General features: G+C 41.7%; 2 protein-coding genes across 7 annotated transcripts; one reads left to right on the top strand and one right to left on the bottom strand.

Moving 5' to 3' along the window:
* Positions 1 to 17,663: 17,663 nt before the first annotated feature.
* Positions 17,664 to 32,992, top strand: SNPH (syntaphilin). 3 transcript variants are annotated; one of them, XR_012473673.1, is made up of 5 exons: positions 17,664 to 17,870; positions 19,915 to 20,121; positions 21,181 to 21,330; positions 27,443 to 29,783; positions 29,984 to 32,992. XR_012473673.1 is itself a non-coding variant. In XM_074211781.1 (4 exons), the coding sequence occupies exons 1-4, from the start codon at positions 17,695 to 17,697 to the stop codon at positions 28,662 to 28,664; spliced, it is 1,656 nt and encodes a 551-aa protein (XP_074067882.1). In that variant the 5' UTR covers positions 17,664 to 17,694; the 3' UTR covers positions 28,665 to 32,992. The 3 variants fall into 3 exon arrangements, 2 of the variants coding, with proteins under 2 accessions (XP_074067882.1, XP_074067881.1); XM_074211781.1 differs by having other exon boundaries at positions 20,014 to 20,121; positions 27,443 to 32,992; XM_074211780.1 differs by having other exon boundaries at positions 27,443 to 32,992.
* A 454-nt stretch (positions 32,993 to 33,446) lies between these two features.
* Positions 33,447 to 57,424, bottom strand: SDCBP2 (syndecan binding protein 2). 4 transcript variants are annotated; one of them, XR_012473674.1, is made up of 10 exons: positions 57,320 to 57,424; positions 47,182 to 47,255; positions 45,173 to 45,239; positions 43,708 to 43,808; positions 42,152 to 42,310; positions 40,488 to 40,663; positions 40,210 to 40,381; positions 35,665 to 35,756; positions 34,570 to 34,974; positions 33,456 to 33,695 (listed from the first exon to the last, which is right to left on the bottom strand). XR_012473674.1 is itself a non-coding variant. In XM_074211782.1 (9 exons), the coding sequence occupies exons 2-9, from the start codon at positions 47,233 to 47,235 to the stop codon at positions 34,920 to 34,922; spliced, it is 876 nt and encodes a 291-aa protein (XP_074067883.1). In that variant the 5' UTR covers positions 47,236 to 47,255; positions 57,320 to 57,424; the 3' UTR covers positions 33,450 to 34,919. The 4 variants fall into 4 exon arrangements, 3 of the variants coding, with proteins under 3 accessions (XP_074067884.1, XP_074067885.1, XP_074067883.1); XM_074211782.1 differs by having other exon boundaries at positions 33,450 to 34,974; XM_074211783.1 differs by lacking the exons at positions 45,173 to 45,239; positions 47,182 to 47,255; positions 57,320 to 57,424 and adding an exon at positions 42,561 to 42,600 and having other exon boundaries at positions 33,447 to 34,974; positions 43,708 to 43,758.
* Positions 57,425 to 71,393: the final 13,969 nt, after the last annotated feature.

The raw sequence follows: 71,393 nt of genomic DNA, 5'->3' as shown, positions 1-71,393 counted from the left end.
CCCAGAACAATTTCATTTTTGTCTTCCTATCCCCAGAATCTAGTACAATTCCTTGAACAAATTAGTTGTTTAATAAAGATTTGTTGAATTTAAAGTCTGAAGAATCTACAAACCTTTATGGAGCACCTTCTGTATGTGAGGCCCTGTGCTCTAGGAGATAAACGACATGATAAGACTTATGGTAGAATAATGAATGCCACAGATATGAGAAAAGAGAGATCCCCAAGGTTTGAGATAGCCAATGAAAGCTTCTTGGGAGAAGAGAATATTGTGATCAGGAGGAAATGAAAACGTAGGACTTTTGCAGCTGTGATGTAATGGAGAGAGAGTTGAGTCAGAAGAACTTGAGTTCAGGCCCCCCTCTGACCTAAACTTTGTGACTCTGGGCAAGCCACTTAACCTTTCAATGTTCCCAGGCAATACTTGAAGGTTATATCAGGTCAACTTTGGGGAGATGGGTTTTCTCAGTCAAAAAATTTCCTATATCATTGAAATTATAGATGTAGTCCCTTTCCCTTTCTGGGAACAATCAGTTCAACTAGAGCACCTGTTTTACATAACCAAATAGTGGTAGATAAGGATAGTCAGGACTGTCAAATGGCAGCTAGGGTGAAGTGGATAAAGCTCCAGGCCTAGAGTCAGACTTCTTCATGAATTCAGACACTTACTAGATGTGTGACCCTGGATATTTAAGTCATTTTACTCTGTTTGCCAGGCCTAGAGTCAGACTTCTTCATGAATTCAGACACTTACTAGATGTGTGACCCTGGATATTTAAGTCATTTTACTCTGTTTGCCTCAATTTCCTCATCTGTAAAATGAACTGGAGAAGGAAATGGCAAACCACACAAGTAAACCCTAAATGGGGTCACTGAGTCAGACATGACTGAATAACAATGAAAAGCCTAGCCAAATCCACAGAGGAATACTACAGCCAAAAAAGTTAATATGACCCTAAATGGTATTAAGAGAACCAAAGTGTTCAGAACAGGGCAAGAAATAGTCCCACTGTGTTCTACTCTGGTTGGACCCCATTTGGAATATTGTGTTTAGTTCTGGCCCATAGACTGGCAAACCAACAATCATCAAGAAGAAGGGACCAGGGCAGTGATAAGGCCAGAGAACATACCACATAAGGATCAATTCAAGGATGAAATATTTAGCCTAGGGGAAAAAACAAGCAAACTCTATAATAGCTGTCTTCAGGTAGATTAGGAGTTATTATGAAGGAAGGAAATAGAGCATGGTCAAGTCATCTTCCCTCTCAGAACCTCAGTTTCTTCCATAGTAAAATGAAGACAACAATAATTATGCTACTAACTTTATGGGGTTCTTGTGATAACATTGTTTTGTAATCCATAAAGCCTATGGAGATGTGAGTTGCTTGATCTGTCTAATGTCCTAATCCTGTCTGGCCTGGGAGCAGAGGAAGGGAGGCAGAACTAGGATCAGCAAATAAGTAAAAGCTACATGAAAGCAAATTTCAGTTCAATATTAGATGTTAATAATTAGAATTATTCAAAAAAATGGAATGGAGAGAGTGAGTTCATTTATCATCAGATAGGTTCAAGCAGAAACTCATGCCTACCTTTTGCAAAGATTGAAAAGGGCAATCCTCCTTTAGGAATGGGTTGGATTCTCATCCTCCAGGGTCCTGATGAACTTAAGTTTCTCTTATTCTCTAGAATTCAAATAGATGGAAAACATCTCAGGTTATAAAGATGTATGACTAGAAGTTGTAAACTAGTAATGAATTCATGCAGTTCCTTAGATAATGAAGAGCCTGTTCTGACTAAAACAGGATTTCCAATAGTAGAGAAAGATATAAATTTGACCAGCAAATTTAGGAAGACTTGTGAGAACTGATGCAAAGTGAAGGAAGCAGAATGAGAGATAGAGAGAAGAGGTAGGCTTCACCAATTGCCAAAGGTACAAAAAGATTGAGTGCCAGTTATATAAGAGATGATTCTCTATTAAGGGTAGAAAAGAAAGGCTCATTACAAAAATGTAAAAACAAATAAAAAGCAATAAAAATTTATTTTTTATTTAAAAAAATAGACAAGGTTAGAAATGGGTCAGATGGAGAATAGCATCTTAAGAGGAAAAACAAAGAATTAAGGCTTGATCCTGTAGTTAATGAAGTGCTAGGGAAGATTTTTGAGTATGAAATCAAAGTGACATAAAATCTTATATTTGTAGGCGTGGTTAAGGAACAATTTGTCTAAAATCTAGAGTTAGCGAATTGCAATTTCAACATGAGTCAGCAATTTGTTATATCAGTCAAAAATGCTTATTTGATTTTGAGTTACATTAAGAGAGGCATAACCTTCAAGAATTAGGAGGAGATAGTCCTTTAGTATGCTGCCCTAGTTAGACTACTTCTTGAATATAGTATTGAATTCTGGATGATGAAGGATAGGAGAGACATTGCCATCTTCTGAATGCTCTCCACTTTATTGACTAGGATGATCAAGGGTCTTGGATCTATTTATGAATATCCATTTAATATGAAGATTTAGAGGAACTAGGGATGTTTAACCAGAAGAACAGGAGATGGGATGAGGGACATAATGGCTGCCTTCAAGTATTAAAGAATTGTCATATGAAAGAGGGATTAAGGAGTTCTTTTTGGCTCCAGGACTGGGAAATTGCAAAGAGGCAAATTTAGACCCAATCTCAGGAAGGATTTCCTAACATTTAGAGTTTCCTATAAGTAGAATGGGCAACCTCAGTAGGTAGTGGGTTCCCCTTCCTTAATGGAAGTCTTAGTCAGAGGTCAGATGACTACTGGTTAAATATGCTATAGTGGAACTTGCTTTTTGGGTATGGGTTGGATTTACTGCCTCCTGGAGTTCTCCATCCCCTTTGCCTCTGCCAGAAACTCTCAAATTGTAGTCATTCATGCAGGCTGATGGCAGAGAGTAGGGATTTCAGCAAGGTTATTTGTATTGAGGCATGCTATCCTTATCACAACCCAACTCCCTATGGCCTCTGGGTTTCCTTTCTGTATCCCATGTTGAACAGATACTTACAGCCACCAGGGAAGGGGGGAGGAGGTAGTGGCCCCTGAGCTCTCTAGCGTCATGGTGATAAAATGTTATGGTGGCAGTCTTTTCTCTCTGGGGACTCTCGGGGCAGAGAAAGACCTCAGAGGAACATTGTATGGGGAGGGCTAGAGTTTCCAAATGGGGTATCTGAGAGGAAAAGGGAAAGAGTTCTTGCTTATCCTTAAAGACATCAAACAATTGGTTGCATGGCCTCAGCTGTTCTCTTCCTGATAGGGACTTGGGAGACATGTCTTTGCCACTGGAGCAGCTTGTTAGCTAGCTGTCATAGGTTGCCAAGGAAAATCATTCCAAGAAGGATCTCCCTTAGAAGCTACTGGCACCATCCAGCCAGAAATGCCTCTCCACAGGAGGCCTCCATGAAGAGGGGGACACCGCACTAATGGAGAGAGCCTGGTGGATTTGAAAGTACCTTGGACCAATCAGAAAATGTGTGTACTGGTCCTAGCCTTGGGCTTGCAGTGTAACATTGGGCAAGTCTCTTTGTCTCTGTTTCCTACCCTGTAATATGAATGAAATTGGATTAGAAAATCTCCAAGGACTTTGCACTCCAACCTTTTGTATTCTAAGATCCCTTTCTGCCCATTCTATCTTTGCTCTGTGAACCACTCTGTCTACAAAGTTCTGTGAATCTAAGCCTTCATTTAGAGTATTGTGTTCCCAGGCCTGTGCTAGGCTATAGAGGGAATCAGTGAAGTTATATTAATCAATTAATAGACAATCAAAGTTCCTACTGTATCCCAAGCACTGTGCTAAATTATTAGACACCCAAAAAAGGCAAAAAAAGTATCCAAAGGGATTTGATATGGGTCTGTTAACCTCTGAGAGCTTACAGCCTAGCTGGGGGAGCTAAGACTTTCATACACGAAATAGTTAAATAGCAATCCAAGCCTGTGTGCAATCAAAGGCCAGATGAATGAATGAATGAATGAATGTAAGGCTCTAACTGCTCTCTGTTGAGTTGGGATACAGGAAACATTAAGTGCTAAGCTTGTAGTGGAGACTGAAAGTGTAATAACAGGCTCCAAGTGAAAGAGAGGGGCTTCAGGTTCTATCTACCCTGGAGCAATGTAGACAAAGAAAGCTTCTTGGGGGAGATAGATAGGGCTATGGAGAGGTGCAGAGGACAGGGAATATGATCTAAGTGAGGGAAATAGGAAAGAATTCCTTCCCCCTTCTATGACTCCTTCCTCACACTTATATCTCCCTCCGGGTCCCAGCAAGATTTTTTTTTTTCTCAATGAGATACCTCCCTTCCTTCAGAGCACCTGAAAAGCTTTAGTTGTGAGGCATTTGTTGGCAGAGCAACTTAGACAGTAGCTGGGGGATGGGGGAGACCTGGGCCAGGAAGCCCCAGTAATAAAAGGGCCACTTTGTATGCTGTGGGAAATGAATCAGCCATTTCAGCTGTAACCCAATTGGCAGGTTCAGAAAGGCCCAAAATAGCCCCCCCCCCAGTCAGAAGGAGGGAAGGGGGGAACCCCAGCCTTGAGGGGAGGGAAATCCTAGGACAAATGAAACAAAACCCTGGTTAGGCCTCAGAACCCAGAGGACATAAAGACAAGAAGTTGATGTGGCTTCTAGGGTTTCTTGCAAACATGGGAAGGGCAACCTTGTCCCAGAGCCCCAACTTACAATTAATACCTGTGCAACCAAAGGCTTCCTCAGAAATATGGAGTAATTTCCTCTGAGAGGCTGGTAGCCTTTTTTCTACTACATCTCCCACATTATCCAATTTTAATAACTTAGTTTACATATAGCTAGATGGGCCAGTGGATAATAGCCAGTCCTGGAGTCAGGAAGACTAATCTTCCTAAGTTCAAATCCAACGTGACTTTGGGCAAGTTGTTTAACCCTGGTTGCCTCAGTTTCTCATCTGTAAAATAAGCTAGAGAAGGAAATAGAAACCACTCCAATATCTATACCAAGAACCCCAAATAGGGTCACAAAAAGTCAGATATACCTGAAACAACTCAACAGCAATATATTTATATTTACAGATATCTGACCCACCCCTCTTCAAAGGCAATTAAAATTTCTGCCTTTGGGGAACAGTTTTTTCCTTGCCAATATAAGAGGGATGTTGTTGTTCTTATAGTCAGGTCCAGCTCTTCATGACCCCATTTGGGGTTTTCTTGGCCAAGATACAAGAATGATTTGCCATTTCCTTTTCCAGCTCATTTGAGAAAATGAAGAAACTGAGGCAAATAGACTTAAGTGACTTGCCTGAGGTCACACAGTTAGTAATCATATGAAACAGAATTTGAACTTGGGTCTTCATGACTCCAGTTTGCCTTCTTCCCATCAAACACTAGTTACACAAAAGATCATCATGAATAACTAGTATACCTCTTTATCAAAGTAAGTAGCAAAGAGAAAATGGGGAAGATAGAATAAAATAAACCAAAGAGTATACAAGTAGAAGAAATCTTCAGCTAAGAGAAAGATGAGATCTCAGCTCAATCAAGGAGAAAGAATTATCTCACCAGGCAGAATCTGCTCTTAACAGTTCTTAGGGTTGCAAGCCCTGGGAATCAAGAGACATGTTTGGCCATCTTCCCCTGTCTCTGGTTCAAGGGAAGTCTGCTCTCTACCATTCAAAGATCTTAGTTTGCCTCTCCCAAAGTCATCCAGTCATCTGGGGGATGGCCCTCCTTCCCCATGAAAATACATGGTGGAGATCTGAGTCATTCTCTCAGCCAGACAGAAGTGACGTCTCCCCATGAGGCAGCATGTAGTTTCACAGAACTGACCTTTAGGACAATGTCTGGTCTCTCTTTAAGTCAAGTGGAGGTGTTCTCTTGTAGAAAACTAGGGTGTTCTAGTGTGGACAGCTGGTGGGAACAGCCCCACAGTGTGGTAGAAAGAGCACATTCATATGCTAACCCTCCAATTAACATTTATGATCTTTGGCAAGTCAGCCAGTCTGAGCCTTAACTTCCAAAGCTAGAACAAGAGACCTTCTCACCTCGAAAGCCTGGACCCTAAATCAAGTACTTCCTATGGGCAGAGCTAGTGCTACTAGGACAAATTAATTGATAGCATGTTCCACATTGAATGTGAACACAGAGCTCTGGCAGATCTGCCTGATCAGCTGTTCATTATATGAGTGACCTGTGAGCAGAATGTGAGGTGTGAGACACAAGACAAAAAAAAAAAAGACCTCTTCTTCCCCTTCCAATCCATCCTTTATTATTGCTGCCAGATTCATTTTCCTGCTCTTTTCATCACATTGCTCCCTCCCATCACCACACATGCCCTACCCCCAGTTGAAAGCCATCGCTGACTTCCCAATAGCTTAAAATAATATACAAGTTATTCAACTCTACATTTTGGGACTTGGTTTGAATTTGAGTCTTCTTGGTTCCAACCACTGTGCCACCTAGTTGCTCATATATAAGTAGGATATTAGGCTGGAATTACTTCTATCTACCACACCTCAAATATTGGTAATCTAAGGGAATAACACTTTAAGTCCAGTTTCTGATCTCTTATAATTGAAGGGTAATACTTACTTCTATTAACTTATCTTCATCCCACTAGATACATAAAAAAGCCATCATGAATAGTTAGTATACCTTTTTAGCAAACTGAAAAGCAAACTGAAATTGAGAAAGATAAATTAAAATAGGCCAAAGAGTATGAGTAGAAGAAATCATTGTCTAAGAATGAAATAAGATCTCAGATCGATCAAGAAGTCAGAGACTGGCCTCACCAAGGCAAGTCTGATTCCAGATATAGTATATGGACTTCAAGAATGCATGAAAGTAGGGAAGGGGAAGACCAGTGCAGACACCTGAATCCCTCTACTTTTTCTAGAACAGAGATTATATAAAGAAGAGTAGTGTGATTACACTGTTGGTGGAGCTGTGAACTCATCCATCCCTTCTGGAGAGCTATTTGGAACTATGCCCAAAGGGCAACAAAAATGTGTATACCCTTTGACCCAGCAATACCACTACTAGGTATATACCCTGAAGAGATAAGGAAAAAGGGTAAAAACATCACTTGCACAAAAATATTTATAGCAGCCCTGTTTGTGGTGGCAAAGAATTGGAAATCAAGTAAATGTCCTTCAATTGGGGAATGGCTTAGCAAACTGTGGTATATGTATGGCATGGAACACTATTATTCTATTAGAAATCAGGAGGGATGGGATTTCAGGGAAGCCTGGAGGGATTTGCATGAACTGATGCTGAGTGAGATGAGCAGAACCAGAAAAACACTGTACACCCTAACAGCAACATGGGAGTGATGTTCAACCTTGAAGGACTTGTTCATTCCATCAGTGCAACAATCGGGAACAATTTTGGGCTGTCTGCAAAGGAGAGTGCCATCTGTATCCAGATAAGGAGCTGTGGAGTTTGAACAAAGTGCAAGGACTATTCCCTTTAATTTAGAAAAAAAAACCAGATATCTTATTATCTGATCTTGTTACCTCTTAGACTTCTCTTCTTTAAGGATCTGATTTCTCTCTCATCACACCCAATTTGGATCAAGGCACAACATGGAAACAAAGTAAAGACTGACAGAGTACTTTCTGTGGGGGGGTGGGGGGAGGGAAGCAAGATGGGGGGGAAATTGTAAAACTCAAATAATATCTTTAATAAAATAAATTTAAAAAAAGAAGAGTAGTGTGAAACAAAGTTGAAAAGTGAGCTTGTAGAGGACCCTGAATGTCAAATGAGGAAGTCTGTCCTATATATTGTTAATAATAGGGAACCATTGAAGGATTTTTTTTAGCAGGAAAAATGGTTCAGACCTGGGCCTCAGAAGAATATTTAGGCAGATTTAGGAAAGATGAATTGGAGAAGGGAAAGACTAGAAGCAGGAAAGCTGTGGCAGGTAGAGAATGGATTAAAAAAAAAAAGGCAGAGCATTGGATCATTGACATAGAGGTACAAAAAAGCCCAGAGGTCAGCCAGACCATATCATCTCTCTTTTTGTTACGAGGAAAATGAGGCACAGTGACTTGCCTAAGGTCACACAGTATGATTTGAATCCAGGATCTCTGATACCAAAGTCCAATAGTGCTTTTTTGGTACTGATTTCTTTGGTTTTATCAAAAAAAAAAGAGACACTAAAGCTCTGAATAAAGCTGACCTAGTAAGGAACACTAAGAATAACAAGAAAAGTTTTATTAGCTTTAAGTGAAGTAAAGAAGAAGCTTCAAAGAAAGTTTAAGACTTGTGCTCTGTAGATGGGACCATGATCAGTTCAGTTGTTTTTCAGTCATGTCTTACTCTGTGACCCCATTTGGAATTTTCTTGACAAAGATTTTGGAGTGGTTTGCCATTTCCTTCTCCAGCTCTATTTTACATATGAAGAACTGAGGCAAACATGGTTAAATGACTTGCCCAGGATCACATAGCAAGTGTAAGTGTCTGGGGCTGGATTTTAACTTACGTCTAAGTCCATCATTTTAACCACTGTACCACCAGAGAAGGAAGAATCATTCAGTTCCTGTTTTGGTAGTTTTCTGTTCCAAGAGAAAACTGGAAAGAACAAAAAATATGGGGAAAAAAGACTAATATAAAATTAGAAACTAAGATAATTAGTAGGGAGATAGTGAGAGCAGGTCAGGCAACTGACATGAAAAATATGACCAAGAGAACTAATACATATGAAGGGCGGCTCAGACACTTAATAATTACCTAGCTGTGTGACCTTGGGCAAGTCACTTAACCCCATTACTTTACAAAAACCAAAAGAAAAGAAACAACTGATATGTGTGATAACTGAACCATGGTCATTGATTTTTGGAAGATCACTCAGAACAAAGGATAACTTTAAGTCTGGAGAAAACCAGGGATTGTCTTGATTTTTTTTCAAGGGAAGCTAATATGTGCAAACTTTGGGCCAATGGCCTTGGCTTACATTCCTGGTTGAATTCCAGATGAATTATTAAAGTGATGGTTAGTGCATATCCAGAAAAGGAAGCAGCAATCATGGCTTCATGAAGAACAGTTACTCTTGCTTAAGCTCATTGTCTTTTCTAACAGCATTACTGCAAAGACAAATCAGTGCTATACTCAAATATAGATATGTATGTATGTATGTTTTAGCAAAGCATTTGACTAAATTTCCTATGCTTTCTTTGCGATAAGTTGGAGGTGCATGGGTTAGAATATAGTGCATTTAGCTAGTTTCATAATTGGTTAAATGGCCAAACTCAAAGAACAATCATTAATAGTTCTATATAAGCTTGTAATGAGGTCTATATCAGAGTACCTCAATAATCTATCCTTGTCCCTGGTCAGTATATCATTTTATCAAGTATCTGGATAGAGGGATATCAGACATAGCTAATGTTTCTATTTCATTTACTTAATTTTCTTTATTCTAAAAAAGGGTATTATGATGGGGATAGTATTAGGACATGATAATGATAGTTTTTCTTTTAAAACTTCAGTATAGTTATATATATATATATATGCATACATATACATAAAACTTCAATATGGTTATATATATATATATAAATATATACATATATATGACATATGATTGAATTTGTAAATGGTAGCTGGCTGGTATGTTTAGGGTGACAAGAGTCAAGATCCAGGATCTCAATAGGTCAAATCTAATATGATGAAATTTAATAGAGGCAAATTATCTAATCTTACATCTGGGTTAAAAAATCAACTTTGTACATAAAAGTACCTAAGTACAAGATGGGGAGGCATGGCTAAATAGGAATTTATCTTAATAATTCCTGAAGGATTCTAGGGAACTCTAAGATCAATAAAAGACAACAAAGTTATGGCAGCCAAAAAAAGCTAATGTAATCCCAGGTCAGATTAAAAGTGGGATATGTTCAGATTTGTGTACCACATTTTAGGTAAAACTGATAAGCTGGAACGTGTCCAGAGAAGGGTAATAGGATGTTGAAATGATGCCAAATAACTGACTGAGTATCGAAGGAGATAGAAAGACAGTTTGAAATGAGAAGATATGTGTTGGTGAGGATGGAGAATAGCTATGAGAGCTATCTTGAAGTATTTAATAAGGTTAACCCATGAAAGAAGAATTTGACTTATGCTTGGCTCCAATAGGCTGAACTGGGAACAAAATTCAGGACATTGTGGAGAATTGATCTTAGGTATAATGTGAGAAAAAGTTTCCTAACAAGGAGAATTATCCAAGAGGTGGAATTTGCTTCCTGGAGAGAGAGTTGATTCTCCCTCACTGTAGATCTAAATCTTGTTAACCACTTGTTAGGGATGTTGTAGAATAAGTGCTCTGGCCCATGTATAGCTGTCCTTCATTTCCCAGGAATATCCCCACCCTCTCCTCCCATCTTCTCCATCCTTCAAGCCCACTTTTGCAGGAGAACCTTTCTTAACTCTTTAGACTCTTAGCTCTTAAAGCTCTCTGCATTACACTGGCCAACATAGTGTTTCAAGTTTGGGAACCCTGTATTCTCAATTAGACTTTGATCTCCTTGAAGGCAGTGACTATGCTGAGTTGTACTTGGGTTGTTAATGGAGCTTAATTGAATGCATAGAAGTCTGGTGTCCTGCAGCATTACTGTTGCTGCCCTCTGCCTAGGTTGCACCACATTTCAAGTATTTGTGTTCAGTTTGGGGTCTGTAGATTAGGTAGGACATTCTTAAGCTGGAACAAATTCAAGGATGGCAACCAGAAATAGCAGAGTGGATAACTTGCTACATGAAGCTTGACAGTATGAGAGCTGTCAAGTGAGAAGTTTTAGCCTTCTTTTATTTGATTCTAGGGTTGGCTAGGACAAATAGGTGGAAGTTACAGGGAACCCCATGTTGGTTTAATGTAATTAAGAATTTCCTAATATATCTAAAAGGAAAATTTGGCAAATATGGGATGGGCTGTAAAGTCAAGTTCCTGCATCACTGAAGTCTCCAAGAAGAAAGTGAATGACCAAGCAGAGATATGTCCCTGGGGATCAGGGATGGACAGAAAAGACTTACTGGGAGCTCAGTTGAGGACTTAACATTAAAACATAGTTTGGTAGAAGTGAGGAGGAATTAGAAGGACATTCCAGGCCAAGAGGTGAAGGGTAGAACAGGGTAAGGGATTGGATAAGATGGCATTTCCAAAGCAAATAAGGGATCACTCTGTCCTATTCTGTGGGTGTAATAGAAAGGATACATAAGATTTAAGCCTATAAAAGAAGTTAGTGACCTTCTGACCCACCTGCCTTATTTTACAGATGAGGACAAGGTCCAGAGGGCAAAAGTAACATACCTGAGGTTACATACAGTAAATAACAGGTCAGAATTCAAAGCAAAATCCTTTATCCTGAATGAAGAGAGCCAAGATTAGAGGATGGAACCAGATTGTAGAGAACTCTAAGTGTGTCTTCACAGCCTGGGGACACAGTGGATGAAAGGGAAAGACATGAATTTGAATCCTGCTTCAGACACTTATTGGTTGTGTGACTCCCCAAGTCATTGAACCTCTCTTAGCCTCAATTTGCCTATAGGTAAGATGGAAATAGCAATAACAGCTACCTTATAGGAGGTAGCTATTTTTGTGAGGATGAAATGAAATAACATACATGTTGTAATATGCTTTGTAAACCCTGAAATACTAGACAGGATGTCCCAAAAGTCTTGGTCCAATTTTTTATCAGAACTTTTAGTTGCACTAAGATTTTTGGGACAACCTGTATAAATGCTGTCTATCATTATTATTATCATCTAAATAGCATAGCTATACCTTGCCTACATCAGCTCACCTTTTCTTTTACTTTTAGTTCTCTACTATATATAGCATAGTTTGATTTTGTCCTCTGTTATGCCCAGTCCTACACTGTCCCAAGGTTAACCAGTCAGGGTCTTGGACTTTCTTCCTATTCCCTCCTCTCTCAGAAAAGACAATTTCTTCCCCAAACCCATTTTATATCTCCCAGAAGCTTCTTCCCAGGGTCCTAATTCTCTGCCCAACTCCTTGTGTGCTCCATTTGGTGATGGCAGGTGTCTGTCTCCCCCATCCTCCCTCTGGTTGGGAGAAGGGAATAGTGAAGAAGGGAAGGGTCCTTAATCAAGAGCTGACTCTAACTGGAGTAAGTCAAACTCTGGCTGAGGTTTCCTTGGCTCTCTTGGTCCCAGTACCTGCAGCTCCCTCTTTTTTCCTGTGCTTATGTCCCATTAGACATCAGTCTCCATTTCTTCAGCTGCTTCAACAACTTTTCTGAGAGCCTCAGTTTCAGTCCTGTCTTCTCCAGGTACCCTATGCACTTTCATAACACTTGTAATTTTGTTTAGGTCTTCCACCAACATTGTTTTCTTGACCCTTTGTTCTGCACTTAAGAGAAAACTGGGGTAGCAATTTCTCTTCAGCCACACCAAGTACTAAGTACCTTTAATACTTCTGAGGACTGGGATATACAAGACTGGAGGGGTGGGGCAGGAGGGCTTTTTCCCCAGGGAGGGTTTTGGACTGGGGCTGCAGACTGTTCCCTGCCCAGGCCTCCCAGAGACTGGCAGAACCATCTCATAGAAAAAGTCATCTTAAAGCAGAACAGTAGTTTAGGAGTCAGAATATCAGATTTGAGATATAACTCTCCCATTATGAGCTTGTGACTGTGGACATATTATTTCACTTTTGTGAGCCTATTTCCTCAGAAAAATGGGGATAGGAAAATGAGGACCGGGTAGTTTCTGAGACCCCAGAACTAGAGCCTGAGCTCTAATTCTGTGTCCTGAGCCCTGAAAGTAGTCCAAGCAGTCTGTCTGTCCCAGGCTTCCCACTTCATCCTTGACCGAGTCTGTGTGGTTAGGACATTGCACACAGATTCTCTTTCCCAACATTGAAGGAAACCACAGAATGCTCCTAAGGTTTTGGTGTTAAACAGTAGGTTGATAATCAAACTCTTGGCCTTGGAGGGGAGGAGGAGGAGGAAAACGTGGGCTGCTGAGTGAGTAGAGGAATGAACCTTAGTTCTCCTAGATCTCCCTTGGCAGCCGCATCTGAAGCAATTCTTATTTGAAGGACAGCTAGCTAGTTCGGTGAATAGAGTGCTGGGTCTGGAGTCAGGAAAACCCGAGTTCCAATTTGACCTCAGACACTAAGCTGAGTGATTCTGAAAAAGTCATTTAGCCCTGCTTGTCTCAGTTTCCTCATTTACAAAAATGAGCTCCGATATCTCTGCCAAAAAAAACCCAAATGAAGTGGCAAAGAGACAGACCTGACTATAATAATTCAACAACAAAAACAATAATAAAATATGAAATTCATTCATCTAGACATTGTAGATATAAAAATAAAAGAAAGGTTTCAGAGGCCTTACTGGAAGATGAAAATGTACACAGTGACACAACTACAGACACTAAGTAAATGCAAAGTAATTTCCTGGGGAGAAGGGGGAACTACCAATTAGGATGGTTAGGAAAAGACTCTTTTTTAAAGAGTTCAGGTGTCTTTTTAAGACACCTGAACTGATCCTTGAAGCAAACTCCTGCAAGAAAAAAAAAAAAGGAGTAAGGAGAAGAATTGCAGGTTTATTATTTTTACCCTAGAAGAGACAGTAGAAGTTTTCTAGACTTATTTTCTTATTTTATATATGAAGAAACTGAGGTACAAGGAGATTGATTGATTTGCTCAGGGTTAATGAGGTAGTAGCAGAGCCAGTAATGGGATCAGGACTCAAAGCCTAACAGGGAAGCATTCTCATGTGGGGAGCTTCCCCTAGACTGCTAGAGATGGGCAGGCAGTGGCACTAAGCTCAGGTGACCAGCCAAGTGTCTGGCAGTTCCCCCGAGGGCCAGGTACCTGACACCTGTGAGCTATGGAGAGAAGACAATATGAGCTGTGTCCTGCCCATCCTGCTGAGGGGGAACAGGGTGTTCTCTGTACTCTGGGCCAGGATATGGGCCACTTGAGCAGGTCTCTTTTGTCTGGCTATGAGAAACTAGCTCCTCCAGCCAGAGCTGGCTGACATGTAAGGAGTGTCAGTGTGGGTCGAGGGGTGAAGGGCCCTAAAACTGAGTAGGCTAGCTTCCCCACCAATGGGGACTCCTAGTTCTGATTGCCAGATTTCTGGGTCATCCTTGTCCAGTTCCCCAGTTTCACTTTTGCTGGTAGTGGCCAGATGTGCTGGCCTAAGTCATCTCACTGGGGTGCCCACACCTGTGTGCCCTCTCCTTGGTAGGACCAGACTCAGTCTCTCCCCCTGCTCTTAGTCCTAGGATGGTAATATCCAGAATGAAGACCAGAGTTTATAGGATTTCTGCAGAACAAGAAAGTAGAGCTAATCCATTATGGTGACTTCTAGTTGGATATAAACTCTGAGGGAAAAAACTGTCTCAGATTGTACAGTTGTAGGGCATGTTTTTGATGGTTTCCCTTGGGCCTTAGGTAGAGTTTTGGGAGCTGGACTATAGTAGCCCAACTTCAATACCTCCTGCCTACTTAAGGATTAAATGAGTCCTGGAGACTTTCCAGGCTAGAGTGGTTATTGTATCAGACTACTACTTAAAACTGAGGAATGAATGAATGAATGATTATTAAGAGCTTGCTGTGCTAAGTAATGGAGATACAGATACAGAAAGGAGATCTTTCCTGACTCTAAGAAGCTTGTTGTTATTGTTTGTCCTTCATTCTTGAAGAAGACCATAACATCAGGGAGGTGATGCCATGACATGATTTAAGGATGGGGCTGTGCAAAGTTATCAGCCTTACTTTCTCTTCTAGAGTCAGCTGGGACCTGGGACCAGATATGGATTAGACTGACTGGAGATGGCCCTGGATGCTTTAGGAGACTTTGGCCTTTTGAAACTAAGGCAATACCTATTCAGTGATTAAGGCTGGTTAAGAAAGGAATGAAGTAAAGAATGACCTCTTTTACCTAGTCAAAAAAAAGCCAGTCTGATTGGGAAAGACCCTCAAGATCTTTACCTTCACTCTGAGCCATTGGGTCCAAGCAATGACCAAGAGGGGCTTGGCTTTGTACCTATTATTGGTCAATCCACAAGAGCCAGAGTGAGCATTCTAATAATATGAGACAACATATATCGAGGAATGGTGACCAGAAAGGGACTGTTTGGTTTGCAAAGCCATGGCAAAAGTGAGTGGAGTCCTAAGAAAGCTGAAGGAATCAAATCTACCCTGGTCAAACCTTATTCTGGTGTGCTGTATTTTATTTTGTGTACCACTTTTTAGGAAGAACAGTGATCAGTTGAAAAGTTTCCACAGTAAGATAACAACATTGAAAAGTTCTTATTATGCAAAAAATCACTTAAAGGAATTGGGAAGTTTAGAAAAGAGAACATGGAATGTAAGGGGAGGGTAAGAGCTAAGAAAAATTTACTGGGCAATTAGATGGCATAGTGGGAAGAGCACCAGCCCTAAAATCAGGAAAACCTGAGTTCAAATCCAGCCTCAGATATTTACTAGCTGTATGACCTGGGCAAGTTACTTGACCCTATTTGCCTCAGTTTCCTTATCTGTAAAATGAACTGGAGAAGGAAATGACAAAACATTTCAGTATCTTTGCCAAGGAAAGTCCTAAATGGAGTCATGAATAGCTGAACTAGACTGAACAACAGCAAAAAGATTTTTGTTCAACCTGAGGAAAAACTTCCTAACAAAATGGGATCACGAGATCATTAATTAACTTCCTAACAAAATCCTAAAGTGGAATAATCTGCCTTGTACTCAGTCACCGAAAGTGTTCCTTTTGTTGGGGATGTTATAGTGTGGTCTTCTGCATGGATGAAAGGTTGGTGTAGAGCATTGCTGTTAAACTGTAGTAGAAACAATCTTTCAGGTTCCTGTTGACTTAAAAAACCACAAATTAACATTATCTGTGCTGTGTTGTGCTCTATTTTATTTTGTTAAATATTTCTCAATTACATTTTAGTCTGTTTCTGCTGCACTTAGGAGTTTTGCTGGCACTTGTGGCCTATGGACCTGGAGTTTGACAGATTTGAACTAAATGACCTCCCTTAGAGTTCTTATTTTTCTCCTTCTTACCTTTTTCTTTCCCCTAAGGTCAGATGGACTCCTTTTTTCTTTCTTTTAAAACAACAGAGATTTTCCCACCACCCATTTTAGTTAGCAAATCTCTTCTCCACCCTATCCCCTTACTCCATGCTTTTTCCCCTATCCTCCTTATACGCCTAACAGATGGCATTCTCTGTTTTCAGATGTACATAGCTCCTTTAGGGCTAGAGTGGACCTAACTTTTCATTGAAAGATCATGTTCAGAGAAGAGACTTGGAGGCATGGGTGAAGAGGCCGGAGGATTGTGGGAAATAGGGTAGAAAGAGAATCCTGTCCCCATTACTGCCACCAGGGAAAAGTAGGGCTGAGCAAGAGGAGGCCCTGAAGAATAAGGGTGTGGATCAGAGTTCTGATCCTGCCTTTGCTGCCTGGGAGGCCTGTGAAAGGTTGGGAAGTGTTAGGTCAGTCTGGAAAGCAAGTTTGTAGAGATGTCAGTAATATGTGGTCCTGTTCTATGTTATGTCCCTTCCTTCAGGCTACTGCCCTCCTGGGGTTTTACTCCTAAATGAAACATGCTTTCCTGTCCTCCTGTCTTTTAATCAAAGCCCCAACCTGACTTACCTATGACTCTAGCACTGGTGGCATGGCTTGCAGATGGTTACATTTATTTGCATGCTTGTCTGCATTTGTGTTCTTACATGCATGCCCACAACAATACCTACAGGTTATCACTACCAATAGCCATGTGTTCCTATTGATACCTGCATACATGTTCCTGTCATGTGTTCATCTGTAGAAGCTATCATGTCATGTGCCTATCCAAGCCATGAGTTCACATCCATGATGTTTTGTGTCCATAGATCTATCTTCATTTGTGTGTCAGTATTGTCGGTCTGTCTTGTTTCCCCTTTAGACGGAAAGCACAATCCCTTGTGCCACCGGGTTCTCAGTGGATATGGCTGATGTGACGGTTGGTGAGATTGGCCCCTTGTAAATGGGGGCAGGGAGCCCAATCTTGGTACCAGCTCCTGCTTCAGGGAATCCTTCTTGGAGGAAGCAGAAGCTGGACAGCTAGGGAAGCACTCAGGCTGTGGCCCTCGAGGCTTCTGGAGCTATCTGAGCTCAGAGAAAGGCTACCACCTTGTCTGAACAAGACCATGGGAGGCCACCAGGAGGGAGCACTGGAAAAGGTTCTGGTCTGGCAGTCAGGAGCCCCCCATCCTACCACAGATCTGCCACTGACTCATTATGTGTGTGAGGTTCTCACTGGCCTTCAGTTTTCTTACCTGTAAAGTTATATGTGTGTGTGTATGTGTATGTGTGTGTGTATGTACCTACATACATTTATGTGGGGGGAGGAAGGAACTGGACAAGGGGAACTCCAAAATCCCTTCTGATTTGAAAATTTTATTTTAGGAGTCAAAAGTCCTGGGCTCCTCTATGCCTTGTTTTATATTGACTCACTCAATCATATCATTTAAAGATGGGGAAGGTTGGATTAGATAACTTCTAAGGTTCCTTCCACCTCTGTTATTCTAGAATTATAAGACTGGGGGAGAGGGAACAGTCCCAAAGGAGGATTGTCTTTAAATACATTTCTCAGGCTGAGGCAGCAGGGGCCTCCTCCGCCCAGGGCAGGCTCAGCCCTAGGGTAAGCCAGGGGCCCAGTCCAAGGCCTGAAGGGGTGAGAGGAGGTGAGGCAACCATGCCAGGCGGTGGCCCCAGCGAGAGGATGACCTGGCCAGGGCCGGCCATGCCCCCAGCCGGCCCAACCCGCCCTTTCTCCTCAGCCGCGGCACCCATCCCGCCCCTCACCAGGACCCGCAGCCTCATGGCCATGTCCCTGCCTGGGAGCAGAAGGCCCTCCACTGGATCTCGCAGGTAAGTTACCCCTTTCTCCCTATACACCTGACAGACTTAGGATGGCCTTGTATGAATCTATGCGAAGGCTGACCTCTGGTTCCCACCCCTTCCCCCACACTGACTTGTTATGTGACCTTGAGTGATTTAATTTGCTTCAGTGTCCCCATCAGTCAGTTAAAGGGATTGTCTTAGATGATCTCCATGGCTCCTTCCAGCTGTAAAATATTAGGGTCTTATTTCACCTCTCTCTGGTCCTATCTCTGATTCTCTTTGTCTTTCTCTGTCTCTCTCTGCCTTTTGCCCCTCTTTCTCTGACTCTCCTTTCTGTCCCCCCCCCATCTATGGTTTTCACCATCTGTCTCCTCCCTTTGGTCTCTCCCCCTCTATTTTTCTTCCTTCCTTTCCCTCCTCTGTCTCTGCTGTTTATTTTCCACCTCTTAGTCTCTCCCTGCCTGTGTCCCCCTCCCTGACTCTCTGTATTTAATTCTCTCTTTCTGTCTCTTTCTCTCTGGTTCCAACCATCTCTCCCTCCCTGAGTGTTTCTTCCTCCCTATCTCTCCCTTCCTGTCTCCCTCTCCTTTCTCTCCCTGATTTTCCCTGTTTATTTCTCTCTCCTTCTTCCTCCTCATTTCTCCATCCCTGTTTCTCCTACTTCCCTCTCTCTTCCCTGCCCCCTTCTCTCTGTTTCCTTCCTTCTCTCTGTCTCCTGTCTCCACCTTTTTCTATATCTGCCTCCCTTTCTTCTGTCTCCTTCTCCCCTGCTGCTTCTCCCTTTGTTTTTCTCTCTTAATGTTTCTCCCCCTCTTTTGCTCTCTCTGATCTGCCCTCCTCCCTTCTAGCTAGAGTGAATGTTCTGAACAAATTTGATTCGTAATCAGGGGCAAGAGAATCCCCCTCTCTGAGCTTCAGTTTTCCCATCTATAAATTGCTGATAATCCCTGTCCATCCTACCTCAGTGGGCTAGTGTGAAGATTATAAAATATGAAGCATCTAGAAGGGACCTTGGAGAGCCCCAGGGTTCTGGGCTGAAAGAGAGTAGACCTGAGTCAGAAGATCTAGGTTCAAATCCCAGTTCTGCTCTGGATTTATCGTGTGACCTTGAAAAGCACTTCTTCTCTCTGGCTCTCCATTTTCCCCATCTGTGAAATGAAGGAGTTGGATTTAGATGTTGATGATGATAATATTAGTAAATGCTGTTTTTATGTTACTAAAGGGTTGACAAAGTGCCTCCCATACATTATTTCAATTGATCTTCACAATTCTGTTGGGTTGATAGTATGAATATCATTAATATTCCATGTATAAACCAGAAGCCCCCAAAAGGGGAACAGCCTTAGCCAGGATCATACATAAGTAAAATATTGGATGTGAAAATGCCTCGAAATGTCTAAAGCAACATATGGCTGTGAAGGATGCATTGTTACTGGAGGAAAGTCCTTCTATCTTTGGCTTATAATAACTAGGTCTCCATAGATATATTATCTCCTTGTCTCACTTCCCATCACACACACACACACACACACACACCCCTTGTTTCTGTTTTCTTCATCCTCTTGTTCTTTATCATAGGAATCTCTGAAGGGCTTTTAACCTTGTCAGGGAGCGGTTTTTTTTTCATCTCTGAGGGGACAGCAGATGTTGAGGACCATTCTTATGAATGATTTTGAACAGAATACTACTCAGTTTCTCTGGAGAGATGTTTTCTTGCTCTGCCACATATTGGCTATATGATCTTAGGCATTTCATGGTAAAGAATTGTGGTGAAGATGGCCATGAGATGAGTCTGATACCACACACACACACACACACACACACACGCACGCACGCACGCACGCACACACACAGTTTCCCCATTGGAAAAATGAGGAAATTGGCTCTCCACCGTGGTCTCTTTATGCTCAGGTCATGGAAACAAGGTAGATCTGACTCTGTGGAAGGAGGAATGGCCTCCACTTATGACCTTGGGGGTGGCCTCCACTTTGTCTTCCAACTTGACTTCGATTTCCACTGTCTGTTCTGTCATCCCTGTCTATATATCCCGCCCCCCATGATCGCCCCAAAGCCGGGGACTGTATGGACGAAATGGGCTGGCCGTGTTCTCTCAATGTTCACCATCCTCTGACACCCAGCTTGGGCCTCCACCTCTTCTTCCTGCCTCCAGGCGTACCTCACCCCCTGTCAGCATGCGGGATACCTATGGTACCTCCTCACTCAGCAGCAGCAGCAACTCTGGCTCCTATAAGGGCAGTGACAGCAGCCCCACCCCAAGGTAACTGCCCCTACCTCACTGTCCTCTCCCCATCCTGGGCCTTGTAACCTTAGCCTTCTGTTTACTCATCTACCACTATTCATCTACCACTATTCAACTGTGTGACCCTGGGCAAGTCTTTTCCTCTCCTCTGAGCCTTCATTTCTCTTTCTGTAAAAGGGAAATAATGATGCCCTCCCTAGAGAGTTGTTGAAGCCCAAATTAAATAAATAATTGTAGTTACTCAATGAAGAGAATTGAGCTCCTAAGAAAAGCAGAGCCAAAAAAGTCTGGAACCAGATGACATGAAGTCCTAGGGGTGGGGGATCATTTAGGAGTGAGTATTGAGTGACCTGGAGAGCAATCTCTTTGCATCATACAGACAAGTCCCTGCCCCTTCCACCTGGTAGACTTGGAACCCTGAAGGAGGCATGAGAATGTGCTACCATAGACTGTTGGGCACCTCTCACTGCCATCTTGATTGACATTGAGGTGTTGGGTTCAGGTGCCCAGAGCCAATTGATGCATGTGTACATGTACCTATAACCTATGTGTGTGTGTGTGCATCCCAGAATACACACATACACGTGTGTGAATGGGTAGGTATATGTGAGCTCTATGTACATCTCTGTCTTTATTTGTTCATAAAGGTACGTGTGTATGAACAAGCATATGTTATTAGAGGGGTGTAGGTAAAGAATTGTGGTGAAGGTGGCCATGAGATGAGTCTGATACTACACACACACACACACACACACACACACACACACACAACACACACACACAGAGTTCCTCCTAGGGTGCCACCCCCCCCTAATCTGAGGCGCTTCAAAGGTAGCACAAGGATCATTGTCCCCATTTACACAAGAGGAAGCTGAAGCTCAGAGAAGGGAAGCCACTTTCCCAAAGTCACACAGCTTATTGATGGTGAGTTAATGTCCTCTCTAGTGGTAATGGAGTAGGGGTCATGACAAGGAGAGCCCCTGGCATAATGGCAGGCTCTCCAGGACACCCATCAGCTCTGGAGCTAGGGTTGACAAAGTGGAGAAACAGCCACTGACCAGCCACCCCATCTTGCAGGCGTTCGATGAAGTATACCCTATGTAGCGATAACCATGGCATCAAACCTCCTACCCCGGAGCAGTACCTGACGCCCCTGCAGCAAAAAGAGGTCTGTATCCGACACCTGAGAGCTCGACTCAAAGACACACAGGATCGCCTTCAGGACAGGTGAGTAAGTACTGGGAGGCAAAGGCCCAAGGGCAAGGGAGCCTGTCCCCTTGCCACTCTATTCTGGGTAGGAGAAGCAGGGGGTGGCAGCAGGAGTGACCCTTGGAACCATCAGAAGGATCTGGGCACTCTGTTTGTTGCCTTTCAACCCTTTCTTCTATTCATTATTGCTTCAACAAATAAGCATCTATTCCCTGGAAGGCCAGGGTTGAAGAGAGATCAAAAAATGATTAAAACAAGGTTCCTGCCCATATGGAATATATATACAGAGATAGATCACTGGGTATAGAGTGAGAAAACATAGTCAAAGGTGAGTAAAATACAGATCTAATTTTATATTGCAGATTATAGGCAGGGTGGTGAAGGGAATTTTGTTCAGTCCAGGAACATTATAGCAGTTGACTCCAGCTCTCTGGAAGGATCTCATGGAATAAAGATTGAATCAGCATAGTCTTCAGAGAACAAAATAGGAACAGTGGGTAGATTTATAAAGAGGAAGCTTTTTTTTTTTTTTTGCTTGATATGAGAAAAACCATTCAAATCATTAAAGCCATTCAAAACAATGACCTTGGAGGTAACATTGGGAGCCAGCACTGAAGGTCTTCAAAATTGGGGACAAAGGGGGAATTTGAGGAGGGGTTATATTAGACTTCAACTCCAGGAATATCTTCAGAATAAGAAGGGAAGAAGGGGAATGATTCTGCATAATGATTCTGTAAGCAAAATCAGGAAGCTGAGAAAGTGATTTCCAGGGAAGATGTAAGTCTGGTTTGAGTGAAGCTTCTATTCTTCCTTATTTCTCCAGTCCTAGGAAGCAGGTCAAGTGAGCCAAGATACCCATCCTAGGCAATGACCAAATCCTCGTTCCCTTCCCCATTCCTCTACTCCCTTTTATCAGTTTCTCTGGCACTGAAGTCCCAGACCTGTTTCCCCCTCTTTAAGTGGGATACAGTTAATCTCCTTTCCTTGAATGATGCCCCTGACTGCCTCTTTTATCCCCACCCCCATTTCAACTGTCTCCCCACCCCCATAATTTCTTCAAATCACCAAAATTTCTCTCTCTGTAGGGGCCTGTGAGTGGAACCAGAGAATCAGTTGTAGGATTGGGCAGAAGTAAAGATGACAGACATATGATACTGGGTATCCTTCCTGGAATCATCTTAAGTGGGGAATTTGGGAGGTTTCCACCAACTCTGCTTGGATCTCCTTCTTTGTCTGTGCCATCTCCTCAGTCTTCACAAGGGCTTGCCTCTCTTGGTCCCTTATTTCTTTAAAATTTGGTCATGTGTTCAGGTCCCAGAGCCATCTTTGACTGAAGGGAGCTTTCTAATTATTTCAAGTTTTCTTTTCTGAAGCCTCATGGCTCCATCTGGGGATTTAGTGACTTATTTCTGGGTCTCCCTAATGGGACACTGGAAAGAGTATCATAACCTCTTGAGTCAAAAGAAGTGGGTTCAAATCCCAGTTCTGTTCCATACTACCTAGATAACATAGGGCAAGGCACTTAACCATTGAGCTTTAGTTTCTTCATTTGTAAACTGAGACAATTGGACTAGATAATAATAAAAATAATTCACATTTCTATAGCACCCACTATGAACCAGAAACTTACAAATATTACCTGTTATCCTAACAACAATCCTGGGAGGTAACTGCTGGTATTATTCCCATTTTGTAGTTGAAGAAACTGAGGCAAACAGAAGTTAAATGACTTGCCTAGGATCACACAGCTAATAAGTGCCTGAAGTTGAATTTGAATTCAAACCTTCCTGACTCCTAGCACCATCTAGTCTAGATAACTTGAAACAGTTCTTTATGGTTTATTATAGGAGTTAAAGTAGGGGAGTACCTTACAGAACATCTAGTTCAGTCCCCTCATTTTCCATATAAGGAAATTGAGGCCCAGAGAAGGTAAATGACTCATCCAAGGTCACCCAGCTAGTAAGGGGGCAGGGCCAGGAATTGACCTCAAGCTTTCTGCCTCCCAAATCCAATGGTAACACATCACATCACTCACCAAAACAACACATATAATCCCTAGGCACCTAGTGCCTTGCCCTCCACCACCCATGACAGCATCTTAGATACTGAATAGACCCAAGAGACAGGTAATATGAGGGCAGTTATCCCCATTTGCAGAAGAGATAACGGATTTATGGCAGGGAAGCAGCTTGTGTCAGAGCTAGAATGACCTTCAGCTTGGGTTCATGGCTCCTTCCATTCTTTTCCTGGACGATGTTCAGGGTTCCTGTCTATTCCCTCTCAAACTGTTCTAATCTCTTCCATTCTCAAAGTTAAAAAAAAGAAAAAGAAAAAATAAAAGAACTGCCCTGACTAAAGAGAAAAATATAGGCTTTGCCATCACTCTCCTCTTTATTCTTTTCTCTCATCATGAAAAAAAGTTACCCAGGTTTTTAGTAAATAAAACTAATGCCTGATATTTACTTAAAGGTTTAGAAAGTTTAATATATATATATATATATATATATGTAAAATCTCATTTGAGCCTCACCATAACAGTGTGCATATTGGGGAAGCTAGGTGGCACAGTGGATAGAGCGCTGGCCCTGGAGTCAGGAGTACCTGAGTTCAAATTCAACCTCGGACATTTAATAATTACCTAGCTGTGTGGCCTTGGGCAAGTCACTTAACCCCATTGATTTGCCCCCAAAAAACCCCTAAAAATGATGTGGTGTTATAAACATTATTATCTCCATTTTAAAAGTGACTTGCCCAAGGTCACATAAGTAGGAAGGGTTGGAAGCAAGATTTGAACCCAGGTCTCCCTAACTCCAAGTCCGGCCCTCTATCAACTATACCATGCTAAATAGATTCAAGTTACTTATCACTCTATCTTTAAGAATTCAATTCAGGGGCAACTAGGTGGAATAGTGGATAAAACTCGGACCCTGGAGTCAGGAGGACCTGTGTTCAAATCTGTCTTTAAACACTTAACACTTATTAGCTTAACCCTAATTGCTCCACCAAAAAAAGAGTCAACAGGCATTTTTTTTTAGGTTTTTGCAAGGCAATGGGGTTAAGTGGCTTGCCCAAGGCCACATGGCTAGGTAATTATTAAGTGTATGAGACCAGATTTGAATCCAGGTCCTCCTGACTCCAGGGCTGGTGCTTTATCCAGTGTGCCACCTAGCCGCCCCTCAACAAGCATTTTTAAACACATATTTATACACATTTTTAAATATATATATGTATATATATATGTGTGTGTGTGTGTGTGTATATATATATATATATATATATATATATATATATATATATATATATATATGTATATGGCCCAGACTAATTACAGGGGATAATGAGACAAAAACAAAAGCCCCCCCCCCCCCAAGGAGCTTATACCTACTAGAAGAATCCAACATGGGCATCACTACAAAGTAAGTTAAAAAAGGAATTTCTGATGTGGAAAGCCATCAGTCTTGTGTCAGAGGCAGTACCTGAGCTGAGTCTTAAAAGATGTTGAGTTCTGAGGAGTAAACTAACAATGGTGTTAGAATAGTAGGAATAGCCTAGGAAAAAAACGTGGTGATAGGAGATGGGGAGTGTGCTGTTAGGGGAACACAAGTATGTCAGAGAAGAAACAGACCTTCCTCTTGCCAACAGGTACCATCCTCTGCCAGTCATGAATTTAAACACGATGCTCCCTTAGTTGTTCTTTATACCTCTGCCTATATGAATGAAGGTGACACTAAGAACTTGAAGGCTGTGCCCATGAAACTTGAACTCTGGCAGCTCCTCCAGCTGAAGTCCAGTGGTGGAAATGACAGGATGATGGGCTTATAAATCTTAGCCTTGTTGAGTTCAGAGACTCTCACCCGCATCCATAAATGATCATTAAGGGCTGACTGCTTTGACCACAGCAGCTCATGACACTGGCCCCTGGCATGGAAGGGTCATGATTTGTGTATCAGGTACTGTGGTATGTTCCTATTAAAAGAATTCTTTTAAAGTTGACCTCAGGTAAAAGACCCACATCCCCCTTTCTCCCAAACATAGTTTTTTTTTTAAAAGCCATCTTTAAAAAAAAGATACTTAAAGCAAACATGTAGAAGTACTTTGAACACAGTAGCTTACTGAGTAACAATGTTTTGAGAAACAATTTTATGAAGTCATATCTAAAGGGCCTAGAGGAGGAGCATGTTTCCTCAAATCATAAGGTCATCTATGACAGAAACTGGATCCCTTAGGAGATTATCTTCACCTTCCCATTTAGACACAGCTCATGTACCCTGACTTTTTGTTTCCTGGCTCTAAGACATATTCCTGGGAACCATAACAAAGTACTTGTTCCCAATCCCATGATATTGTTGGGTCGTTGGTTGGTTTGTGTGTTTTAAATAGCCTTTGTTACTGATGAGTTTTGGATGACCTGAGTAAGTTGTTTAGATCATGGGATCTCTAAAAAAGTATAGCTAAGAAGTGGGAAGACAGAAAATATAAATATTAACCCTCCTCCTCGAACCTATTATTTAATTTGTTTCATCTAATATGAGCCTCTGTCCAGGCTCGTCTATCACATCATCTTCATGCTCTGACTGAGGATGTTTCTGATAGACATAGAGCAGTCTTCTAAACCAACATCTCATCTCCCTGACCATTCATGTTGATTGTGTGTGCCATCTGGATAAGGATAATGATGACAGCTAAGGTTGTTGGAATTTAGGAAGAGAATCCACTCAGACATAAAAAGTTAGCAATTTCAACCACAGGACAGCCTTTCCCTTGTTTGACCAATGAGCAAAAGGTAGCTTTCAGAGCACTTCCACCACATTCTTTCCCTCTTTCTTGACACTCAGCTCCCTGTCCCCATGTCCATCACCTTCCAGGACCCTCTTCACCTTCCATTTCTGGCACCCATCATTAATGCCAGTATCCTATGTCTGGCAAAAAGGTACCACCAACTTCCACTAAACAATGCATTCTACTCTTATGCTCCCTAATTTTCCCAGCCTCCCTCTACTCTAGGGGCATTCAGATCCTGAGACAACCCAGGCTCTCAGTATATTAGGCTCCAAAAGATGGTTGGCCAGTAAGTTCAAGAAATACTAGAGTAGAAAATTTCTGAACAAATTCATGAGCAGAGGCATGGGGGTAGTAAAATGCAGGTCATGTAGCAAAGAGTAAATAATATAGTTTAAAAGAAATATAGAGGGGGATAGCTAGGTGGCGCAGTGGAGTCAGGAGTACCTGGGTTCAAATCCGACCTCAGACACTTAATAATAAGACACTTAATAATTACCTAGCTGTGTGGCCTTGGGCAAGCCACTTAACCCCATTACTTTGAAAAATCTTAAAAAAAAAAGGAATGTAGAGTGTGTGGAGGGGAATAATGTGAAATTAAGCTAGACAAGTAGATTAAAGTCAGATTACAGGGCATTATTAAACACAAAGGAATCTGGAGTTTGCTCAGTTGGCAGTAGTGAGCCATTGATAGTTTTTGAGCAGCGGAGTGATATGACTAGATCAGGACATAAGATTATTCTGATAGTGGTATGAAGGATGAATTGAAGAGGGCAGAGAGAGTAAAAGGAGGAAGATCTGCCACCTTAGGAGGTGGGTGTTAATAAGCCATTTGAGTATAGTAACTAAGGGAATCATCATGGAGACTTGACTGAGACTTTGGGATGACTTGGAAAAGTCTTCTGGAATTAGAAATGACAGGAAGAGAAGGGAAGCAAAGGAGGGAATGGAGATGGATTAGATAAGAGATAGAATGAGGAGGGAAAAGTTAAAAGATAAAAGGAGAGGTTAAGAACTTGAGACTTAAGTAAATGATGGGGTCATAGACAGAGTGGAGTCCTGAAGATGAAGCACATTTTGTGAGAAAGGGGAAAGATAATGAATAAAAGTTCTATCACTAAGTAGGGAGGGTTTCTGCAATTTGAATTCTATTAAGATAAGGGGAAACTAGAAAGATTTCCTCAATTCTGTCCAAGTCATTAGCAACCAAAACAGCTACCCCAAACTTCAATCAATCAAGAGCCTGCTTGGGCTTAATACCTTTTCTAGATCTAGGTCCTGGGGACTTATGGCCAAGTTCAGGAGGGGTGAGTATGTCACCCTTCTCCCCCAACCCCCAATCTGTCTACAGGGATTCAGAGATCGATGACCTAAAGACCCAGCTATCTCGTATGCAAGAAGACTGGATTGAGGAGGAATGCCACCGAGTTGAGGCCCAGCTAGCTCTGAAGGAGGCCCGCAAGGAGATCCGACAGCTCAAGCAGGTGATTGACACAGTTAAGAACAATCTCATTGACAAAGACAAGGGGCTGCAGAAGTATTTTGTTGACATCAACATCCAGAACAAGAAGTTAGAGACCTTATTACATAGCATGGAGGTGGCCCAGAATGGGACAGTCAAAGAGGATGGGACTGGGGGGTCTTCAGGGGGCTCTCCTGCCCGATCCCTGACCCGAAGCTCCACCTACACCAAGCTGAGTGACCAGGCCCCCGGAGACCGCAATGCTGACCTTCAGAGTGTGTCCACGGAAGAGGTAGGAGACAGTGGCTTTGCCGCAGCTGATGACACACTGAGCCGGACGGAACTGTTGGAGGCAAGCAGCCTGCTCTCTTCTGGGGTAGACTGTGGCCCAGATGAGGGCTCCTTGCAGAGTTCCTTCACCTTGGGCTCCCGACTTCCAACCAGCTCCACATATGAGAAGCTGCTAGGGGGCAGTGGTGGAGGTGTGGAGGCTGGCGTACAGGCCAGTTGCCTGCAAGAGCGGGCCATCCAGACAGACTTTGTGCATTATCAACCTGACCTAGACACTATCCTGGAGAAGGTGATGAAGTCACAGGCCTGTGGACTGGCCAGCCCCAGCCCTAGCCCAGCCTGGGCCCCAGCCCCAGCCCTGGACATGGAGGATGGAGGGGCTGGCATAGAAATGCCCTCAGGTTTCCCAGGGCCCATGGACCTGATACCAGCTGACCCTAATTCAGCAGTAGTGGTGACAGTAGGAGAGGAGCCCATGGTGGCCCCAGTGACCCATGGCCCTTCCCCACACATGCCCAGCCTCAACCCATCAGTGAGCATTGCCTGTCCTGTGGATGAAGAGGCTGGTGAGGTTGTACCTGAGCCTAAAAGCTATTGGAGTCGCCACTTCATTGTGGATCTCCTTGCAGTGGTGGTGCCAGCGGTGCCAACAGTGGCCTGGCTATGCCGGTCCCAGCGGCGCCAAGGCCAGCCCATATACAATATCAGCTCCCTGCTTCGGGGATGCTGTACTGTGGCCTTGCACTCCATCCGCAAGATTAGCTGCCGTTCTGTGAGCACTTCGGGGCCTGTAGGCACCGGGGGCAGCTCCCAGCTGTGACTGGCCACCCACCCCTGGGAACCAGGCACAGCTTGGTCTGACCACTGATTGTAGGTCTTTCTCTTTCTCTCTCTCTATTGCACACACACACACACACACACACACACACACACACACACACAGGCATACAAGCACACACTCACTCACATGTGCATGGAGTATCATCATCTTAATTTTTTAGCTCTTCCAAAATAGGGAGGACCTAGTCTAGAAGGCCAGGATAGCCTGGGGATGTCTGAGGTTCTACAGGTAGCTGCTACTCTGGCCTCTGGGGCAGGAAGGGAGGATTCTGTGGTACAGGGCAAGAGGGGGACAGGATAAATCTGATGGGATATTGCCAATTTTTATCTCAGGAAGGAAGATTCTCATTGAAGGGAGAGGGCAAAGAACCTCAGCTTCTGTTTTCTACAATATCTATCTCTGTCATCCCAACTCTTCCTGTCCAGTTGACATTCTCCCTAGGTAATTCTCATTTATTGGTCCTCAGTGTTCATGGGGCTAACTTCTTATTTCTTTCTCCCTTGACTGTTAGGTCAGTATTATTGCTTCCAGTAGGACAAATGACTTGCCCAAGATCATATGGCATAAGGACTGGAATTGCTGGGGAATGAGAACATATATTCTTTGCTTTCATGGGCAACCCAGGCTGGTTCTGGTATTGAATGATGGGAGAAAGGGAAGTAATGACTGAAACTGCCCTGACATTTCTTTGCTTCTGATCACTGGGTGGATGGGTGAGTGGGTTGGGGCAGAGACAGAGCCAGGCAAAGAGGAAGGAGAAAAATAGTTGGGGGGAGAGTCAGCAGAATGAGATGTGGAGCCTGGCTGGCTTTTCCTCTGCCCCCCCCCCCCTGCACTGAGTGATTGGATGGTGTATTGAACCTATTCTCAGCCTAGAATTGGGAGGTATCTTCCCTGGGGCTCAGGTCACCATGGGAACAAATTATCATTCCATCTAACTAATGTCTTGAACCTCTTTCTACCTTACTCTAATAATGCTTCTGTAAGTTAGATCTGGCAATATCTGGACTGTCCTGGGTGTGTAGCTGTTCTTGGGAGATCTAGAAGATGCTCTCCATCCCTCAAGCTGTGCTGGAAGACAAAGAGGAGTCCCCAGAGGTATTGAGAAGCCAGTGGCACCCCGAAGCCATTTTGAAATCACTTTGCACTATGTCCCCTTTGTAATAACAATATTTTCTCAGGGGAGGTGGCTGGTTAAAGCTCCACCAGGATGACAGGCCCATGGAGGGAAGGAGAGAGGGACTTGCTTTAGCTGGCACTCTTCCCTCAGAGGTTGAAGGGGAATGCTTATGTCCTAGGTGTCTGACTCAAAGGGAAGGAGATGAAGGAGAGGAGAAGTGGAAGAGAAGGGCCCCAACCCATGCCTTTATAACCTCTGGTGGAAATTCCTTGTGCAATAAGCCAGGGGTTTGGATAAAGAAGCCATGTTTTACCAACTAGCCCTGCACATGCAGAGCTTGTGGATGGAGAACTTGCCAAGGGGCAGGGAAGAGTGAGTGTGACCATGCTCACGAGCCAAGACCCTGCTACATCTCCCTCACTTACATTCATACACATGTCCACACACACACACACCCACACACACACACACACACACACACGTGCACCCATACACAAGTACTCCAGGTAGAGACCAGAGTCACCAACAGCTCCCCATCTCTGAGCATCGGCTCCTTCAGTGAAGTAGCTGACATTGTTGTTCTTTTAAAAACCACCCACTTGTGTTTAGTCTCATGACTGATTTTGTCTCCTAGCCTGGAATGCTTAGAACACCTCTGGGCTGTTAGGAAGGGTCCCCTTGATGCTCCATTCTATAGGCCTATAATTTTCTTTTTAAGATCTGAAGCCTGGTCTTTGAGGACTAGGTCCCTGCACACAGCTTGGGCTGTTTGGCAGCTTGAATCTGTTCACCACTTTGCTTGAATTGACTCCTCCCATGCCCATCTGGGCCCTGCCTCCTCAGATTGGGGAGCTTCCTTCTGCATGTGCAGGGGGATTGGTCCCACTCTCCCCCAGCTTAGCCATGTGCCTCCCCAATCCACAGAGGCATGCAGGTGTTTCTGCCCATCAATCCTCTCCAGTGGACCCCTCTACAGAGGCCCAAACCTAGGAGCTAGTGTCTGGTCAAGATGACCAGGGAAGTGGAATAAGTGAGGTCTCCCTTTGGACACTGGGATAGGATATGTCTACAATTTGATGATGAGGGGATTTTTGAAACCTGATCAAAGGAGAAAAGGCCACTTGTTCTAGGACCTAAACCTCGCGTGCAATGTATTTGTGCATCTGTGTAAGCATCTCATTAGACTATCCAAAGCTTTGCTGAGAAAAATAAATGTATGATTATATTTGAAAAGAGAAAATCTATATATTTTTCAAAGCTAGAACCTTCCGGAGCTAAAAGGGCTCTGCTACTGTCTCTTGCTATCCTACAATTCCCTTATCCTGTCCCACAGGCTGCAGTAAATGATAGGGATCCAACTTAGTCCCTTGCTGCCAAATCAACCCTATTCCTTTCTCACCATAGAACTCTGACTTAGGAAGGCCTCAGCCTCTAGTGATACCATTGCATGGATGTATCCTGGGCCTGGGGATGTACCTGCTTTTAGCCACCGGAGAGAGTCTTGTGGATGTAAATCAACCCAGCTCGGGCAAATACAGGTTTGTGGGATCTATGTGAAAGCCCAGGTAGAGTTCCATGACCTGAGGTTTCTTTCAAGCAAGTAGAGATTCCACAGGAAAGCTTTGATGGTCTTAGTCTAAGAATTGGGGGGGGGGGGAACTCTCCCTCACCTTGAGGGATCTTTGTGCCATATGCTGGTGATCAAGGCTGCTGCCACCATGTGCGTTGCAGGCAGGTTGCAAGGTGATTAAAAAAAAATAGGTGGGTAGCCCCTTTACCATCAACATTTGTGTTGGGCATCAGAATAGGGCTAGATTTTATGACTGTAAAACCAGAAGCTGTTGACCCAGTCTCCTTGCCCTCAGGCTGGGACCATCTCAGTTCTTGAGAGAGAGAGCTGGGGAACTTAGACACTTCCCATAGAACTAGGAGATGATCAATGACTGAATATGTCAGGCTCAGTGGGACCCTTTGCTAGCAGGAAACAGACCCCCCCCATCCCCCAACACGCACACACACCTGCTTGTTTGTTATGTGCCTATGTGTTTTGTGAGGTGTAACCTAAGACTATGCAATGAGTTCGGAGCTGTGTCTGCCCTGGGCTGGGGATAGGGCAAAGAGAACTTCCTCATTCATGCAGCTGCCTGCTTATGGCTCAGGGCAGGTGGATCAGTGATTATGGCAGGCCCCAGGCTTCAGCTGGAGCCTCCCGTTCTATGCAAGGGCACTGAAGGAAGGCGGTGCCCCACTTCCCAGGGGGATGGGAAGATTGGGACTCAAATGGCTCCTTGTCCTGTTCCCACCCCAGGAACTATTGGTTTGTATTAAGCTCCCTTCCCACATCCTCTTTTACTCCCATGCTGTAAACTTTTAGGTTTTAATCTGGGTTGAACCCTGAAAGAATGAAAGGCTCCAGAGCTGCTGATTGATTTCAAAGAAGGCTCACTCCGGCTTATAGAGCAGAGTAACATCTTTCACCCTCACTCTTCTCATAACTCAGGATCTTCTCTCCCACTCCTACCCCTCCCAGACCTCTTCTGGGGTCCTTGGGCCCCTTGTTGGTGGCCTGCAGCAGGCACTCTGGGTCTCAAGAGCTGGGCTTGGCCCTGGAAGAAGCAACAACTCCCCCATGATCTAGGCTGCTGTCCTGGGTCTCAACTTTGCCATTTCCCAAATGCTGTAAGTTAGGAGTTTCCGGCCATCTTGACATGCATCTGTGATTGGTTGCTTTGCTTGCAAAGATCTTGGGCCTCAAGAGTGAAATTTAAGACAATGTCTCCAAGAGGATAACTCTTCACAGAAAGCTCTTGCCTCCTACACATACCCTGGCATCTCATCACATTGGTCAGAGGGTGTGGATTGGCTTTCTTTGCAACATCCCCCTGGCTCCTTTCCAACTGCCTAGTCAGGGAAGGAAATCAGAGCTGTGGGAGACAAGAATTCCTGGAAGGTAAACTAAGGCCACTTTTAAATACAAGGACTATGCCAGTTTCGGTGGGGGGTAGAATTTTTTTTCGGGGTGGGGGGGAAATGGGTCGTGATAGGACACAAGGTGGTCAGTATGAGGTCTCTCTTGTCTCATATCCTTTATCTCTGGTCTTTCGTTCACGTGGTTGGAACTGCATCTGAACCAAGCAGTTCTGTATTAAAGCATGAAAGCCACACCCCCAGTGTCCTGCTCTCTATATTGCGCCTCTGCAGGTGGGAGGGAGGGAAGGAGGGAGGAAGACAGGAGAATGCTAGACCTGCTTTAGTATATCAAAGAGGGGGTCAATGATGGACCAGAATGCATTGAATTTGGAGTCAAAAGGACTGGGCTAGAATCTGAATGATGCTGCTTGTTACCAATGTAACTGAACAAATTAGTTCCTTCATATAGGCCACAGTTTCCTCACCTGAAATACAAGGGACTTGGCACTTTGGTATAAAATGTATTCCATGTCTAAGTCCTTTGAGACTTAGATATCTTTTTTTTTTTTTCAAAAAATCTGATCCAGGGACACTGGATGAAAGTCTGCTCCAAGGAGAGCAGAGTCTTCTGCAAACTCCAGCACAATCCATACAGAAACCAGTAGTCATGACTACTCTCTTGTAGTTTACAGAAGTGGAGAGGATGCATTGGAGAAAAATTATTAGTTTAAAAAAGTAGCAATTTTCATGAGTGAATGAATGAATAATCATTTATTAAACACTTATTATATACCAAATATTGTGCTAAGAAATGTGGACTCAAATATGAAAAATATGATGGTCCCTCATATTCTAATGTGGAAAGAAGACATATTTGGGGAAGTTGTGGCTAAGGAAGACTTTTGGTCTGGAAAGTCACAGGAATGAAGAATGGGGTCATAGAGAAAGATTGATCTGTCCTTTCTGGAATGGTTCCTAGACTAGAAAAGGAAAGATATGAGGGTTGGGGTATGAGAAAACTAAAGAGCAAAATAGGTCTAAACTGATACTGTAAAAACCCTCACCCAGCAGGGCCCCTCAGATTCATCTTTGAAATTCCTCCAAATTTGCTTTTTTTGAATCAATCATGTTGGAATCTGCTTATAGCTCTCTAGGTCTGGGATTGGATTTGAATTTAGAGCTTCCAAGTCTCAGGACTGGTGCTCTATCTACTGTGCCAGGGAGATGCCCCTAATTCATTCCCTTTTGAGGGTCAATTCTTCAAAATGACCTTGGAGCTATTTCAATAATGATGACCAACTATTTCTCCCTGGCATCAAAGTTTACCCCCATAACATCAGCTTCCTTGAATATCTTAAAAACCGACTGCCACAAAATCTCAAAGTGACAAGTAAAAGAGGGGAACAAGGTAGCAGAATTGAGTGCCTTATGACACTGACTTTCTTGAGCTCTTTTCTGCTTGGTTTTATCACAAAACTTTAAAATTTGATGCTAAGGGGGTGGCTAGATGGTGCAGTGTATAGAGCACCAGCCCTGGAGTCAGGAGTACCTGAGATCAAATCCAACCTCAGACACTTAATAATTACCTAGCTGTGTGACCTTGAGCAAGCCACTTAACCCCATTGCCTTGCAAAAAAACCTTTAAAAAATAAAAATTTGATGCTAAATAATGCGTTAAACCAGATATCTCTGGAACCATTTGAGTTCTCCCTCTGCTTTGATCTAAGCCCTCCTATAATGCCACTTCACCAGGTTTTTTTGTAAAGTCGATGTGAAATGGCTTATATCCACACCCATTCCTTCTTTGCTTGGTGCCTGAAGGTCCCAGGAGACCCTAGGAGTATTAGCAATTACCAGAATTCATTCTTCCAAGCACATAGACATGATGTTGCTATGGGGTTTGTTCCAAGTTCCATTTCTTTCCCTAACCCCTTGGCATGTGTAGTTCCTTCCAGACTCTGTTTTGTCAGTCTGCAGCAGGGTCAAAGAGTTCCCTCTCAGACAGCTAGAAGAAAAAGAAATCACAACATGGGATGCTGCTCCTTCCTAGTCCCTCCCCAGAAATGCCCCCCTGAAAGATTTAAGGGGGCCACTAGAGGGATGTGAAACTGGTCCTATCCCATCCTTTGAAATGTCAGAGGGATCCTTGTGAAGAAAGGCCAGGAAGGAGTTCCTGGAGCTGCAGGCTACCCAGGTCCTTGACTTCAAATATCCGGAATAGAATGATCCATGGAAGTATGCAGCAGGCTCGAAGAAAGCCTGGAAAAAAATAAAAGCAGGGATTGGCAAAAAATTTTCCTCAAAGAGCCTCTCATGAAAGGAATATAACTCTGCAATTGCTTTTCTGAAGCTCTCATATCTCCTGTTATTTCCTCCCAACCTCCTCTGGAAGATGAACAGATAGTGATAGGATAACCTCCCCAACCCCACCCCTTGGGTTTACAGATTGGACACAGGTGTTTCCAACCATATATGACAGCCCTTGAAATCCTACATTTTCTTCTTTTGATAACAAACAGCTATGGAATATCAGAGGAGAGACCTTAGGAATTATTGACTTGAACCTCCTTATGGAAACCTAGGCTAAAATAAACAACTAGTAAGTGACACATCTGGAACTTAAACCCACATCTCTCTCCCAAACCAGGGAACTCTCCTTACTCTACCGGGTTGCCTCTCATCTCCACCTAAACCTTTTTCTTCCTCCTCAATAAACAGCCTGAACTCTGTTACCTTACCATCTAAGAAGGCATGATTGTTCAGTAAAAACAAGCCCTGTCCTAGGAGGTAGGAGACCTGGATTCATGTCCTGTGTTGTATAGTCTTCAAGAAATTACTCCAAGTTCCATATTCTAGGAGTCCCTCCCAACCTTGACATTTGATTTATTGGTTGTTGAGGATTCTTCATAGCCATTAGGCGGGAGTGGAGTGAAGAAAAGGTCTCCTTACTTTTTAATCATGTGCTCATAAATCACTGTAGGGATGATGGTCAGGGTGATCACATTTCCGCCTGTGGCCAGGATCTCTGTAGTCTCTTTGTCCTGGAGTCAAACAGGAGAGGAGAAGAAAATAAGAATGCTGATAGGAGTGGATATGAGTACTGGTCTTGGAATCAGAAAGATTGCAACTCAAGAGGAGTCCAAATCTGGCCTCAGACATTTACTAGCTGTGTGACCCTGAGAAAATCACTTAACTCTGTTTGCCTCACTTTCCTCATCTGTAAAGTGAGCTGGAGAGAGAAATGGCAAACCACTCCAGTATCTCTGCCACGAATATTCCAAATGGGATTCCAAAGAGTTAGATTCAAGTGAAACAACTAAACAATAAGAGATGTCTCTAACTAAGCTGCTGGTACCACTGTTAGAGTAATGCAAAGATACTCAAGATATCTTAGGGGCAGACAAAACATGAAGCAGTTGATGGTAAGCAACTTTGGGTCATCAGAAATCAGTGGCCACTGCTTCCAGAAAGACAGGCTTAAACTTTCCTCCCCAACCCTCAGGCCTCTTATAGAGCCGAGAAGTAAAGACAATATTTCCTCTCTCCACATTTCTATCCTTCAACTGTAGAAAAGAAAATGAAGTAAATGAAGACTTCCCTGAGAATATACAGCCAGTCCCAGTGATCAGGTCTCATGTGTGCTTATCTCAACTCTATCCCACTGAGCAGTACCAAATCAAAGTGAGGAGAAGGGAAAGTGTGGCAAAGAGGAAGGCACTGAGTAAATGAAGACATCTTGGCTCTTGCAATTAAATAAGCAATTATTGAGACTTTGCTGTGTGGTAAACACTGAGGTGAGTGTTGGGGAGATACAGAGTTTAAAAAACACATTGTCCTGAAACTTATCATTTGTTGCAGGGGGAAGTAAAGGAGGCTAGAACCACAAACACAAACAAACTGAATCTGCTACAAGGAAAAGACCCCCCCTTTGGCCTACACAAATCCCACCAACCTTGCTAGCTACATCTCATGGGTTTTATTCACAGGAAAGTCCCCCCAGGCCCTGACTCAGAACTTATTTTTGTTTTACATACAATTCTTTGTTTACATTCAGTTCTAACAAGTTTGTATCTAGTTTCCCAAACTATGACACATTAGGAGCAACCAATAAAAAATTAGAAGAGGAGGGGGTGGGAAAATGTTGTTTGCAATGGGTAAACACATACTATCTGCTGAAGTGATAATAATGGTTTTTTCCTTCGTTTTAAAAAAATTTATTTAAGGTAATGGGGTTACCCAAGGTCATACATCTAGGCAGTTAAGTGTCTGAGCTAGGATTTGAACTCAAGTCCAGTACTCAATCCACTGTGCCACCTAGCTGCCCCTTTTTCCTTCGTTTTTGAAGACCTTGACATCAGGGAGGTAATGCCATGATAAGCACATGAATTGGATTTGAGTGGGTGCTGTGCTAAGTCACCAGCCTCACTTTTTCCTTCAGAAGCCATCTGAGCCCATGGGCAGATATGAATCAGGATGACTAGAGATAGCCCTGGATACAAGACAATCAGGATAAAGTGACTTGCCCAAGTCACATGACAGCTAGTAAATGTCAAAGACTAGATTTGAACTCCCATCCTCCTAATTCCAAGGTCAATGCTCTATCCACTGCACCATCTAGTTGTCCCCTGAAGAAGTGATAGCCTGATAATGGAGACAGAAAAAATGAAAACACAGACTCAAGAACTTGTCTAGTCACTGGAGACAAATGAGTAAAGAGGAAAATAAGGTCCCATATCTCAGTAATCCCCTAGAACTCCTGGATCATAGGCCAGCATAGTAATGTTTGTTTATAATAACCACTCTGATCCTTCAGGGAAAAAAATAAAGGTTAAATTTTTAACTCATTCCAGTGAAATTCATCTACTATACATAAGAATCTGCCCTCTGCCTTCAATGGTGACTAAGTGTGGTAGAAGAAGATGGAGTAATAGTTAAGTCAGAGAGACAGTGTGATATGTGGTGCTTCTCTGGATAAAATGTAAACTCCCTAAGGGAAAGGATGGTTTGGTTTTATCTTTGTTTCCCCAGCAATCAGCACTGTGGTTGGTATATAGTAAGTGCCTAATAGAAGCTGATTGATTGATGGATGGATTGCTATAGCGATGAGACCTCTGGCTTGAAAGTCAGGGGATCTAAGTTCTAAACTTTGGGTAAGTTACTTCTCTCTGGGTCTCTATTTTTCTCTTCTGTAAAATGGTAATATTGGCACTGCTCCCAGTGCCTGTGAGTAAGGTACCCTGATTAGCCGAAGGGCTAAATAAAAGTGAAGTAATGACAGTCACAAAATGTCAGGTTAAGCCAACTTGACTCCAAGAACCTTCCAAGCCTAACTTTCACTGGTTTTAATATGTCAAGTTGTCTTCAAGACCTGAGATTCTAAGATGTTTTGAGCTCCATTCACACAGTTGGCCTCATATACTAGCTCTGGGTCGTTTACAATCAAATCTGAACCAGGCTTTCTGGACCTGGAGCCTTTCTGTCACTCTAGGTAAGGGATGTTCAGCTTAAACATGGGCAAGATCAAGATATGACTCTATTATATGTAGTCAGTTACTGTGCTGGACCTATCAATAACAAAATGCTTCTGGAATTTGAATCTGATTTTACTTTCTGTTATTGCCTAGGGGACTCTTGTTTTTTGGGTTGCTTTTTTTTGCAAGGCAATGCGGTTAAGTGGTTTGCCCAAGGCCACACAGCTAGGTAATTATTAAGTGTTTGAGGCCAGATTTGAACTCAGGGACTCCTGACTCCAGAGCTGGTGCTCTATACACTGTGCCACCTAGCCACCCCTAGTCTTTTTTTTTAAGAAGAGGAAAACTATTTTTTGCATGTATTTGGAAAATAAATAAGAAAATAAATAAGAAAAGAAGAAGAAACATTAACAGGATGGATGGAAAAGGGAAAGAAAGAATGATAGAGAAAGGAGAGGAGAAAGAAAGGATTAAGGAGTGAATGAGGAAATAAAGAAGAAAAAAGGAGGAAGGAAGAAAGGAAGGGAAAAGAGAAGGAAAGGAGAAGAAAAAAAGGGAGGAAAAAAAGAAGGAAAAGAAGCAGGAGGAGGGGGAGGAGAAGAAATCTATTCCACTCCAAAATGATTTATGATGGAAATGTGTGTGCTGTGTACAAGCAGAAGGTATCAGATCACATCAATGTAGCCCCAGCATACAGTGTAGTCTCCACTTACATCAGTTTTTAGCAGTAGAGAATCTCTCACAATCCAAAAGCACTTTCTGGTCAGAGAAAGCTTTCTCATCTGTTCTCTCAAATGTACCTCATCACAGCCTTGTAGAGGAGTCAGGGTAAGAGTTAACATTCCCATCTCTCTTCCACTCTTGACTTTATTTATGTATTTTGATTTTGCATTACATACATATATAGATTACTCCTATTCTCTCTTGCTTCAAGGTATCTCTTGTAACAAAGTAAACCAGTAGTTTTCTTTGAAAGGGCATGCAACATTTCACATCTGTAGCACTGCCCCCGCCCCATATGTTTTTAATTAACAGGAATCTGTTTTTTCTCCTTCCCATCCCTCACTCTAACAGAAAAAAGAAAAGAAAAGAAAAGAAAAGAAAAAAGGAAATTTCTTATAGGGGAAAAAAAAAGCAAATTTCTTTTTAACAAATATGCACATTAGGGGCAGCTAGGTGGCGCAGTGGATAGAGCACCAGCCCTGGAGTCAGGAGTATATGAGTTCAAATGTGACCTCAGACACTTAATAATTGCCTTAATAATTGGACAAGTCACTTAATTTCATTGCCTTAAATAAATAAACAAATATTCATATTCAAGCAAAACAAATTCCTTCACTGTCTGTACACACACACACACAGACACACACAGACACGCAGACACATACATACACAGACTCCTGCATGATAAATTCACTTCTCTATAATGGATAAACATTTCACCATGGTTCCTCTGGAATCATGGATGGTCATTGTATTGATTGATCATAGTTCTTACAGCTTTCAAAGTTGTGTTTAACAACAATATAAATGGTTCCTCTTATCCTACTCAATTCATTCTTCTTTAGTTCATAAAAATCCTCAAAAACTGTTCATATCTTTAAGATTGGTTTTATATAGTATAAACTATTCTACTGGTTCTGTTCACTTCACCCTGCATCACCTCATATATTCAAGACTTTCCATGTCTTTTGGAAATCATTTATTCCTTCATTTCTCCTAGCACAATCACATTCATAGGCCACAACTTATTCATCCATTCCTGAATTATTGGAAAACCTGTTTTCAGTATTTTTGCTACTATAAAAACTGCTGCTATAAATACTCAAAAGAACAAAGAAAGGAAAAGGACCTTTATGTATATTCCCATTTTATAAATGAGGGAACTGAAGTCTAGAAAAGGAAGTGACTTGTCCAAGTTCACCTAATCTGTCAATGGCAGACATAGACTCTGAACTCAGATCTCACAAGTACCAAGCTAGAAATGCTTTTTTTTTGATACCTCAAGGGATCCCTGACTTACCTTTAATCCAATGACATTCTGCCCATTCACTTCACAGATATAGTGGTTGGTAAGGAGCCCATTTTGGGCTGCAGAGCTGCCTTTGACAATGGAAACAACTTTCCCCTTCTTCATCACAAAACCCACAAAGCCACTGCTATCTTTGTGCAGGGTGACAGTCCTCTGGAAAGGCCTAGAATGGAGAGAACAGGGTTATCTGAGACGAGAGAGAGAGAGAGAGAGAGAGAGAGAGAGAGAGAGAGAGCCTGCTGTGTGGTCTGGGACTCTGGTTGACTCACCTGTCCCTCACAATCATGACAATCTTCTCAGCTGAGGCTTTCTTCACCACTTTGTGGGCCTTGGCTGCACTCCACCCTGCACAGTCTCTCCCATTAATTTGCAGGATCTGGTCCCCAAAGCGCAGGCCCACGAGGGAGGCTGGAGTATTGGCCTGAACGAACTGGACAAACAGGCCCTATGGGAGGAAGACCCACTGACAGTCAGGATTCTTGAAACTAATTCAGGGATCAGGGTTTGTAGGCTCATAGATTCAGAGATGGAAGGGACCTTAGATTATCAAATCCAATCTCCTCATTTTATGGATGAGGAAAATAAGGCCCAGTTCATTTAAAGTCTTGCCCCAAGGTCACACAGTTTGATTAAAATTGTTTGATGCTGTATCTATCATTCTTTCTATTTCAAGATAAGACAAAAGGCATGGGATGTCCTTTGGGTGAGTTGGGGTACAGAGTGTCCTGTCACTTCCACATGTGTCCCAGAACCTCCCTAACCACACATCCAAAAAGAAAGACTCTTTGGGTTTTTCTCAGCTATGCTCAAGATGTATACAGCTGCAAATGTAATACTAGCCAAGGACTAGAAGTTATGGAATGGGAGCAATGTCAGGTGCATCAGAACACAGAAGACTTCAGTTCATGTCCAGGACAACCTGCAAGTCACTTACCTTTCTCTGAGACCTCTGTTTTTCCATAAAGTGTAAGTAAAAAAATCACTCACTAGCTAGTATATGTCTGAGAACGAATTTGAATTCAGGTCATCCTGACTCTAAGCTAAGTACTCTATTCACTAGAACACCTGGCTGCCCCAACTATCTGTACATATGTCACTCCCACACATATCTAATTAAACTCCAAAAATTAGAATTCACATGTTTATATATCTGAATTATAATCTTGAGCAAGAGCCTATTATAATTTTGAACAGGATTCAAAGCTTCCAGATTCCTATCACAAGCAGCACAGTGATACCCAGAGATTTTCAGCTTTGGTCCTATTCACTAAGAGGGGTACATCTGATGCTAGAATCTTACATTGAAAGTCAAAAGGACTGTAGCTTATTATTGCCTGAATGATCTTGAGCAAAATATTTCACCACATCTTTAAAATATCTGTGTGTTTGTGTAGTAGATGACCTCTAAGAACCATTCCAAATAGAATATTCCAATCCCAGAAAAATGAGGGAAGCTCAGTGATAATTTAGGGAGAAAGGGCAGAAATCTCTGGGGACTCCTATACCCACCTTAACAGAAGACCTGTCATCCTTTCCTCTTTCCCTGATGTTTGTCCTTCATTATCAAAGAAGACCATGACATCACATCAGGGAGGTGATACCATAACAAGCACATGAATTGGATTTGAATAAGGGGGTTCTGGGTTAAATGACCAGCCTCACTTTCTCCTCCAGAGTCATCTGGGTCCAGTGGACAAATATGAACCAGGACAACTGGATGTGAGGCATTCAGGGTTAAGTGACTTGCTCAAGGTCACATAGCTAGTAAATGTCCAGTGTCTGAGGTTGGATTCTAATTCCTGTCTACCTGACTTCAAGACCAATGCTCTATCCATTACACCACTTAATTGCCCCTCTTTCCCAGAATCTCCCACAGTGATTGCCCAGGATGTCAGGGAGGTGCACAAGCCCCCCCCCCCCCCTTTCCCAATACCTTGTCAATAGCTTGCAGTCGCAACCCAGTCTTCCCCTTCTCATCCTTGCACAGGTGGATCTCTCGTACGCCTGGCTTGATCTCAGCTCTTCGAATGCCCAGGTTATTTCCAGTCACTGGGGCTATCATCTGCCCTTGTATGGTAGGCGTGGCTACTTGCTGTAAGGATTAGTCAAATCATCAGGGTCAGTGTAGGTACCTAGGAAAGACTAATCTCTTCTTGCTAATTGTGATGTGGCAGGGCTGAAATCTGGGGAGAAGATCACTTTTCTGGGTAAGACAGGGAAATGAAGCCTCTTGGGACTCTCACACTCGGTGACCCTATTCATTTCAAAACACGGGAATCATAGACTGCAGAAAGTGTCAATTCCTCCCTGTGGTCACTAGAGGGCAAAACAGCCCCACGTACCTGAGAAGCTCATGGCGGCATAGGTCATGTCCTGCGGATGCTGCAAGGCAGGATGTAAGGAAGGATATGATAGAATTATAGGTTTGGGAACTGGCAGGAGACTTCATGACATTTGAGTCCAACCCTATAATTTTACAAGTGAGGAAATCAAGGCATAGAGAGGGTAGGTGACCTACCCAAAATTCCATGTTTAATGTCTGAGATGGATCAAGTTTAGCCCAAGGGACTAAGAACCTAATAGAGAAATTTGCAGAGGAAATATCTTCCCCTGCACCAGATGCCAGGCTATGGAGTTCTCTGAGGCCCGGCTCAAAGTCTCCACAGTATAGGGGTGACTTTTTGGAGGTCTCCAGTCTAGGCACCTGAATCCATAATCATATAATGGAGACCAGAGACAAAGGGATTTGAAGTCATATCAAATAAGGAATTGTCAAAGGAATTAGAAATGTTTTCATTCTAAAGACAAGACTGAGATCATTATCTTTAATTATCTGCATGGTCATCTTGGGGGAAGAAGGATGAGGAATTGTTCATAATGGCACCCAGAATCAAGAACTACCACCAAATGGGAAATATTATAGAGAGGAATATTTCAACTCAATATGACATGGAACATTCTTATTAACAATTAAAGTTATCCTAAAGTACAATGGGCTGCTATAGCAGAGAGTGAATTACTTCTCTATTACTAGAGTTTTTCCAACAGAAACTGGACAATTATCTCTCCTTAGGGTTGTTTCAGAAGGGATCCCTACTGTCAGGTCTAGATTTAACTCTGTTCTGAGGTTCTTTCCTATCTCTGAGATTCTAGGATTATGGTTGGGATTTCTGTGATTGCTAATTTATACCAAGATCTTCCTGTGGCCAATCCTTATTCTCATTTGAATTTTTTCTGGGTGCTGAGCTAGAACCAGCCCAGGTTCCAAAGATCGGAGGGATCATTCCTCCCTGAATGAAGCATTTGCCAAAGGAACAGCAAGAGCCAAATAAGAAATACCAACACCAGAAATGCCCACTGCTAGAGGGAAGGGAAGAGGCTGACAGTCAAGAAATGCAGAAGCCCCTTTAGACCAGAAAGAGGAATGCAAGCATCCAGGAGGGAGGGTGGGAGCACCTCTATACTCTGTGCTCAGCTGAAGATACCCACATTATTGCTTTCTGGAGTCAGGGACAGGTTCTCTTGGACTTCTTGACTTGACAGAGAAAGACCCATGTAACTTCCTAATTCAGCCAAATTTGGGTACAAAACTAAGAGGGTAATAGAAGAGAAAAGAAAAATATGATTCACATACACATACTATCCTTAGTGCCAAAGGTCTTTAAGGCCAATAGGCATATTTATATATTAAGGAAGAAACACACACAATGTATTCAAATTTAATTATTTATATATATGTATACATTTATAATAAGGAATAGTGATATATTTCTATAAATTACTTGTATATTATATATGATATATATACTTATATACTATTATATAATTTTAATTTAGTATATAATACATTTATAATATATAATGTTTTATAACCTAATTATATAGATAGATATAAAATGAACCCAAGGCTCAAAGTCAGGGATCCTAGGTTCCAAACTGACCTCTGTCAGTTGACTTCTTAAGTGAATTAGACAAACTATTTTTCTCTAAGACTTAGTTTCCTCATCTGTGAAATGAGTGTGTTTGACTCAAGAAGTTTTTAACCTGAAGTCTGTGAACTATTTATTTTAAATATTTTAATCATTGTATTTCACTACAATTGACTTCTTTTGTAATTCAATTTTTTGTGCATTTAAGAACATTATTCAGAGAAGGGATCCATAAACTTCTAGACTGCCAAAAGGAGTTCATATTAGAAAAAAGTTTAAGAACTCCAAGAATCGGGGTGGCTAGGTGGAGTAGTGAATAAAGCACCAGCCCTGGAGTCAGGAGTACCTGGGTTCAAATCCAGTCTCAGACACTTAATAATTACCTAGCTGTGTGACCCTTGGGCAAGCCACTTGACCCGGTTTGCCTTGCAAAAAAAAAAAAAAGAACTCCAACAATCTCTAAGACTCTTCCTTGCTTTGACATACCATGTTCCAATGTCCCTCTCAGCTCTGACATTCCATATTCTTAGGTCCCTCCTAGCTCTGCTATTCCATGTTCCAAGAGCCCTCCCAGTTTTGCCATTCCATGTTCTGTCAGTTCTCCAAAAGAACTCAATGGAACATACCATAAGGGAATGGACCCAATCAAAAGATCTCAACTAAGCATATGGGACTGGAAATAGACTTTGGGCAATATCACTGGGCTTCCAACAAACTGAGAAGTAGAAGGGTCATAACAAGGAGAGCCATGACCCAGGAATGAAGGAATAAATGAAATATCACTTACATGCTTCCATAAACATTATGTCTCAGTTACTCTGACTTTATTGCTAATTTATCACCTTAAAGGGGCTGAAGCTGGCAGAGGTATAATGTGGAGATGACTTGGAATCACAAGTCTACCCTCTAATTTCCACTACTCCCCAGCTGGGCCATACATTTGTTCTTCTAGAAGCCAGTCAGGGCATGTCATTGATCTAAGGTGCCTTGTTCCTAGAACAAACTGGCATCCTAGTATAACTTACCAGGTTGTGAGGATGAAGTTTCCTGGGCTGGGAGGGCCAGCATCTTGGGAATCTCAGAAGCCTGAGCCTGCAAGAAGTCAGAAATATCAATAAGAAACTCAGCTTTCATACTTCTGGGTTCCTTCATGTGAAAGGGTCAAAGCAAGTTTCCAAGTTGGGGTTCTTTGGATTCCTAAAAAGTTCATGTCTGGACTAGAATCAATGGGAAGTGATGGGATAAGGGAGACCCTAGGAAGCAGTCCTAGAACTTATCTAAGGACCTTCAAAGGTACAAATAGATGGCACATGTCTTATTCCAAATCCAAATAAAAGGTCATAAACTAAGCAAGTCCAGGGAAAGGATCAAAACAGGGAAAGAACTAAAAACTATCATTTGAGGATCAGATTAGAATAAGATGCATAATCTTTTTAACCTGAAGCCTGTGACCTATTTTTTAACTACTTTTGACTATTGTATTTCACTACAATTGGCTTCCTTTTTAATCCAATTTGGGACTTGGGTAGTTGTTCTGAAATATTTTAATGAGGAAAAGAGATTAGATTTTTCTCCTTAACTTTGGAAAACAGGACTAGGACCTATGGAAGAAAGGAAGAAGTTGAACAGAGGCTGGTTTCAGCTTAATATATATAATTCCCAACAATAAGAACTATCCAAAAATTAGCCTTCTCAAAACAAAGTCTTCAAGAACATTAGCTAGCAATTACGCATAGTAGCACTAAGGTTTGAAAAATATTTTGCATTTGTTATCTAATTTTATTCTCACAGTGATTTTTCCAAGGAGGTGCTGATAATACTCCAATTTATAGATGAGAAAACTGAGACTGAGAAAGGTAAAGTGACCTGACAGAGTCATATAGATAAGTGTAAGTTGACTAGGGCAAGATTTGAGCTCAGAGCTTTCTGATTCCTGGTACAATATCCCTGGTGCCACCTTTCTCCCTAAGAAGCTGAATGATTCCTCACTGAGGATGTAGTAAAGGGGATTCCAGTGTCAAATATCCATGAAGGTCTTTTCCAAGTCTAGCATTCTCAGATTGCATGATCTTCTTAAAAGGCATAGTGAGGCAATGATATAATTGGCAAGAATACTGGTTTCAGAGTCAGAAGACCTGGATTTTGATTCCTACTCAGCTACTTATTTCCTATGTGAATATAGGAAAATCACTTCCTTTCTTTGGACCTCAGTTTCCTCAGCATGTAAAATTAAAATCAGAGATAACTTCTATGGTTCTTTCTAGCTCAAACTCCTAATATCTAAGAATTTTTAACTGTCCCTTAAAAACGGAATCTTGGGAATCTACTCTTTACCCAGTGACACATGAGGGAGAAAGTATTATGCCAGACAAGGTGATACGTGACTGTAATCCCTGGGAATGGGAAGGCTGAACTTGTCAGATCACTTGAGCTTGAGATTTGGGAGTTCTAAGGGGAGAGAGCTTGCATATGGAGGGGTAAACTGATCCAGGTCAATCTATCAAAAATGTGGCTGACACTATCCTAAGCAATGGTCAGAAATGGAGCAAGCTAAAACTTACATTCAATAATTGCACAATATTTTGTAAATCTTAAAGGGCTATATAAATGCCAGCCATTAGCTATTCATGAGATTGCACCATAAGTGGCCACTGCACTTGTCGCCTGGCAGAGATAGCAGAGAGACCCAGTTTCAAAATACTAAAAATAACTAAGAAGGTCAAACTCACTAAAAGCTGCCCATGCCCTGCCTCTTTCCACATTTCCTAATATAACCACTTTGACTGGAGTTTGACCTTTCTGCATCCCCCTGACCCAGCACTGGCACCTGGGATTCCCATGTGCTCCATGGACTTCTTCAGTTTCTTCCCCATATCTCACCCTTTCTTTATCCTTTCTGAGCTCAGCCTGAGGCAGTTGGCTGGTTTTATTGCTACTAAAGAACAACGTCCAATAATCCTACTAGGAGCCAGATCGATCTCAGGGCAGGTTATCACAGAATGTCCAGGGCTAGGGGAACCTTGGGAAACATTACCTGATAGATTTTGTCTACCTTCAGGTCTTCAAGTGATGGGTATAGGGCAGACATGGTGGTATCCAATGAGTTATCTGTGAAACAACAGCAAATACAACATAGTATGAAATAGAGCCAGAAAGAAAAGACAAGATTACAGAGCATTAACTGGTGGTGAATGTGGTCCAGGGCTATGCAGCTATTGTGGTAGTCAATAAATGACTCACTGGATAGAGAATGGATCTGGAGTAAAGAAGACATATGAGATCAAATCCAGCTTCAGTTTTACAAGCTGCGTGAGACTGGGGCAACTCATTTAACCTCTGTCTCACTTTTCCTAAACAACCAGGATTGCTGTGAGAATAAGATGAGTTAATATTTACTTTGTAAATCTTAAAGCACCATTGTAAATAAATGTCAGCTATTTTAAAATAAAGAATAGTGGAGAAAGGATATATGATCTGATTGCTATCTTCAGGATTTTAAGGGCTGTCATTGGGAAGAAACAGTTGACTTCAAAGGGTCATAGATTAAGAGTTGGAGTTGAATTTAGAGTATAATCTAGTTCAACCCTCTGATATAACAGATGAGAAAATTGAGGCTCAGAGATGTTTATTAATTTTCCCAAAGTCACACCTGGGAGATCCACAATTTGAATTTAAGTTGCCTGACTGCAAATCGGGAACTCTTTACCTTGTTAGCTCCTGCACCAATTTCATGAGCAGAACAAGAAGTGATAGGCAGGCATACTAGACCTTACTCCTCTTAAGGAGCTGAAAATTTTTTTAAACAATTGAACTTTGCAGAGGGACTTCATATTTGGGTCACAGATGAATTGGATATACCTCTAGTTTCTGCACCTATCCATTCATCTCTTGAAATATACTATTGTCTTTTTATGTATTCATTTATTTCTTTTTTAGAATTCATATAAAAAATTTTTTCTTTTCTAAACTGAGGTATACTATCTTCAAATATTACATCTCCCAGTATTTCACACTTAAAAAGTACATTAGGGTTTGTTAAATCATTTTACATGCATACCTTATTTGACCTTCAGAATAACCCTGGAATGACCCAATTGCATTATCATTCCATTATAGAGATGAGGAAAGTTAAGTGACTTGCCCAGAGTCACATAGTTAATTAAGTATCAGAGATTGAATCTGAACCCAGACCTTCTTGAATTCAGTATTCATTGTAATCTATTACCTAGAATCCTAGGCATAGCCTAATTATGCTGTCACTTCAGAGAAAAAAAATTCTTTGTTCTAATCTCCCATCTAAGCAACACCCAAAACATAGCCCCAAGTACTGTGTGACATAGCTACAGAGTTACAGGACAAGGGCAGTGGTCTCATAAGACTTATCTCCCACTGGAGTTTTGGCTTACAGGACAAGCTATTATCCTAAGAGGTTACCTTTTTTATGGAACTTCCTAATATACCCTGAATTTACCACTAGATAGAATACCATGACTGTGACCCCAGGCAAGACTATTAACCCCTATTTGCCTTAGTTCCATCTGCAAAATGGGAACACACTGGAGAAAGAAATGGCAAATCACTCCAGAATCTTTGCCAAGAAAACCCCATGGATAAAGTCCACAGGGTCACATAATTTGGACACAACTGAATGACTAAACAACAGCAAACAACAAGACAGAAAATCAAGATAGTGGCACTCGGTGATCAATGAGGACAAAGTTTATTTGTGTCCTAAAACTAAATGTGGGAAAGGGATTTTTAAAGTCTCAAACAAAACTGAAAATGAAATCACTTAACCCCAATTGCCTGCAATAAAAAAAACAAAACTGAAAATCTGCACACATTAGTCCAGTCGTTTCTCCAAGTTGCCTAGGAAATTAAAGCTCTGTTTTGGTTTGGTTACTCTCCATTGTTCAACAGATACTGAATAGGTAGACTCAGAAAAATGTCTGGATTTGTAGTTAGAAGACCTGAGTCTGAATCTTCCACCTGCTCCTCATTTCCTCTATGACTTTAAGTAAGCAACTTCAGTTCTCTGGGACTCAGTTTCCTCATCTATAAAACTAGGGGGAGGGGAAAAGTTGGACAAGATTGCTTCTGAGGTCCTTCCTTTCAAACTCTAAACCTGCAATCTCATGACAGTAGAGAATGATAATGGATTCAATTCACTTTAGAACATAGAATAGCAGACTTTGCTAAGAAACAGTTTGTACTAGAGGAAATAAGCTCAGAGGAAGGATGCTTAATATCTGGTAGTGAGAATTTGGCTTTCACAGGTCACCTATCCAATGCTCCCTCCATCACACTGCCTGTATTCTTATTTTACCCCTAATACTAAAAGAACCAATGCATGTCAAGTAACACAAAAAAGTTATTATAATTTTATTCTGAAATTAAAACTTTCATCATATCTCTAGATGGCGCCTGGGAACAGTTAGGTGATTTGGTTTACAATAAGGAAAACACAAGTTTAAATATGTCTTCAGATATTGGCAAGTTATGTGACCAAACCACTTATCCTTTCCTTTCTCAACTGTAAAATGGGAATAATAAAAGCCCAGAGTTGTTGTAACTTTAAAACTCTTAACTCAGTTAAGAGCTATATAAAGGTTAGCCATTATTATAATTAAATGAGAATTACTGTGAAGTGCTTAGAACAGTGTCTGGCACATAGTAAACACTATACATTATATAAGTTATAATTATTATTATTAAATTATCCATTTGTAAAACTCTTAGCTCAGTGATTAATAATTGGATATTTCCTTCCTTTGTCATATAGATTTTAAAAAAATGCACTGTATCTATTGACTTAGCTTGTTCCTTTGGGTTACCTTAAATTCCAGTCCTATTATAATTGAATATTATTGATATTATTGATTTTCAGACATTGGCCAGATCTTTCTCTAAGTAGCCACAAATGTCACTGTCACATGAGGCACATGGGACATACCCCTGATCAGTCAGGCTTTGGAGTTGGGACCACTCCTCACCCAGAGGATCAAAGGAGAAAACAAAATCCAGTTTGCTTTCTCCAGCATACTAGAAATGACTGGTTCACCATCTCACAAGCAGGGAAACCAGTGCTCTGATGATGCCGAAACATTTGTAGAGCAAAAGATAAGAAATTAGCCAGGGACTGCCTTTGATTTTCCAAAGAGCAAACAGGGTAATGGTTATAGTTTAAGCTGGTTGTCCCTTTCTGCGTGTCAAAGATTAGAAGACAGACAGGACCAGACATTCTACTTCTTTTGAAACGCTCTGAAAATACTAGAATAATAGATTAGGAAGGGAGCATAGAGTTCCTCTAGTCTCCAGTCCAAAACACTGTTCTACCTGGCTAGGGAGATATACCCAAAGTCAGTTTTCCTATATCATGGTTTTCACTACCTATAAGCAATCAATGATACAAACCAAGAAGCTACTATATTCTCTGTGACTGGTAGACTATCTAACATGCTAAAGTATTTTAATGGGAGCTAGGAGGTTCAATGGATAGAGCTCCGGGTCTGATGTTGGAAAGATTCATCTTCCTGAGTTCAAATCTAGTCTCAGACACTTACTGTGTGACCTTAAGTAAATCAATTAACTTTACCTGTTTCCTCATCTATAAAATGAGTTGGAGAAGGAAAATAGCAAACTACTCTGATGTCTTTGCCATGAAATCTCCAAATAAATCACTAAGAGTAGAACGTGACTGAATAATAACAACCACAAATGTATTTAACAAAAAACTGCTGATTTGAATTGAATTGGATTGAATTTCCAGAGTCTACGGAACATGCTTACTATGTGACCTTAAGCAAGTTACTTCCTCTCTCCAGTCTATTGTTTTGACTCCTATAAAAAGGAAGTCCAAATACTTACACTACCTCCCTTATACTGGATGTTGTGAAGGAAGGGCCTTGTAAACTATTGAGAAGCAGAGGAATATGGGGCAGCCAGGTGGCTAAGTGGACAGAGAACTGGACCTGGAGTGGGAAATACCAGATCTCTCTGACACTTACTGTATGATCTCGGATAAGTCACTTAATCTTTGCCTACATAAAACTGTGAAAGAACATGGCAAAGCATTCCAGTATCTTTACCAAGAAAATAGATTTGGACATCACTGAACAACAGAAAAATATGAGCCAATGTTTCAGGTCAAGTGATTTGACCTCTCAGTGTCTAGATAACTCTTTATGAGTATATACTGCAGAGTAGGTACTGACCTACATTACTAGAAAACTTTCTCATCTGACAATTCCCCATTTACATAGGTATAGTCTCCTCCTACCCTACTCCACACCCAAAGTCCAGAGTGCTTAGTACTGTAAGGGAATCTAGAGAATAAGGTGCAGCATCTCAGAGTGTCAAGGGACTGCAAAGGACATCTGGTCCCCACCCCACCCCCAGGACTGGACAAGAATCCCCTCTACAAGGTAAAACTCTCATCTAGTTATTTAGAGGCAGATGAGAACTAGCATCAGGAAGACCTGAGTTCTAATTCAGTCTCAGACACTCCTTAGGAAGGAAGGAAGGAAAGAAGGAAGGAAGAAAAGAAGGTAAGAAGGGAGGGAAGGAGGGAAGGAAGGAAGGAAGAGAGGGAGGGAGAGAGGGAGGGAGGAAAGATGGGAGGAAAGAAAGAAGGAAGGAATACTCTGGGTTCAATATTTGCTACCTGTGTGACCTTGAACAAGACACAACCTCCTTGTGCCTCACGTCAAGTACTTTGCGGATACTGTTTTCCAGAGCTAAGACTCAGCAAGCTGGCTTGCTCTGAGTTTGGCAGAACAACAATTCTTTGCACCCTGGGATGATCTCACCCTCTGACAAAATGTATTGTTTGGACCAGCACCAGGTGATCACTAAAGAATTTAGCTCCCCTTATTTCCCAGGACCATCCAACACATGTTCACAATCCCTGTTCCTTGCCATTGACAGCTACTGCATTCCTGCTCCCATCACAGAACCCTGGTTCTGTGCCCCATAGGATGGCCTTGACCCCCAAGACTTGAGATAATGATTGTTCCAAGGGAACCCAAGAATACCTGTATTGTCCCAAGAAATGCTAAACATAAGAACTATCTTAAGACTAAGAAAGATTGTGTTGTGGGCCAACCCTTTTCATGCATATTTGTGGCCCCAGCCTTAGTAACATTAAATCCCTCCTCCTCAGGAGGGGGGGCTTCCTTCTGCAAGCATCATTTTCCTCACTCTAAAATTAAACCTATGTTTGTATCTTGACTCTCTGTTTTTAGCCTGCTCCATTTCAACTCTAGCTACCCCCAGGTTAGAGGCTGATTCTGGTCCCATTGATATTCAATTTTTCTCATCTGTGAAATGAGATTTAGACTAGTTAGTTTCTAATGTCCTTCTAAGCTCCCAATGCAGTAAAGAGGGATTGTTTCTTTCCTAGTCTTGGACAGGAGTCCTCATTTGTTGCTGACTAAAAGGGAGTTTGATTTTTCTGGTTGCCTAATGACATGATGTTGATATACTGGCTGGCACTTTCCCAGTAAAGTCTTCCTTGACACACCCAGGCTTTACTGTTTTCTTCCTAAAGCCCAGTCCTTTGCTGTCTAAACTGAATCCCAATCCAGTCCTTATCTGAGTAAATCATATTGCCCATCAGTAAAGAAAGGAAGCTCCTGGAGAAAAGGGAGAGGATCATTTCTGGTTTTGTTTCCTAAGTCCCTATGAAGGGGTCTTGCAAGGTATAGTGACTTGCTCCAGGCTAAGTAGTACCTCTCTTGCCATTGCAGTTTCCTAGAGAGAGAGAGATGGACCTCAGAACCACCCTGTCAGGAGAGGATATGGAAGTTTTAGGAGTGATGGGGGATAAGAAAGAATCCTTTGTAAGGTGCAGGTCACTATACAAAGTCCATAGCCTTTGTGGCTATGTGGATGGTATGATAGCCTTAAAAACTGAGATCATGAGATCAGGAAGGTCTTATGTCTATATTAGAAAGGAGAGATCTCCAAAGACATTCTCCTCTATAGAAAGTAAGGACCATGATCACATGGGCATAGTTCAGAGGGAGACCAATCATTTCAGGGGCACCTACCAGACCAGACCAAACTAACCCAGTTTAGTTGCAAGAAAGCTTAGATGGCTGAATAAGATGTAATGGGAGCCACCTTTGCCACTCCTCCAGGACCTCCAAGTCTCCAAATTGAAGAAGGGCTGATAAAAGGGCAACAGTAGGGCAGCTAGGTGGCGCAGTAGATAGAGCACTGGCCCTGGAGTCGGGAGGACCTGAGTTCAAATCCAGCCTCAGACACTTAATAATTGCCTGGCTGTATGACCTTGGGCACACAGCCTTAACCCCATTGCCTTAAATAAATCAAAAAAATTTTTTTAAAAGGACAACAGTAAGAGAAGGTAAGGTTAGTGACCTTCAGCAAGCCTCCAGGGACACTCCACTCTTAAAGAGGCTGTAATCAAATTTCCAATTGATAGATGTGGGAAGTACTTTACAATTTGTTCCTAACCCTGTTGGTACCCTTCCACCCTCAGCTTCACCTAATAAAACAACCAAGACTCAAGAGTACTATTCCCACTGCCTAAAAAGACAGTTGCAGTAAGTTCAGGAACAGAATGTATGTATGTGGAGGAAATGAGCTAACCACATACTGAATAACCTTAGGCTAGGCATTGCCCATCTCTAGGCCTGGGCTTCCTCTTCCAAGAAAAAAGAGGGAGCTAATCTGAAGGGATTCTGACATTCAAGGACAAACTTCTTCCACCTCTAATACTATTCTATCATTTGGTCTCTGGAGGCCTCATATTCTAAGGGGCTTCTTCCAACTTTGACTTTCTGAGTCAAAGGAATTTCGGAATTTATTCTTCAGTGGTTCAAGTCCCAGAAGGGCCATCTTCAGTCTATTATGATCCATATGTGACCACTGGACCCAGATGACTTGGGAGGAGAAAATGAGACTGGGAACTTTGCACAACCCTCCCTCCCTTTGAGTCAAATCATTTGCATGTCATGGCATCACCTCCCCTTTGCCATGGTCCCCTTCAAGAACTTGGCGCAGTGGATAGAGCACCGGCCCTGGAGTCAGTTCAAATCCAGCCTCAGATGCTTAATAATTACTTAGCTGTGTGGCCTTGGGCAAGCCCTTAACCCCATTGCCTTGCAAAAAAGAAAAAAGAAAAACTAAAAAATAAAAGTAAAGAAATGACATAGATATAGATTGTCAGAGAGGGGAGGGCCCTTAGAGAGCTTCTAGTCATTCCAGTTATTTTAGCAAGAAGGAAACAGATCTAGAGGGAAACAATTTGCACAGTCACCCAGCAAGGTGGTGACAGAGCCTGTTCCAGACTGCCTTTCGACCACACCCTATATGAGCACCTGATAATGCAAGGTACTTCTCAGCAATACCAGATCCTTTGAAGATAAGTAAAACCAAGGAATTCAGTACACACTAACTGCTTTGAATACCAATTAGGGGCTGGGAGAGGTGGGAGCATTCAGGGAGATAGAAGAAGGAAGAAAATACTGGTATGACTGAAAGAAAAACAATTCCTTTTAAGAGTCTTCACAGAGACTTCTGATTGTTGGAGCTAGAAGGGCCTTAGAGCTTATCTAATTCAAAAAATCTCAAACAAGAAGAATTTTGTTCATAAGACAATTTACTGTAAAGATTCTCATATCCTTGGAAGCCAGAATTCCAAAAATCTCTTGGCTATAAAGACTTCTTGCAGATTTGGGTCCTCTAACCCAACTTCTAACTCATTTCTAACCCACTTCTAGCTCTCATCTCCAAACCACACACCTCCCCGCCAACACTATCTCCAATATGTTTTAGCCCGTCCATCTTACATCTTATCTTTTTAAGATTTCTCTCTTATGCCTCCTTCTCTCCCCTGACATTGCCACCAGCCTACTACAGACTCTCCTCACCTCACACCAGGACTACTGAAGTAGGCTCATGATTGGTCTCCCTTCCATTGGTTTCTCCCTAATCTTGACTCACATGATCTTCCCAAAATGCAGATCTATCCAGGTCACCTTCCTACTGAATACTTTCTGGTGGCTTTCTATCACCTCCAAGGATCATCTGCAAAATGCTATTTGGTGTTCAAAACCTTTTATAACTTGTCTTCTCTCACTCAACCTTTCCAGTCTTCTTACACCAGACACCCACATGCTGGGAGATCCATCCACCAACACCAGTTTCCTTGTTACCCTTCTAACCAGAAACTTCATCTCTCTGTTGACTCAGCCTAGATTGTTTTTGTTTCAAACATGTCTGACTCCTCATGTCCTCATTTGGGATTTTCTCTGCAAAGTGATTTGTCATTTCCTTCTCCATCTCATTTTACAGATGAGGAACTGAGGTTACCAAGGACAAGTGACCTGCCCAGGGTCACACAGCTAGTATCTGATGCCAGATGTCAATTAAAATCTTCCTGACTTCAAGTGTTCCATCCACTGAGCCACCTAGATGCCCTTTATCTCCCTAGACTGGACAAGTTTATTAATAATTAATGAATTGGAGAATTAAGGAGAAGTTGTGACTAGGTCATCATCCTCCCTGAAATCACATGGAACTTTCAACAGGGGGAAAAAAAACAGACAGACATGGATAGAGAGAAATGCATAAATAGAGACACAGAGACATAGATATTCTTAGGTAGGAAAGCTGGTTTCTCAAAATGAAATGAGATTTGAAAAGCAAAAAAGATGATCTGTTTATCATCATCCTGACTAAAATATTAAATTAAAAACCCCTCATTATCCAAGAAAGTCCATAGCTACAGATAGGATGAGAGAGTGGAAAGATCCCTGGTGAGGGAGTCAGAAGCTCTGGATGTCACTAATTCTGGGTGACCTTCCTTTTCCAGACCTCAGTATCTTTATCTGTAAAATGAGGGGGAGGCGGGGAGAGTGGGACTGGACAGAATGTCTAGCTTTGACTTTGGGGAATCATTTTTTATTTTTTTCAAATGCAGGAGAGCCTTCTCACACAGAAGTGAGAAATGTCACAGGGGGAGCAATGGGAAACAGTCTGCTTTGGGGCTTTTATTGGGGGACGGGGTGGAGTGGGAGGCTGCGGATTACAAGGAACAGCTCCCGCAGGGGGGGGGGGGCATCAGAGGAAATCAGAGTCCCGGCAGGGCAGCATTGGCCATTTGGGCCTAATGGGAAAAAAAGATTTGGTTCCCCTCAGCCCTGTGTTTCAAAGGGGCCTCCAGTCCCTGAGGCCTTCAATTCAGGGTACCCTTTTCTGTAGCCCGAGGAACAGAACACAAGCTGACAACAAAAACTGATGATTTCAGTGCCTGCTCTGGCGGCCTTATCAATATTTAATCCCCATGATTCACATTTCATCCTGTCGCAGGAGGGTGATTAGTTGGAGTTCAAAGCCCCTTTCCTGACATGACCTCCAGAAGCCTCAGGGCTCCTTCCCCCCCCCCCCCATTCCCCACCTCTCAGTAGGGGAGGGGGAGATGCAGGATTGAGTTCGGGGGGGGGGGGGGGGAAGGGCAGGGAGGGTAAGAAGAAAAGAACCAATGGTTCAGAGGAGAATTCTCAGGGAGGACCAGAGCACAGCTCTAGCCTTGGGAGGCTTGGGCACCCCAGGGAGACCTGATCAATTAATGCTAGAGAGGGAAAGGGGGAAGAGCAGTAGCAAACAGAAGGAGAGGGGTAGAGAACACAAAAAGGAAGGGAGGCATGGGAAGGGAAGCAGAAGAAAATGGAGAGAGGTGAGAAAGCAAGAGGAAAAGGAAGGCGGGGAGAACAGAAGGAAATGGAGGAGAAGCAAACAAGAGGACTGGAGAAGGGCAGGTGTAAAAGGAAGGGATGGGAAGGAAAGCAGGAGATAGAGGAGGAAAGGAGGGAAAACTGAACATTGGAAGGTGGGGTAGGGAGAGCAGGAGAAAAAAGGAGAATGGAGAGGGAGAGCAAGGGAGAAAGAGAGGAGGGAGGAAAGAGGGAGATCAGGAAGAAAAGAAAGGAATGGAGAAAGATTGAAAGGAGAAAGGAGGGATAGAATAAAGAAGGAAGAGAAGCTAGGGAAATAGGATACAACAAAAAAAGGGGAAGGGAGAGAAAAGAAAAAAAGAAAAGAATTGAAACTAAAAAGAGTTATGGAAGAAGGGGAAAAAGGGGAAGTTTCTTCAGCCACTTCTGGAGTATCTTTAAGTGATCAAAGCTTTTCATAGGAGAGCTTACCTGAAAAGTCAGGGCTGGGACTGGTCTATTCCTCTCCTGTCCTGCTTCCGGAAAGGTCTGTCCTCCTCTCAGGAAGTCTCTAAGCTTTATTTTTCCAGCTGAAGTTCCTCTTGGCTGCTTGCCACAGTTGGGAGGGACTGGCCTGGCTCTACTCACAGCTGATTTATAATATGTTATGGGGAGGGGCCCTGGGATGCCACAGATAAAGGCTAGTTGTCAAATCACTTTCTGAACAATGTTCCAATTTTAACTCTCAAGGTTATAAGATTAGATCTACTCTTGGAGTACAGGATGGGCAAGGGAGATGGAATTGCTTTGAATTTTGTGATCTTGGGCAACATAGCCTTTGTTTCTCAGTTTACTTTTTTTTTTTTTGCAAAATGAATGAAATAGTATAAAATATCTTTAAGGTTCTTCCCAGTTCTAAGTATGTGCTCTGTATTTGGCTTTGAGATCTCATCTTTTCAAAGAGCTCGGAATTTAAAATGGATCAAATTGGAATTTGGACAGTAAAGGTTCCCTCTTTCTTTCCTTCTCTCTTCTTGATGCTTATTTCTGTCTCTCTCTCTCACTCACTCACTCACTCAGACAGAGCTGTGGTATAGGACTTGACTGGGATTGTCAAACTACTGGGACCTGAGCACACCCTTCAAAGGATGACTAGCTGCCTGATGAAAGGAAGGGACAAACCCATGTCAGATATGAATAGCTGAGCTACCTGTTTCATAGGTCATAGGCCAATTCAAACTCTAAGTCACCTTTAAGGTAATGAAGTGCATTCCTCAGGAACCATGAAGGACCTATTGAGTTATTTTTAATTCAACAGGTATTTGATGAAATACTTCTTGGGAGCCCAACACTGTGGAGCAGAAAAAGAAGGCTTATCTTAGTGGGCATCCTATCATCTTGTTGAGGAATCAACAACTTAGACACAAAATTAATACGGAAAAATACAAGCCTGTACATAAGCAAAGGGTAACACCTTCTATAAAATGAAGCAATTGGATTAGAAGAGGGTCTCTAAGATCTTTTCCAACGTTGACACTGTAATTTAAGTTCTAAAGGCCCCTGTAACCCTGATGTACTAAATTCTTTATTTTCTCAACTCTGCTTCTGAGAATAGCCAAGTTTCCTTCAGAGCTTATATGAGGCTTCTCATGATATCCTTGACTGTTTAGTGCCTTTGCTTTCCCACAAATTATGTTGTATTTATGAGCTATAAAGACACGTAAACATTTTTGCGTATATTTTATGTGTAGATGCTTATATACATATGTTTAAATATATATATGATGTATAATTTATGAATATATGCATTATTAGTATATATACACATATTTATATAATATATAAAATCTCCCATGATGGAAAGAAAGGTCCTAGGAAGTAGGGATTGTTTCATTTTTATTTTTTCATCTCCAGGACTATCACAGTGCTTGGCAGTAATAGGCACTAAAAAATACTTATTGTTTGATTAATGATTCATTTCTAAATTGTATGTTTCAGAAACCCTAGCCATGACCTTATCAGATCTCTTAGGCTATATATTCTCTGAAAAGCAAGAGTGGAAAATTAAGACAACTATCAAGAGATGAGGCTGTTGTTTCTGATTCTACTCTTAATTTTCTGTGTGAATTTGGTCAAAATGACTTACCCTCTCCAGGCTTCTATTTGCTTCTGGTTCTAACATTCTGTCAATCTCATAAATCCTTGTCCTCAGTTATCTCAGGTCAATGTAAACTCCAATGTCCTCTGCATCCTAGAGAATGAACTCCAAGGACTTTGTTTCATCTAACCTTTGTATCCCCCAATTTCCTGACACAATATTCTGAGGCCAATGTTTGCTGTGTTGGTGGGAAGACCAAGATAGACACAAGATGTTAGTATCAGTTATCCAAATTTTAGCTCTTTGCTTTGTGATGATTAAGGGGATGTGACCATGAATAACTGGATATGACAGTTGCCAGTTATTTTATTTTTGACTTTAACTTGGCTTTAAACTATTCAGTCAAGTATTGATGGTAAATCTATACTGTGTAAAAAGTATGTGTACAATCCTAAATTGGGTGCTACGGCAGACACAAAAGAAGGAGGAAACATAATTCCTTTTCTACATTTCCTCAAATTGAAGATAGTTTATAATATTAGAAGGAGATATGGCATAGTATATAGAGTCTAAAGACTTAGTCCAACTCCTTCACTTTTTTAGAGAAGAAAATGGATAGAGATAGGAGGAAATGACTTATCCAGAGTGAGTGAAAGACAGTGATAGATCTAGAAATCCAGTGTCCTGTTACCAGACCATGACTCTTTTCAATAAAACAGGTTATAATAATGAAAGGTAATCCCTGTTCCAGTACCCAGTGAGGTACACATGAAATCAGAGTTGTGGAAACTCAGAGGAGAGAGAAATCCCAAAGTCAGGAATAATTAAGGGATTCATGGCATAGTAACCACACGGGAGAGGGTGGGGGTAGAAAAGAACTTGAGAGTAGATGTGATAAGACATTCAAGTAAAGTGCAGACCCCTTTGCCTGTTATTCATTTTGATTCCATAGTTTTTATTTCATGTCTATTTGTACCATTGTTCTCCCTCAGACATTCTATGCTCCCAACAAATTCTGTTCCTTGCCATCCCCCAAATATGCCCTATTTCTGGAATGTACCTTCTCTTTCAACTGTTGTGAATCAATTGGTTTTGATGTCCTATACATCATTCAAGACCTAGCTTAAATACCACCTCCTCAAGGAAGGTTTTACCTATACTGTTCCATGATCAATGTATGGCTGTTCACCACCCTCTGCGCTGAGTCACAGGGATTTTATTTTGGTGACTTACCCAAAGATTCAGAGTGAGTCAGAATCAAATGGAACCCAGGAGATCTGATTTCCTATAGTCCTTTACATTCCACCCAGGTTCCAAACAGAGCAAACTCCCAAATGAGTGAGTCTAACATCATCACTAATAGAAACAAGTGAGTTGTATCTGGTCATCGAACACCTACACCTACTGACAATGACCCCATTTCAGCCAAATTTATCCAAGAACAGTACGATAAAATGAAAAGAATATCAAACCGGGGATCAGGAAACCTGGGAGTTAGTTCTAATGCTGCTGATAACTCTCTGTGTTACCTTGGTTTGACTCCTCAAAATGGAATGGCTAATGTATGAAAGAATGTTCCAAATCACTATTAATAAGAGAAATTTAAACATTATATCTTATGCCAAACAAATTAGAAAAAGGGACTAAGGCAGCTAAGGTGACACAGTGAATAGAATACTGAACCTGGAAACAAAGACTCACAATAGTCAATGCAAAGTAAAGAGAGCCAGGAAAGCAATATACAAGATGACTACAACATTATGAATGAAAAGAGCAATAACCACAAAACAATTAAAAAGCGAATGCTGCAAAATTACAAAAACCAAGCTTGGCCCCAAAGAAGAGATGTGAGAAGACATCTTTTTTCACTCTTTTGCACAAGTCTATGGGAGTGGATGATTGAACATAATGTTAGTTTTTGTAAATGAATTTGTTTTTCCTTTTTTCTTTCTTTTAAAAAGCTGCTTGGGGATGGCTCTCTGGGAGACGGTAGGATACAGGGAAAATCTGGGAGATATAAAAACAAAAGATACCAATAAAAATCCATTGTTTTCTGAATGAGAGGGTGGGGGTCTCTTCCAGCTTGGAATAGAATCTATTTCTCCTTTTCTCCCTCTCCCAAATACCATTCTTCAAATACTTCTCCCTCATCTCTGTCCATTGAAGCAATATATCTTTCTTTAAGGCCCAGCTAACACACCATCTCCTCCAGGAAGTTTTCTCTGATCCTATCTTCCCAACTCCCCTCTTTCTTACTCAAATTTCATCTAGCACTTCATTCAGCTCTCCTTTTTCCCATCACCATCTATCTTATATCATACATAGAGAATCATAATATCATAGGTTTAGAGCTAGAAAAAGACCCTTAGAATTCATTGAAATGTATTTTTGAGAGGGGGGAAAAAGTAACTAACTTGCACAGAAGATAAATAACTTGCCCAAAATTATATATTTGATTTTTATTTTTAATGTACCCCAGGTCATATCCCATCACTATTAGCTCCTTGAGAGCAAGGATAATGTTACTTTTCATCATCTCTGTCTCTCCAGAGCCTAGCAGAGCCTCACACATTAAGTATTTAAGATTCCTCCCAGCTCTGAATTCTATGTTCTGGAGTTCCCTTTAGCTCTAACATTCTATATTCTGTGACTCTTTAATTTCCCAGGAACTCGAAGGCTTCCTCTCTCCTTGATTCACCTTCAGTTTGGAACAAAGGCTGGGTCTATGCTTCCCATGAGGCTGGGTCCTTCCAACTGTAAGCTATTTCTCCATTTCCAGGATTCCAGGAGACTTTGAGAAACAAATGAGTATATTAGGAGTACCAGAAGAGGGGTTTCATGACCATCTGTTCCTACTATCAATTGAAAAAAAAGCATGTCAGGATGTTCCTTCTGGTCTGGAGAGGCAGCTGTGAGCAGGAGACTCAGGGACTAGCAAAGGGGTGGTGGTGCAGAAGGGAGTGGGACTGGAGGGTGAGAGGTGGGGGATGGCAACAGTTAGACCAGGAACCAAGAAACCTGAGTTACAGTCCCTGGGCCTGCTACTCACTTGTTCCCTTCTAATGTAACCCTGAGCAAATCATCTCCTCTTTCTAGGCCTCAATTTTTCTTTCTTTAAAATAAAAGAATCCACATGTACAAAAATATTTATAGAACTCTTTTTGTAGGGGCAAAGAATTGGAAATTGAGGAGATGCCCATCTATTGGGAAAATGACTGAACAAATTGTGGAATATGAATGTATTGTTCTATGAGAAATAAGAAATTTTGAGAAACAGGACTTCAGAATAGCCAGGAAAATCTTGCTTGAATTAATGCTGATGAAGTGAGCAGAACCAGAAGAACATTGTACACACTAACAGCAACACAGGGTGATGATGACTGACTTGTTCATGGAACAAGACTTGAGATGGAAAATAACATCCATAACCAGAAAAGGAACTATGGAGTTAAAATGCAGACCAAAGCTTACTATCTTCAATTTTTTTCTTTTTCTTTTTAAGGTTTTTTTCTTTTGGGTTAAGTGGCTTGTCCAAGGCCACACAGCTAGGTAATTATTAAGTATCTGAGGTCAAATTTGAACTCAGTTCCTCCTGACTCCAGGACTATATCCACTGCGCCACCTAGTCGCCCCAATCTTCAATTTTTAAAAGTTATCTTATGTATTGTTTTTTCCATTTTGATTTGATCCTTCTTTCACAGCATGGTTAATATGGATTTATGTTTAGCATGTAGAGACTATATTAGATTGCTTTCTGTCAGGGGGAGGGAGGAGGTAAGGCACAGAAGGAGAATAATGTGAAAATGTATTATAAATGTAAAATGTAATGTAAATGTAAATGTAATGTAAAAATGATTGTTGTAAACTATTGTTGCATATAGTTGGAAAAATAAAAAAAAAATTTTAAAAAATACTTGTGTTAGCAACCTCAAAGTTTCCTTTGTCAGGAAGATCTAAGTTCAAATTCAGCCTCAGACACTTACTAACTGTGCAACCCTAGACAAATCACTTTACTTCTCTTTGCCTCAGTTTCCTCTACTGTAAAATGGCAGTTATAATAGCTTCTACCTCCCAGAATTGATGTGAGGATAAAATGAGATATATTTATTATTTTTTAAAAGAGTGGATAATTATTGGTTAACAGAGTTTATAATTCAGTGGTTGACACTTAGTAGGCACAATACTTTCTTCAAACTCTCACATCATTCTGATTCCTATCAGTTTTGATTCTCAACCAGAGTTTTATAGGCCCATAAATTAAATTGAAAATGATTTAAATGTCAGTGTATCTAAACCTTTCATTTTTCTATAGATGGGAAAAAAACAAGGCCTAGGGGAAGGGAAAGTGGGTGAGCCTACTCCCCCAAAGTTACACAGACTGCAGTGAGTAGCAGAACTGGTTTACCACGGGCAACTCTCTATTGTCCCATCTTCTGGCTCCAAATTGATTGTGCTTTTCACACCTCACTAGGAGGTCCATGAACTTCTATGTTTCCAAGAACAGTTTTGTGAGATATTATTGCAGTCAGTATTATTGCCAGTTTTTGGTCGTTGTTGCAGGCCTATCTGACTCTATTATTCCCTTTAGGGTTTTCTTGGAAAAAATACTAGAGGGGTTGCTAGGTGGCACATTGGATAGAGCACCGGCCCTGGAGTCAGGAGTACCTGAGTTCAAGTTTGGCTTCAGACACTTAATAAAACCTAGCTGTATGACCTTGGGCAAGCCATTTAACCTTGCTATTTCCTTCTCCAGCTCATTTTGCAGATGAGGTAACTGAGGCACACAAGGTTAAGTGATTTGCCCAGGATCACACAGCAAGTAGGTGTCTGAGGTTGGATTTGAATTCATAAAGATGTCTGATTCCAGGTTATGCACAACACCACCTGGCCATCCCTTTGCCATTTTGAGGAGTAGGAAACAAAGGGCCAGGGAAGGGAATGATTCACCTAGGATCCTGCAACAAGGTAGAAGCAAAAGCCTAAACTAGGAAGGTTTTAGATTCATAGGCTGGTGCCAATGAATTATCCAGTTCCTGGGGATATAAATTTGGGTTCCCTCTATCCTCCCCCCATCCCTGTCCCCTTCATGCCCCCATTCCTGCCTCCTCCATCTTCCCCCCATCCTTGCCCCTGCCCTGCACCCCCGGCCCCCCTGCCCCCCAATCCCCCCCATCCCCAGTCTATAGAGGTCCCTTTGCTTGCCCTTTTGCAGGCTCCCCTGAGGTGCTCTGCAGTGAGTTTCATTTCCTGACAAGCCAGCCCTCATGAAGCACAGGTGGCCACCTCAGCTGCTTCTTTGGCATGCAGCCAGGCAGAGCCTAAGCTGGAGCTAACTCTGGATGGAGCTGGGCAGGGCAGGAAGGGTCAGGGCACACGCTTTACTATTCTTAGCTCACAGACTCTAGTAAGGAGAAGCTCCCAGGGAGTGTCTGGGCAAAGGTCCTCCTGGAGTAAACAAACCAAAAATGCTTTAATGAATTTCCCAATGTGAGGGATGGAAGGGATCTCCCTGAGCATCTAGTCCGGCCCAATCCTGGCATGCCTGACAAGTGGTCATTCAACTTTTCTGCTTCAAGAGCTCCAAAGACCTCCCTGGAGAGCCCATTCCCCTACTGGATGTCTTTCAATGTTAGGATATTTTGGACAGCTCTAATTGTGGGTTCTTTTCCCATTAGTATCAGGATTGGAGGAGCCTCAGCAGTTTCTCCTACCCAAGTCTCCCTTTTGCTCCCTAATCTGCCCTCAGGGACCAAACAAAGATTGTCTGACAAACATGTGGAAGAGTTCTTCTAGGCCTGGCAGTTCCTTAAGGGGTCAGAAAGAAAATGGAATAACAGAACTGATGGAGTCCTTAAAAATCACCTGGTCCACCTTTGGGTCATTGACCCCCTGCTGAAGCTTATGGACTCTTCTGAATAATGTTTTTATTTTAAAAGTTTGAATATTTTCTTTTTTTCCCCAATATATGTAAAAACAATTTTAATGTTCTTTTTTTAAAATTTTGAGTTCCAAATTCTCTCCCCATTGAGAAGGCAGGCAGTTTGACATCAGGCAAAACACATTTTCATGGAAATCATGCTCTGAAAAAAATACAAACAAAAATATTCCAAGAAAAATAAAGAAAAAGTATGGATGCAGCTAGGTGGCACAGTGGATAGAGCACCAGTCCTGGAGTCTGGAGTACCTGGGTTCAAATCCGGCCTCAGACACTTAATAATTACCTAGCTGTGTGGCTTTGGGCAAGCCACTTAACCCCATTGCCTTGCAAATATCCTAAAAAAAAAAGAAACCAAACGAACAAAAGAAAAAGTATCTTTGATCTGCATTTAGACTCTATCAGTTACTTGGAGATGGACAGCATCTTTCAAAAGACCTAAACCTACAGAACTGTCTTAGATCACTGTATTGCTGAGAATAGTTAAGTTACAGAATCATATTTTTAAATGCATAAAATAAAATATATAAGATTACAAAGGAAACAAATTATATTAAAATGCAGACATATATTAAAGAAAAATTCTTGGACCCTAAGTTAACATCCCTTGATGTAGTGCAATCCTTTTATTTTTACAGATGGCAAAATGAGACTCAGAGGATAAGATACAGACAAAGCCAGGATTAGCAGCTGGGTGGCACAATATATAGAGGTTTGGACCTGGAGTCAGAGAGACCTGAGTTCGAATCCTACCTCAGATACTTACTAGCTTTATGACTTTAGGCAAGTCTTCATCTGTAAAGTGAGGATAATGGCACCCATCTCCTGATGTTGTGGTCAGGATAAATGAGATGAGATTTGTAAAGTGCTTTGCAAAACTTAAGGGCTATATTTATTCTGCCTACTCTTGTTATTAGAACTCAAGTGTCTTGTTGCCCTATCCAGGCAACTTTTCAATGACTCCGTTGACTTTTACCTTGGTGCCTAGCTCATATTTAAATGCTTGTTGATTAACTCACTGAATGAAGAACTTGGTCTAAGACCAAGATGTATTTACATTGAATTCTTCTCTACATAATGGATCCCAGAATGAGACAAGGCACAGAGATGCCCCTAGGTCTCCTGAAGGAGTTTGCCCATTCAGCTCCTCTCTTGAGCAGGGGACTTTGGCTGCTTCCAAGAGTCACTGAGAAGGGAGGTGAGCATGTCCTCATCTCACATTGCCTTGGGCTCAGCAACAGAACAGGGGCTGCTCAGGAAGGAAGAACTGGAAAAATTATTGAACCTGGTACTTGTCTTGTCTCATTCCAACAATAGGTGAAGCTCAATCCCCAGCTACCTCTGCCTCCTTATGGCCCCCTCCCAGGGCCAGGAATATTGTCAGTGTGGGGAGAATCATCAAAGGAACAAATCAGTCCAGGATGAAGGATTAGCCTAAAACCTCCTGGTGGAGATTAAGACAGTGGCACCATTAACAAGAGATGTGGTGGAAAAGACTACAGAACTGAGCAAGGAGACCTGTGTTCTAATCTTGTTTCTGACTTGTGTTCAACCTTGGGCAAATCCTAAATCCTCTCAGGGATTACTCAGGGATTTCTTCTCCCTAAAATGAGGAGACTGAATTAGAGCAAGATGTTCTTAGCCTGAAGTCTGTAGCTTTTGGGTTTTTATATTTTTATATCTACATTTCAATATTATCTCTATTTTTCTACAATCAACAGGTTTTTCTCTACAATCCCATATATTTTATTTTATGCATTTAAAACATCTTTTTGAGAAGGAATTCATAGATTTCATCAGATGTTGAGTCCATTCCACAAAAAAAAAATGAAGAAAAAAAGATTAACTTCTGAACTAAATAATCCATAAGGTACCTCTTAGCATTATCTATTTTTTACTCTCCTTTAGCTCTACATTTTATGTTCCTAGGTTTATTCTATAGCTAAGGATCCTTCCAGGTCTGATCTCTATTCTATGATTCTAAAAACAGAGAATCAGTATAAAGTCAATGTTTAGCAACCAAGGCCAAAGCTGTTACCCAGTTGTTGTTTTTCCTCCTTGCTTCTATGAAAAAATAAGACATCAGACAGGTCTCATTACTTGCCAGTCACCAGGGCCAGAGGGAAGCAACTGTGGGATGGTTGTATTCCACTCAAGCCTCAGGATTTCCTGTTGCTGTCCTTCATAATAATCCATCACCTGCTGGGATTTCCTGAGGTCTTCATCACCTTGACTATAATGTCCCACTAATTAGCTCCCCATCTCAAGTCTCTCCCTGCTCCAATCTGTCCTTCATACAGCTGCCAAAGGAATTTCCCTTGAGAACAGGTCTTATCTTGGCACTCTCCTACTCAATAAATCTTAGGGTTTTTCTACTGCCTCTATTTTAAATAAATTCCTCTGGTTTTTTTAAGTTTTTGCTAACTGGTCATAAATCTATCATTCTAATCTTATGATTCCTGCTTCCCACATTTTAAAATCTAGCTATCTTGACCTGTTGTTTGAACACAAAGCATATCATCTCCCATCACCCTACCTTTTACATTAACTGTTCCCTGTAATTGGAAGGTTCTCCTTCCTCTTCACCTCATAGAATCTTTTACTTCTTTCAAGGTTCAGCCAAGCCCCAGCTCCACCTTCTATTCAAAATATCTTTCCCAATCCCCCATTTGCTAGTGCCCAATCTCCCCAAACTCACAAAACTTGTCTTATTTATTCTCTATTTACTTATATACATATTTGCAGAACACTTAGGTGGTGTGGTGGGTAGAGTATGGAACTGGAGTCAGGAAGACTCATCTTCTTAAGTTCAAATCTAGTCTTAGACACATACTAGACATAAAACCGTAAGTCACTTAGCCCTATTTGCCTTGGTTTTTTCATCTCATTCAATGAGCTGGAGAAGAAAATAGCAAACCACTTCACTATCTTTGCCAAAAAAAAAAAAATCCAAATGGAATCATGTCCAAAAAACAGTTGAACTCCAGAATCAGTAAGTCTTGGGTTCAAATTCTTATTTAGCTACTTACTATTACCTCTATTTCTTGCTTACATCACTTGAGCTCAGTTGATTGGGGTTGGGGGGAGTTGTTTGTTTTTACTGTAAAACAAGATGATTAGATTAGGGGGTGTTTGGGTATCCCTTTATAGCTCTAAATTAAATAGGGGGCCAACTTGGTTTGCAAAACTCCAGTTTGTGACTCACACAGTGAAAAGAGAAAGGGCCAAGTAGCTTCCTGGGTTCTATCTAATGTATTATGAATGGGCTCATCTCTTCCTAGATCTTAGGTATTCTTTCTCTTTAGGCAGGAACTTTCTCCCTGTACCATAAGGTTATCCTGGTGCAAGGAGACAGGCCTCTTGTCCACAATTCTAAGAGTTAATGTTGTAGGAGAAACTATTATTAGTCACCTGAATGTTTTATCTCTTCTTCCACCAGGATCAGCTGTTTTTTTACCCTCCCTGGAAGTCATTTGGTAATGGAACCACAGCCCCAAGAAGAGACACTGGGTACCTAGCAGGCCATGCATTGGCAAGTTTCCATAGACAGCTGAGCCATCATTTATTCAGTCCTTAGGGGAAGAAGGGGGGAGGGAATGGAAGAAAAGAGGCCAAACAGAACTGACTACCAGCCTACCTCCCTTCCTCTGTTTAATAGCAGCAGGAGGGCAGTGGGATGAGTTCTAAGACTTAAAGTCAAGAAGCCTGGGGCCTGCTTTACTAGGACAGTCCAGATTTGAACAACCTCTGCCTGCCCCCTCTTTCTTAGCTATTATCAACCCCTAATTTTACTGAGGAGAAAACCAAGGCAAACTCAAATAAATTTAGTGACTTAACAAAGGTCATACAAGTAATAAGTGGCACCTGTTTTACAGGTATCTTTCACCTTCTATTTATCCAGAGATGAGGACCTATATTCCCCCAGGCTCCTTGGGAGAAATCTCTTTGATAAAATATGATGGCAGTCTTTGGCTGAGCCCAGCAGAGACACCAAGGATGTTCTACACTCACCTGCCCTCACCTGGTCCAGCTACTTCTCAGGAACATCTGGGATGGAAACTGACCATATTAATCTATAACTTCCAAGAATATAACATGATATAGTAGAAAGAAAAGTGAAGGAAGGAAACCTAGGTTTTCTTCTCCAGCTCATTGAATGAGATGAAAAAACTGAGGCAAATAGGGTTAAATGACTTACTCATGGCTTTATGTCTAGTATGTGTCTAAGACCAGATTTGAACTTAAGAATATGAGTCTTCCTGACTCCAGTTTCATACTCTACCCACCACACCACCTAATGCTGGTTTTGGAATCTATTAGTGAACCTTTCTAGCCTATTTAATCATCAATAAAATAGTAATAATAATAGATGATAAGGTTAGGAATCATGGAGAGATAGCATGAAGCACTTGGTAGAGAGCTGGCTTCCAAATCAGGAAAGTGTATCACCTGGGATACACCCTGGTTATATAACCCTGGGCTTTGAGGGCATTTACTCATGAAATCATAGGTAGAATGAAAATAAACAATAATACTGACACATCACAAAATTATTGTGAGGAAGGTGACCTGTAAATTTCAAAGAGCATTGCTCTTAATAGGAACACAAGATTGAAAACTTAAAGGGGCCTTTGAAAGATTCTGATCAAACCTCATTTTCAAGAATGAGCAGATTGAGGCTTCCAGAAAGAAGTCTGCCTAAGGCCACAAATTGAGTAAGAAATTGAGTTAGATCTTAAACCCAATTGAGTCCTAATCTAGTACTCTTCCCTTCTACCAGTACTCTTTATACTACACAGAAAGCAAGGATTAACCTTGTCCATCAATAATGAATGAGGCTTTCTTTGTTATTATTTAGCTCAACAAACTTTTTTTTTTTTTTTTTTTTAGCAAGGCAAACAGGGTTAAGTGGCTTGCCCAAGGCCACACAGCTAGGTAATTATTAAGTGTCTCAAATCAGATTTGAACCCAGGTACTCCTGACTCCAAGGCCGGTGCTTTATCCACTACACCACCTAGCCGCCCCTTACTTTTTCTTTTTTTTTAGAAAGATTTTATATATTTTAAATTTTACAATTTTCCCCCCTAATCTTGCTTCCCTCCCCTTCCCCTGCACAGAGGCAGTCTGTTAGTCTTTACATTGTTTCCATGGTATATATTGATCTAAGTTGAATGTGATGAGAGAGAAATCATATCCTTAAGGAAAAAAATAAAGTATAAGAGATAGAAAAATTACATAATAAGATAATGGGTTTTTTTTCAAATTAAAGATAATAGTGTTTGATCTTTGTTCAAACTTCACAGTTCTTTCTCTGGCTACAGATGGTATTCTCCTTTGCAGACAACCCAAAATTGTGCCTGATTGTTGCACTGATGGAATGAGCAAGTCCTTCAAGTCTGATCATCACCCCCATTGTTGCTGTTAGGGTGTACAATGCTTTTCTGGTTCTGCTCATCTAGCTCAGCATCAGTTTATGTAAGTCCTTCCAGGCTTCCCTGAATTCCCATCCCTCCTGGTTTCTAATAGAACAATAGTTCAACAAACTTTTTGTAAGTTTCTAATAGAACAATAGTTCAACAAACTTTTTGTAAGGACCTTCTAGATTCGGGTCCTGAGGAGCCTGGTATAGAAGCTTTGATATAGTGACTTCACTGGGCAAGTAGTATGCTAAGTACTTTACAAATAGTATCTTATTTGATCTCACAACAATGCTACAAGATAGTTATTATTACCCTCATTTTTACAGATGAAGAAACTGAGGCAAAGGTTGTAACTCATCTAGGGTCATAAAACTATTAAGTGTCTGAGGTCAAATTTGAACTCAAATCTCCCTGATTTCAGTGCTCTAATCATTGTGCCAAATAGTTGCCTTCTATAGAGAAAGTATAAAAAATGAATAATCAATCAACAAATATTTATTATTAAATACCTACCATCTGTCAAGCAGTAGCGCTAAATTCTGGGGAGTCAAATACAAAAATAAAACAGTCCCCAGTCTCAAGAAGCTTACATTCTACCAGGGAAGATAAGGTATACAGAGACAGAAACATGCATACACATGAATCCACACATGGCCACAATACATATACACACCCATATACATCCATACACACACACACACACACACACACACACACACACACACACACACACACACACACTAAATACAAGGTGAATTTTTAGGGGAAATGCCCTAGCTTCTATAGGGCTCAGGAACACTTGCATCAGGAAGAGCTCCCTTGCATAAAATTTTGAAAATGAGGCTTTCTCCAAGTTGGAGGTGAGGGAGAGTATGTTATAGTCAATGAAAAGCTTATGCAAAGACTCAGCAATGGGAAATGAGAGACAAAAGCTGGAGGCTGGTTCCTTTTCTCCTGGAGCTTACAATCTAGAAAGAATTTTAAAGAGAGGGTGGAGGAGGAGGGAAGACTACAGAAGTCAGAGGGGAGGGTGAGATATCTGGAAGCTGATGGACCCTGTGGCTTTCATTGGTACATTTATTGCCTAAGCTTTTTTTAACAGTCAGTACCATG

This window comes from Macrotis lagotis, chromosome 1 (genome assembly GCF_037893015.1).
Source record: "Macrotis lagotis isolate mMagLag1 chromosome 1, bilby.v1.9.chrom.fasta, whole genome shotgun sequence".
In the NCBI taxonomy this organism is placed as follows: Eukaryota; Metazoa; Chordata; class Mammalia; order Peramelemorphia; family Peramelidae; genus Macrotis; species Macrotis lagotis.
The sequence above is the reverse complement of the archived record's forward strand: the minus strand, read 5'-3'. Positions and strand labels throughout refer to the sequence as shown.

Bases quoted from the DNA above. Each gene is read 5' to 3' on its own strand.
- SNPH (XM_074211780.1), top strand. From the start codon at position 17,695: ATGCCAGGCGGTGGCCCCAGCGAGAGGATGACCTGGCCAGGGCCGGCC. The intron at 17,871-19,914 runs GTAAGTTACCCC...ATCGCCCCAAAG, and splicing joins CCCTCCACTGGATCTCGCAG to CCGGGGACTGTATGGACGAA. The intron at 20,122-21,180 runs GTAACTGCCCCT...CCCATCTTGCAG, and splicing joins GACAGCAGCCCCACCCCAAG to GCGTTCGATGAAGTATACCC.
- SDCBP2 (XM_074211782.1), bottom strand. From the start codon at position 47,235: ATGTCTGCCCTATACCCATCACTTGAAGACCTGAAGGTAGACAAAATC. The intron at 43,809-45,172 runs GTAAGTTATACT...TTACCCTCTTAG, and splicing joins AACTTCATCCTCACAACCTG to TTTTGTACCCAAATTTGGCT. The intron at 40,382-40,487 runs GTGAGTCAACCA...TCTCCATTCTAG, and splicing joins GTCATGATTGTGAGGGACAG to GCCTTTCCAGAGGACTGTCA.